At 38.1% G+C, this 72,089-nt stretch overlaps 1 pseudogene; it reads right to left on the reverse strand.

Moving 5' to 3' along the window:
• Positions 1-32,936: 32,936 nt before the first annotated feature.
• LOC149161477 (L-type lectin-domain containing receptor kinase SIT2 pseudogene) lies at positions 32,937-35,126 on the reverse strand (annotated as a pseudogene).
• Between the last annotated feature and the right edge of the window lie 36,963 nt (positions 35,127-72,089).

A 72,089-nucleotide genomic window follows, 5' to 3' on the forward strand; every position in this document is an offset into this window, starting at 1 on the left:
TCAACCTTGGGAAGTTGTTGCCAAGCATCTTCCCAGAAGAGAGTCATGCTACCATTGCGGATTTCCCAAAAGCAGTGATCTTGTATGATGTTCCGATTAGCCCATGCCAGGTTCCAAATGGGGGATCTGGCTAGAGGGTCAGTCATTCTAATGAGATCCCGAGGGTGCCATTTTTTAGCATACCTAGCTTTCCATAGCTTGGCCCAGGGTGTCTGTGGTTCCTTGACCCATCTCCACTAGAGCTTGGCACCACAGGCTTTGTTTACTGTGTCTGGGTCTTGAAGCCCCAAACCACCCAGGATCTTGGGTTTACAAAGTTTTTCCCATGCTACTAGAGCCCATTTCTATTTGTCAACTTTTCCAGACCATAGGAAGGTTCTTTGAATGTTTCTGATTTTTTGGAGAACACCTTTGGGAGCCGGAAGGATGGAGAGCATATACTGAGGAATAGCTTGTAGGACAGCCTTAGTCATGACAAGCCGGCCAACGAAGTTAAGGACCCTATTAGTCCAGTGATTACTCCGTTCTTCGAGGTTGGATAGCAGTTTCTCCCAGTGGAGCTTTTGCCAAGGTTTATCAGTGAGAGGGATCCCAAGATACTTAGAGGGAAGGCTTTGCCTTCTGAACCCAAGGATAGCAGTAAGATTTTTCTGGATCGCTAAGTGAGTATTGAAAAAGAAAATGGAGGACTTATCCAAATTAAGGTCCATACCTGTCGCTTGACTGAAGAGATCAAGGATAGATTTGAAACCTTGGGCTTCCCGAACCATTGGAGTTCCATGAAGCATGGTATCATCCACAAATTATTGATGAGTAGTGGCTGGGCAAGGTGGCAGGGGTTGAAGGCCCTTGATATTGTTCCTTTCCTTTGCAGTTTTAATGATGCGACTCAGGCCTTCCATCAAAATGACAAAAAGAAAAGGGGAAATGGGATCCCCTTGGCGAATGCCTCTAGAGGGGGAAAAGGGGAAGGTGGGAGCTCCATTGACCAAAATAGAAAAGCTGGGGGATTTGACTAAGGCTAGAATCCAGTTGATCCAGCATTGTGCAAACCCGAAAGCTTCCAGAATGGCTTCTAGATACTTCCAACTGACCTTGTCATAAGCTTTCGAGAGATCCAACTGAATGATCATACCTGCTTTTTTCTGGGATTGAAGAGTATGAATCATTTCCTGTGCTAGCAAGACATTATCCATGATCTGTCTGCCTTCCACGTAGCCAGATTGCTCCTCTGAGATTATCAAAGGGAGAATTGGCTTCAGTATGTTGGCCATTACTTTGGAGATAATTTTATAAAGAACATTGCACAGAGCAATTGGCCAAAATTTTGAAGGGGTATAGGCTGCCTCCTCTTTGGGAATAAGGGCGATGAAGGTGGAATTGAGGGATTTGAGGATGGAGGAAGATTTTCGGGAATCTTCCACCACCTCCCACACTTCCAGCCACACAATTTCCCAGCAAGCTTTGAAAAAATCAATGGTGAAGCCATCTGGCCCTGGTGCCTTACCATTAGGCATCTCTTTCACTGCTTCTTCCACCACCTCCATGGTGACAGGGCAGTCCAAGGATTTATTCTAATCTTCAATGATTAACCTTTGGATGGAAGTCATGACTTCCGTGATAGCCTCTTCCCTATCAATGTCTGGTTCCATTGCTATATGGCTAAAGTGATCAGTGAGGATGGAGGAAATATCCTGACGAGAGTGGAGGGTAGTACCTTGCTCATTCTTCAACCAGGTGATTTTGTTGGTGCACCTGTAGTCTATAGCCGAACAATGGAAGAACTTGGTGTTTTTTCCCCTTCTTTGAGCCATTGTATGCGAGACTTTTGTCTCCATAATATTTCCTCCTGCTGGCATCTTTCATTCCATTTCTGTATGAGGACTCTCTCAGTGCTAATGGAATCCTAATTGATGTCCCATTTGAGCCATTCTATATGGATCTATGCCATCTGTTCCTCCAAGGCCTGTTTGTCTTTGAAAATATGCCCGAAGACTTCTTGGTTCCAAGATCGAAGCCAATTTTTGAGGTGCTTTAATATGGCTTGGAGCTGGTACATTTTGGTGCCTCTGGTTTCCAACGTCTCATGCCACCAATATTTGATTTTAGAAGTGAAATCCGGATGGCCCAACCAAAATTTCTCAAACCTGAAAGGTCTGTTTTTTGGAGTGTCGAGGATGGCTGCGTCCAGGGTGATGGGCCAATGATCAAAGCCTCCACAAGGAATAATGTCTGATTCCACAGTGACCCCCTCAAGGAGGATGGCTTCTGCTATAAGAAAACGGTCAAGTCTGGAGGCGATCTACCTATCTCCTCCTCTTTTGTTATTCCAGGTGTATAACCCGTTTTTGGGGAGGATATCAACAAGATTTGCTGCTCTGATGAAGCTATTGAATGCCTTTGCATCTCTGTTCAGAGTTCTTACCCCTCCTTTCTTTTCTGCCAGCGAGGTAATCATGTTAAAATCTCCTCCATAGATGGCTTTAGCAGTGGAGTTTCTATGTTGCATCTTGGAGAGGCAATATAGCATCAATAGTTTATCCTCTAGTCTTTGGTGGTTGTAGATATTAGTGCACAGGTATGTGTTCGATTCCCCTATGATTTGCATTTCCAGGGAAATGTAAGATCTGGAAGCCTCTGCACTTATAAGATGGAGGGAGTGGGGATTCCAGAAAGTGGCCAGGCCTCCCTCCATTCCATTCCCTTCCACTTCCATGTATTCCATTCTTTTACCTAAATTTTTGCTTATTCCTTTCGTTTTTTGGCTGGAGCACTTGGTTTCTTGTAAAAAAATCATGTCAGGATTTTCATTTTTGACTTTCTTCCTCATAAGTCTTTGTTTTCTTTCGTTGTTTATCCCTATAGCATTCCATGAAAGAATCTTCATAATTAACAAGGTTTAAGAGGAGAACGAGAAAGCCTCAAGGGCTTTCATCTTACCTGAGTTGAGGAGCATTTGACCTAGCTCGTGGAGTGCTTCGTTGTTTGTTCGTCGGCCTCTCTTTTTCCTATGTTTGGCATTGTGGTTTGTTTGGTGTAAACCTTGGACCTTGACACCCAGACCCTTTATGGTTCCAAAGCCTCTTTTCTGCCCTTTTAGTTCTGCATCTTGCCTTGTTAGGAAGAGAAAATTAACTCTGTCTACTTCTTCCTCTGGGATATGTTCCATTCCTTTCTTCTTCCATTGCTCCACCATGGTATTGAGATCCATTCCTTCCCACTCTAGTATGTCACTGAGTTCCATATCCTCTGTTCCTATTTCACTGGCTGTCATTTCCGCATCTCCTTCTATGTCTTTTGCCAACTTAGGACCTTGTAGGATATCATTTGTTAGATCTGGATTGGGATCTTGGGCTTCCTACGAACGAACATCTTGGATTTCCTGTGTTAGGTCTGGTACTTGGGGATTTTAGGCTGAAACTGTTCTGGACCCAAGAACTTCAAAGGCATTGACAGTTCCTTTGATGGAGGTGCCTGTGTTGGGTTGGTTTTTCTGATTGGCTCGTTGTCTCCCATTTGGATGGGAAAAACCTTCCTGATCCTTGCCTGTGTTTTCCTTGGCTTTCTCGATTGGCTTATACATTGGGCATTCCCTAAACAAGTTTCCATGTTCATGGCACTTCCGACACTGAAAGGGGATTTGTTCATAATCTATGGCTTGAAAGAAGACTTCATCTCTAAATTCTAGCCATAGACCTTCATGTAATGCACCTGAAACATCCATTTCAACACATATTCTTGCACAAGAGGTGTACCTTTTTTGCAGGGTGGCCTCCGAGGCTTGGATGAAGGTTCCAAATTTGTTGCCTATTTGTTCCAACGGTGCAGGTCTCCAGTAATCTATGGGGAGAGAGAATAGGTGAATCCAAACAGGTACATGCATGAATGTTTCCTGTTCTGGTGCAAAGTTTGGTTTCCAGGGTCTCATATAGAGGCCTGCTGAGGCATAGAAATATGGTCCTCCATAAAAAATGCGATCCCTGTCTTCCAGGTTCGCAAAGACAACAGTGAAGAACCCTTTGGCCCCCAGGTGTAACCTGACATCTCCCTTAGGCTTCCATTGTTGCTTGATCCAGAAACAGAGGGATTTTTCCGTAGGCCAAAAGCCCATGAACTTACAGATCACCGCATGTATTGACATATGGTCTCTGTAAGCTTGCATTTCGGGGTCGGTGATAACAACCCACAGACTCTCTATCGTTTTGGGCTTGCAACACCCCAATTCCTCCTGTTTTCTTGTCGTTGTGGCAGATCCCTCCAGATCTGGGCCCTGCTAGTGTAGGGCCTTGGTTCCCACAGTTTTTTTGTTTTTTCCTTTTGCTCCTTGTGGTTCCTGCTTGGGACTGGGGTTCCCATTGTCTTTTCCTTCCAGAATCTTGATTCCATTTTTCCGTTTTTGACTTTGGGTTTCCTTGGTTTGCCTTTTTCTTCTTACTTCTATCTTTTCCTGCATTTTCAGATCCAGAGATCTGCACCCCTTCCAGTGGGGCCTTTCCTTTATCCATCATTACTTGTTTGTATGAAGGGGCCCCATTGGTCCCTGCGCACCTCATCTGTTGGGCCAGGGCAAGCCCACGCCTCCGAAGCTCTGCGAACAGGGCACTGCCCTCTGCCAGAGTTTGTGACAATATTCGGATTGCAGACCGAAACCCTCACTCTGAAGCTTTTCGAAGGCTTCTCTCTGGTAATTTGATCCTTTTCTCATGTATTGAACAAGCCATTATCCCAAATAAATTTTTCATATTTTAGAGAGAATCTTGGTGTGGTTGATAACCCCTGTCTTAAGGAGAGGGAGATTTGATTATATGATACTATGATAATGAAAATATTCCTTATTAGGAAGGTTTTCATGTACACTCCCTTTAGGGAGTTTACTTTTTATATTGTCTCTCCCTAGTGGAGATGATGGTTTAATGTTCTCTCTCCCTAGTGGAGATGATGGTTTAATGTTCTCTCTCCTTAAGTGGAGATGATGGTTTGATGTTCTCTCTCCTTAAGTGGAGATGATGATTTGATGTTATCTCTCTCTAGTGGAGATGATGGTTTGATTTTCTCTCTCCTTAAGTGGAGATGATGGTTTGATGTTCTCTCTCCTTAGTAGAGATTATGGTATCATGTTCTCTCTCCTTGAAAGGAAATGATGGTATCTTTATTTATGATGATGGAAAATAGAAGAGAGAATAAAAGGTACCTCCCTAACTAAGAGGGAGTGTTGCAATTATAGCTTCGGTCGGTATTTTTATTAAAAAAAACTTCAAGGTCAAAATTATGATTATGAAGGCTCTAAGGAGATCAGGTCAGCTCCATCTCAAAAGGTGGCTTTTTGAAGGGTCGTGACCCTCTCACATGGAGACTATAAATAACCCATCAAAGGATTTCATATAATCATGAATCCAAACAAAAAGAACTCATCCTATAACTATAGAATATTCCATGTGCGTGATGGAGAAGCCAAAGAAAATTTTAATTTGAAGTTTTACTGAGTTGACAAATTGTTGACTAAATTGTTTTTGGATTTGACCGAACTATGGAAGAGAACCAAAAATTGCAGTGACTTCAGACCTCTGTTGATTTCCATCTATGATCCTCAGATCTATATAATTTCATCCTATTGACCTACGTTGACCTCAGAAGACCAAACCATGACAAATATGCAAGTTTGACCCGTGTTGACCAAACAATGACTAGTATTTTGACAATGGAAACTCAGTGATATTTCTCTCTGTTTTGGGATACTTTGACTTAATATTGAAGGTTTGTAGGTTTTAAACCTGTATATAAATTACCTGCATACAAATTCCAAAAACAAAAAAAAAATGGTGAGAGCATAAAACAGAAAACAAATATACACAGAGATTTTCCCCTGGATCCCAAAACCGGGACTACCAGATTGATTTTTCATTATATTCATTTCAATGTTACAATACATATATATACATGCCGAAGAAACCATAAACCCTAGTCCATTAACCCTGTATTAGAACATAACTGTAGTTCCCTTGACCAGATCTACAAAATACCATGGACAGAAAACCATCATGCCCAAAACCATGTGCGAAATCCATGCACAAAATCATAGGTAGGTCCACCCACCTAATATAGGGTCCAAAAAAATTTCCTAGGGCATTGCCCTAGACACCGTGCAGGGGGGCTGCCGCCCCCCTGTAACCCCCCTACTGCGCCTAACGCAACATACAGGAGGGGCTACCGCCCCCCCTGTGACCCCCTTGGGCGTCGAGTAGTCGTGGACAGAATATAACACACACCCGACAAGGTAAATATTTAACCTTTTACTGTATATTATTGGAAAATAATTGGAAATGACTAATCTCTCATGAGGAAAAGATTGGATTGGGTTTTCCCCTTCTTGGGTTTTTCCGTGGTCATTGACCTAATATCCGTTGTCTATTGTCTCTTTCTCTTCTTGTGATCTCTACTGATCATTGTTTATGGTAGAAAATTTTCATGTGTAACTGGTTAATGATTTAAATTCTCTACAAGTTACATTAAATTCTCTAAAGTTGAATGAGAAATCATTTGAAGTGGTTACCAGTTTTGAAAAATTTATTCTAGTTCTACTTTCACTAGAAAATCTACATATAGAAAATTTAGGAATGTTTTTCACAAAATTAAGGTATTCTAAAGACTTTTAACGTAGGAATCAAAATCTCTCAAGGGAATAATATTATTTTTACTTTTTCATTCCAAAATCCTTTTAGATTTTACATAAGTCATAGTTCTATAATCTTTTCCTTAGGCATACACTAGGTGTAGACTTTGAGATTCCTAGATAAAAAGGGAAAAAATATGTGTTAAGATTACAATTGAAGTTTTGGAGGAGTAATATCATTTCAGTTAGAGAAGAGATAAAGAGAAAATATTCTCGTTGTAGAATGAAAGAGTTGACACTTGTTTTAAAGTGCATAGGCTTGGATACCATAGAGATAGGTAATTTAAAATTGTGCACACATAGATAAATGGTTGCAGATAGAGGTAAGAGAATGTCAGAGTTTCAAACAAATGTTACCACAAAGAGGTGATGAAATAGAGAATGATCAACATCAAATGTTATACCTAACAAGGCATATGTGATAGGCTCTATATGACGCTCATGGAAATGGCCACTACCACAAAGTTGTGGATTTGATACCACTATTGGGCTCAGGAGAATACAAGAGATATTTAGGATAAACATGAGATTGCATAATATTAACCATATATACATATAAATACAATTACATGTGACATTTCAATTATCCTTCCAAGGTCCAGTGGGATTGAGTCACAATGACGGTTCACGTTCCTCCACACCAACCCTAACGGATTACGTGTCTAAAAAATATAAATAAACAAACCAAATAAAATATAGTTAACTACATATGTACATAATACAACCTAAATTCAATAATATCATTGAGTTTTTATCTCTATTTTATCTCTTGAAATTTTCTAGTTCTAGGAGCATTCATTTGTCGCACATGATCGATGATCTAGCTTTAGTGATAAGGAGTATGAAGGTGTTAACAATGCTGGCCCCACAAAAATTCAGGGGATATCCCCGATATGAAGTACCAACTAGACCTCAAACTATTTGGAGTAAGATCATAGTAGTGGGTGGTAATGTAATGCCTTGACTGCAAAAACGTGCAGAGAAAAGTATGATAAATTTTGGTGAGAGAAAGTGTGTGACCTTGCAGACTGTCAAGTGTGATGCATGAAGGTTCTAACTCATGGAGGGGAAAATAAAGTGTGCCCCTTGGAAGCCTATAATAATACACAGCTTAAAAGGAACACATGAGCGAAATCACATCACAAGCTATAATGCAGAACAATCCACAAGTTAAAGTAATGAGTTTATCTAACAACACGCATTCAAAAAGATTCATACAAATGCAAACAAAGTAGTTCATAAGCACATATGCGTAAGTTAAATAACATACATTTCCAATAAAACAAGAATAGTCCTACTATGTTAACAACATATGCATGAAAGTGTAATGGCTCTGATTTTGTTATTATAAGTGAAAGTTCCATCCATACATACACCGTTGATGGCCACATGCCCCAATAGAGGAACATGACAATCATGAACACCTGCTCCTCCAAAGAAGTATACTCACTCTACACTATGAAGAAGCCAAGGCTCTTCACAATACTCCCAATCTCTTTCTAAGCCCAAGCCTAGCCAAAAGCTTAGCTCCCAAAAGCCCCTTACATGAGTTATGAGGTTCTATTTATAACAAGAGGGGGGTGACTCTTCAACTCCCCTTTGTGACTTTTGCACTACCCTCATGACTCTTCAACTTCTTCACTAAATAACACATTACATTACATGATGAATTTTCATATTCCAATATTGACACTTCGAATTTCACTTACAAAAAAATAATAAATAATATCACATTCTCCACATGTACCCATATAAGATAAAATAGGTTAGAGACAGCCTAACAAGACACAAAACTATGGTTTTGTTGTTTGGGGAAAGTTGAGCACAACAACCTCCACTTACTGCTTCTCAGTCTAATATCTGAGCCAAGCTTTGTACTGTGTGATGGTGTCCCCAAACTGCTTAATAGTGTATTTTTGGAAGAAAACTCTAGCCTCCATGGCATCTGAGTATATCATCATGGAGCCTGTATCCAACTCATTCTGAAGCATTAGCAACATTATCTTGATCTTGATAGGACCACCAATGTACCTCTGGATGTTGTGTGCATTCAACTCCAAGTCTTCCCTAATGGATTCTTGTCTTAGCTACTCTAAGTATTGATCGATCTCCAACCGAACTTGGTTCTTGGGTTTAGCATCAATGAGGGAACTCATTTATGGTATCTAGTGCTTTCTCACCAAGAAATCCAAAATACTGTACAACCGCACATATGAGGCATGTGTGTTTCTGATTAATGAGGTGAGCTGCTCACTGTTCTGAGTCAACATTCAAACCTTTTCTTTATCCATATCTTCTTGTGGCTTCATCTTCTTCACTAAGTCAAGCGAGGCCCCTTTGTACTGCATTGTCCACTCTTGTACATGGGCGATGGCAACATGTATGTTTTTGAGAGTTCAATCAAACTCTTTTATCTGCTGTTGTAGGCCATGTAAACGGAAAAATCATTTATGGATAATGACAAATCTTTCATAGAGCTTCCACATGGTATCTCCAAGTGTCAATACTTAAGCAAGTATCACTGTTATCATCTCCCCCAATGTAGAAACTGAATTTTGCGTTGATGCTCATATATTTTTTGTTTCTTTCCTAGAAGCCTACAAGTTCTTTATCAATTATTCATTCTTGGTCGTTAGATACTGAACATTTGAGCTTGTCGCTCCTATATAGGCCAAGTTGGCTTCAACAATGATAGTTGGATGCTTCTTGATGTTTGACACTATCACCCTTTCATTGATGAATGAAGGTGATCCGTGATCATCCGGAAAGTGCTTCCTCCACGCATGTACAATCCTCTTCTGGAACTCATCAAATGATAGATTGTACACATCCACGACCGGATCATCATCAAGGAGAACAACATCTCCTTGCTCACTCAGGGTTGGCTTTGCTACTGGAGGTGGTGGATACTGAGGGATGACCTGTGGTTTGTTTGGAACTAGGCTAGTTTCTTAATGCTATGACTCTTGTTCCAACTCCATGTCTATCACTTCAATCAATTTCTCAATCTAATGAGAAAGCTCCCAATCTTGCATCTGTTCACCTTTCTCCTCAGCTGTTGGCAATTCTAGCTCATCAACCTGTATTGGCGTTGTTTTCTCTATCATTGGACCTTGCCTTTGTTCTTCTGCCTACTTCTGCTTCTCTTCTCATTTTCTCCTCCTCAACTCTTGTTCTTCTTAGAGCTTCTTTTCTTTCTATTGCAGCTTCAGTTCTGCTTCCTGCAACCTAAGTTTTTCTCTCTTCCTCTTTTCTATTATTTTCATCCTTTCCTCCCTCTTTGCTTCTACTGCCAAAGTTTCCTTTGTGATAATATGATCTACCATTGTCTTGCAGATTTTCTCTCCCTATTGATTGTCAACAATCTTCCTCTTTCTCTTGTCCTGCACTAGATAGCTGCACTCTGTTGTTGTTGTTGTTTCTTCGAGAGATGTTGTTGTTTGTAGAGAAGCCTTGAAAGTTCCTTATATATGTACCAACTCATTGATTCTAGAGGATTTGTAGCAGTACCTCTAAGGATCCTTTTCTAGCCAATGGAATGTCTCGTTGATCCACGGAAAGTAAACTCTCATATAGTGGTCCTTGCAAATACTATAGGGATCATATGGATTAAATTCATTGGTGCCAAAATAAAATTTCACTATGTCCTTAGCTTCAATATCTGCATCTTCCAAGTTCTTAATCTGGTATAATATGATCCACAAAGGAAGAGCAGGCCATGGCGCTTACCTATTCCTATGTAGTCTTGCTGACAACCCTGTAGCGAGGTGGTATGAAACTTCTTGCATTATCATTTTGTCAGTGGCATACCTTGGTAAGACATGCAGAGCCTTCTCTCCACCAAACACTCTAATGAAGGTACCACCTCATGAGGCATACCAATCTGCAATGCCTACTATCATCCCCATTGCTTCTTGCGACATGAAAGGTGGATCCTACTCGAATATAAGCTTATATAACAGGATGATAAAGTGGTCAGTTGCCCTTTCCATCACTCCTTGATAGATGCAGTCCGAAGGCAACATGAAATAGATGTTCACGATAGTCTTATGGTGTCCATGTCTAGCTCATGCCAGCGAGCTTCTGCTATGCATAGACTGCATCCAATAAGTATGTGGACATGTAAAACCTTGCTTGCTCATTATTAGGAGGATTCTGAGCCTTAGCTACAAGGGAATTCAACTTTTGAGCCAAAAAACCCAACGAGTTGAATGGAATTCCATCACTTACCAACTGGTCCATTAAGATTACCCACCCTTTAGGGAAGGTCTCTATGCTCTCTTAACCATATATTTTGCAGGAAAAGATAATCAAGAACTGATAAGACTTCCTGAGGGACCTTTTCTTGTAAACATGGGTGGGTGTCTGTCTAAAATTAGACGTCCCTTTCACCCAGCACTTGAAAATGTATCTTGTATTCACATAGCTATGGGTGGCATAGAAGATTGAGGCCATTCACTTCACCGACTCAGGCAAGTGATACATCTACTGAAAATATTCTATGCTGAAGGCGACAAAATTTCTCCTTCTAGCACTGCTCAATGTCATAGTATGTTCATCCATATGTGAGACAATCTACCTGATGATGTCCACACACGGGAAGGAAAGATACCTGCATGAAACCTTATATAACCCTGACTGTTGGATGCTAAGATAAATCTGTCGGTCCTCTAAGTCTGCCTTAAAGTCCTCTACAAAATTGTCTTTGATCTGTTGCCATGTTAGTGTTGTTCCCTTCTCAATAAACAACTGAGTATCTACATACACTAGTAAATCAATTGATATCTACTCAACTGCTTCCATAGTACTTCTCTCAATGGTTTCCTTTGATGCAACTCTCTTGGATGCCATGTTAACTGTGATTGCTGGAGAGATGCTCAACAATTGTTGTACCTATGGGATAGAGATGACACTCATGGCAAGCAAATGTGAGTTTAAAACCAAAATGACTTCAAGGCAAGTTCAAGAAGCAAGTCGGGGAATTGATGTGAGGAATTGCGTAGTTTTTATTGACAACGGTGATTGACTGACTGTGGGAATTGCGCACTCCATGGTCCCAGAAGTCAGTGTGGAAGCTTGGGATTTAAAGTAAGTTTGACTTATTTTTGGATGGTTCTCACTAATTCTCCTTCATTGTAACTCCAACATTCACCAAGAATTCTGTACCAGAGGTTCCTTGCCTTCCGTCTTTGTAGACCTGCTAACCCAGCTATGATGGAACAATCCTTCCACTTCGGATGTAGATCTGTGTCAGCGATCATCATTATAGGTGAATCGCGATGATTGGATGTAGTGGCGGTATGGGCGGCAGTGATGCAATGGCTAGAATGATCTGATCACAGGTAGGTTAATGATGGTAGGATAGTGCGAAATAATTGCAAAGAGGGTGAGTGCAGGTTATCAGACAGAGTACCCTTCCGCAGTCATCATCATAATTCAATCAGACTTATTTTCAGCATTTATTAAAAAAGATTATATTTTAGCCTTACACACCTTGCACTTTAAAGATTTATCCCTAGATTAGTAATTAATGAAACAAAGCATCAATTTAAAACATGGAGTGAGTTATCATATCAACATATGTACAAAAATACAGGCCCATAGATCTTTGATAAACCATTTCAGGACTGTGTAAATTGCTCCCATAGTCAATTGTATCTCTGCACCAGACCTGCTTGCACTCGTGCTTGCACTGCGCTGTTCTTGCACCAGAGAATTTTACCAAATAGAAAATCTGATAGGACATACTTCTGTAGCTATGCTTTTTAAAAATTTTGCCTCATTATACAAGAATAATTTATTCGACATCCTTTTGTGCTTCTCAACATGCCTTCTGAATGACTGCATCAAATTCTTCAATCAACTTATGAGGGAATAAAGAAGTGGGAAAGGGGTAAAAAATTTAGAATGGGAAGGAATATTACAGCAGGGATTTCAGAACGATATCATCAATACAGATAATGAAATGGGATGTGGGAAAAAATTTAAAGGGAGAAGAGGGATTCTACGAATCGGGTAAGGGTGGTTTCTTGGAAGAAAGAGGAAAGTAATTCATTGGGGAATTTAGAAAAGAAACTAGTGGGACATTTCGAAATGGGAAATAGAAGAAGATTTTACCTTGAAGTCTACCTGCACTGGTGCAGGAAAAATAACTGCAGCGCGAAGTAAGCATTTACTTGGAAAAAATGTCCATGCTAGTTACCCCAAACTTGGGTAAGGGCTCGGTTTCGTGAACCTGCTTCTTCTTGGTGGAAACCAACATATCTTAAATTCAAGTAACATTCCCTTTTTATGAAAAAAATTGATCTTCCTGCCAGCATGCTGGTTTTTAGGTTGATCCTTTTGCAATCATGTCAATTAGCTGATTTTCACAATTACAGGAATTTTTTTTCTTTTTATACTTTTTATTTTTATCATTTTTTTATTTTTATTTTTCTTTGATTAATTTTTTTTTTAAATAAGGAAAAGAAGGAATCAATTCTTCAATAGGTCAGTGTTATCACCTACCAACTCCTTTTCAAATGGCTATTGGACTTGCTACATAAAATCTCCTTTAGTAAGGGGCTGAAAATATACCTTCAATCTATGCCCATTTAGCAGGAACACTGAATTCTATCCATCAATATTTTTTATTTCTACCACTCTATTTTCTAACACTTTGACCACCTCATAGGGTCCCATCCAGCGTGTATGGAATTTTCCTTTAAAATGTTTGAACCTTGAATAGTAAAGGAGCACCCAATCACCTGGTTGGAATTGCTTTTTCTGAATGGACTTGTCATGCCACTTCTTGCGCTGTTGTTGAACCAAGATGTTCTATTGAACAACATCCCTTCGGATTTCATCTAACTCGTTCAATTGTAGAAAGCATTGTTGTGCCTCATAGAGATCTAGCCCCAATTGGACTGTAGTCCTGAAAGTCTTGATCTAGAATTCTATCAGCAAAAGGACTTGTTTCCCATACACCAGCTCATATGGTGTGTGTCTCGTGCTATTTCTCCAAGTGGTCCGAAAGGCCCACAATGTTTCTGCTAATTTTTCATCCCAATTCTTTCTGTTCATATTTACCGTCTTTGTGATGATAGACTCAATCACCTTATTTGTGGATTCTACCTGGCCATTTTCTTGTAGGTGATATGGTGTGGATTTCTTGTGCTAGATTTTGTACTACTCCATTACACCTTGTACCAGATTATAAATAAACTGCGATCCATTGTCAGAAACAATTTCTCTAGGTACACCAAATCTAGTAAATATTTCAGTAAAAATAAAATCAACAACAACTATTTCAGTAGCAAAAGAAACAGCTTTAGCTTCTACCATTTTGTAACAAAATCTGTACAAAACAAGATATGCTTTTTATTTGATGATGAAGGATTTATTGGTCCTACGAAATCAATAGCACATTTTTCAAAAGTCTCAATCTTGAGGACATAAAGGCATCTCATTGGTTTGGTTAGGCTGGCCAATTTGCTGACAGCTATCACACCGCTTGACGTATTGTTTGGCATCCTTAAACAAGGAAGGCCAAAAATAGCTAGCTCGTAACACTTTGTATGCAGTTCGCTTATCAGTGAAGTGACCACCACATGGTTCATCATGGGCAGACTTTAAGATGTCAAACACCTCTTCCTCTCTTACACATCTACGGATAATGAGATCTGCTCTAGTGTAAAAGAGGTCTCCTTGGATCTAGGAATATGCAACACTTTTCTGAATGATATTCTGTCTTTCACAAGCGGATAAGTGGGATGGTAATTTTCCAATAACTAAATAGTTAGCTATATCAGAAAACCATGGAGACTTTGTTGACACAGAAAAAAGATGTTCGTCAAGAAAATCATCATCAACAGGAATCACTTCACTAGGATTATTTAACCTTGAAAGATAATCTGCTACTACATTCAATTTCCCTAGTCTATCAACAATAGTAATATTAAATTCCTGTAATAATAGCAACCACCTAGTCACTCTACCGCTAGTTAATGGTTTATTCATCAAATATATTATAGCGGAATGATCAGTATGTACAAAAACTTCATATCCTATAATATAATGTCTGAATTTATTAATAGAAAAAATTACAGCTAAAAACTCTTTCTCAATAACAGTATAATTGAGTTCAACGAGTGACAAGTTTTTACTAATGAAATAAATAGCATAAGATTTTTTGTCTTATTCCTATCCTAAAGCTGCGCCAATAGCAGTATCTGAGGCATCGGAGGAAATATGGAATGGTAGGGACCAATTTGGTCCTCTCAAAACTGGTGCCTGAACTAATTTTTCCTTCAATGTCTCAAAAGACTGTTGGCAAGTTGTAGACTAAGAAAACTCAATATCTTTAGCCAAAATTCGGAAAAGGGGCGTAGCTATCCTTGAGAAATTCTCAATGAATCTCCTATAGTAGCCCGCATGTCCTAGAAAACCTCTCACTTCCCTTTGAGTTTTGGGTATAGGAAGACTCAAAATGACTTCTATCTTTGCAGGGTCAACCTGGATACCTTTTTCGGAAATAAGATGGCCAAGAACTACTCCTGCCTTGCACATTAATCTGCATTTCTTATCACTGAAGGCAAGATGAGCTTCTTGGCAGTGAAGAAGCACTTTTTCTAGATTTCTGAGGGCTCCTTGAAATGAATCACCAAACACAGATAAATCATCAATATAGATTTCCACACACTCGAGGTCAGCAAAAATAGCCAAGACTGCCCTTTGAAAGGTAGCTGGGGCATTACATAGCCCAAAGGGAAGCACTTGGTAAGCAAATGTACCCCATGGACATGTAAAAGTGGTTTTGTCTTGATCTTCGGGTGCTATCTGTATCTGGTTATATGCACTAAAGCCATCTAGAAAAGAAAAGTACTTTTTACCAGCAAGGGTATCGAGTACTTGATCAATGAAAGGAAGGGGGAAGTAATCTTTGAGACTGGCTTTATTTAATTCTCTGTAGTCAATGCAAATGCGCCATCTCCCATCTTTCTTCGGGACTAACACTAATAGAGAGACCCACTAGCTATCTGAAATGGGATAGATAAAATTAGCATCTAAGAGTTTTTGCAATTCTTCCTTTACAACATCTCTTAGAGCTGGGTTCATTTGCCTCTAGGGTTGTCGGACAGGTCGGGCTCCATCCTGAATATAGATATGGTGTGTACAAGTTTTAGGAGGGATGCCTTTCATATCCTCATAACCCCATGCAAAGGCATCAAGATGGTTTCACAACAAATTCACAAGATGCTCTCGTTGAGAAGGGTCCAAGTCTGAACTGATATACAAGGATTTACCTGGACTAATCTCAACAAGAGTACTGTCAAGCTTCAGAGTACACAAAGGTGTCTCTAGAGGTGGTGATGATGGAGGTAGAGAGTCATATCCTTCCTGAAAATCTAGACTAAAAATCTGACTTAATGACTCAAAATTAGGCATGGTGTCTATATTGTTTAGGAAGTCTTGAATCTCACCCTCCTGTGAGGACTCAACATTCTGATGTACCAATGGAACAGGCTGGGTCTCCTCATCACTACTATAGTCTAACCATAAAGTGTCTTGGAGCTCTTGAATAGATCTAGCAGGTGGATATAGGGTGACTTTCTTTCTAGAATCTCCATGGGAAATATACATATCACCAGAATGACATCCAATATAAGCATTAGCCATAGCAAGCCATGGTCGTCCCAAGATCAAGGGATTCCCTCCTACAGGATTCTTTGGCTGAAGCATAATGAAATATGCAGGATATTCCCAAGAATCTAAGGAAACGATCACATCATCCAATACTCCTTCTGGCTTGATTTTAGATCTATCTGCCAGTTCAAGCACAGTGGGAGTAGGACGAATATGGACCAATCCAAGTTGATCCATGGTTTTCTTGGTCATAACATTAATGGCTACCCCTAGGTCTATAAGTACATTGGAGACAAGGACATCACCTATCTGAACAGAGACAACAGGGTTTCTAGGGTCGGTATATTTTTCCATGTTCATACATCCCGTCATTAACTCTACTGCTCTACCAACAAATTGAATGGTTTGGGGTTCCAATCTTCTCCTCCCTAGCTTCTTGAGGTAGAGTTCCCTAATGATTTTTGTACAGATGGGGATCTCTTTGATAGCTTGGAGCAAAGGTACCTTTATAAAAAGGTTCCTAAGCTCAGAAGCCAGGCTAGACTCGGGAATGGGGCCTTTCTTCTCCACAACTAACCTCTCTGGATAGGGAGGTCGGTTGGAAGAAGATGACAAGGGCTCAGAATGTACAGGGATAGGTTTAATGGTATCATCTTTCCCAGAATGGTCAGGAGTTTCCTCCTCTCCTTTCTCATTGATAATCACCATGGGCTGCTTTTGATTTATTAGTCCCTTTAATATCTAGAGGACATTCTCTTAGAGGATGCTTTCTTCTACATCTTGAACAGAAAATAGAAATGTTTCTTACTCTTCTACAAGTTTTTGCTAAAACTTCAAAGAGTCTATTTGTTTACTAACAGTATTCATTATTTCACTTTTCATATTGTCCATTTTGTTTTCTAATCCAATAATCATAGCCTCAGTAGATTCAGTTTTCCTGTTTTTATTCCGAATTCCTTTATCAAATCTATATTATTTCCTCAAGAATTTCCTGCACAAGTCACGAATCTGATCAAAAGGTTTTTGAGCAATATACCCCTGTCCTAACAGATTTAGATTATTCCTAGAATCATCAGTAAGTCCACGTAAGAACAAGTTTCTAATAGTACCTATATCAAATTCGTGCTTTGACCTTTGGAGAATATACATGAATCTCTCTAAATAGTCCTCTAGCATTTCGTGATCATTTTGCACAATAGTAAAGATTCCAAGAAGAGTCAAACTCAAATAAGAAAGAGTCTGGATCTTTGTGTACCTTACCATAGAAATGAGGAAGAGCTGATGATGAAATATTTTTCATTTGTGCTTGTATATTAGGATTCACAATAGGGAATCTGAAAGTAGACTGTTCCTCATTTACCTGATTTTCACCACTTCCTTCTATGTGGTATTCCATATCTGCCATTGTTGTTCTTCCACACGAACCGCTCTTAACAGGCTGAGAAGGATGACTATGGATTCCAACAGTCCCCTTCTTCCCCTTTATGGGTTGTGTCACACCTGAACTACTGCTACTAAAGCCTAGGTGGATTGTTCCTGTGTGATGAGTTTGAGTTTTTTTGGACTTTCTGCCTGCAAAAGAAGGCCCAATATGAGTTTTGGTTTCAGATTTGTCAGTGTTTCGTTGGCCCCTAGTGGGCTTTGAACCCCTACCTCTTTTAAGAATTCATTTCAGAAAAAAAATGACAAACGAAATTCAAAAAGTAAAAGTTGCAAGTTTTCGAGATAAATAGCACCTATGAACTCCTTCAAACAATAGAAGAAAACTGCAGAAGAAATGATAGCAGACTTACCCCTATTGCAAAAAATGGAAAATTCTTACCAATTCAAGTCGCCTCCCCGGCAACGGCACCAAAATGTTGGGTGCAGGAATTGCACTTGAGCAAACTCCTCAACACTTAATTATCAACCCGAGGGTTTCGTAAACTTAGAGATGAAGTTGTAATGCGAGAAATGGTATGAACTTTTCCTATTACTAATCCTACTTCTTGAAGGGAATGTTTTGCAAAATCAGAAAGAAAACAATTGGAAAGGCAATTTACACCAAGGAAAATCTAGTGCTAGAATGTAAAAGACAATTTGCAAGTAAATCAAGTAAAGAAATTCCACACAACAAAAACAATCTTAAATGCTGAATGAAACGTTATGTTAATCTCCAGATGAATGATAAGTAGTCTAACAAGTGGGCCCTTGCAGAGTTCTACCTTTCTTCTGATCTTTCTCCCACACAAACAACCTATCCTTGCACAGTTGCAATCTTGCTTACACTAGTGCAGGTACAATATTTCTGTGTAAGAGTATATTCAATCTTCCTTAATGAAGACTTATGTCTGAGTGAAGGTGCTCTAAGCCTCATGGTTTGGAGCACTATGTTTCGGTGTCAAGAGACTTGCTCTTGCTCCGAAGCAGGGTTCCCTTTACTTAGTTTCCGGTTTACTTTTGAAAGCTGAAAAGGTGTGCTAAAAAGGAATTGCAACTGTAATGAAATTTTGAATTAACTAGCTGCGAGAAAGAAAATGCTTCAACTCATTAAACTTCATAAGGGAAATAAACTTCATGAGATAAAACACTTACAAAAGAATCAATCAATAGCCTAAGTACTTTGCATGTGTCAACTAGTTTTGGTACTTCACCCACAATAATGATATTATTTGCAAGTATAATTTGGTAGTTAATATAACTGCTTCTAGATCCTTTTAGAGATGAACTTTTAATACCAAAAACAGTTACTTGATTTATTGATTCATTCACTTGCGAAATAATGGGAAATAAAATGCAAGTGAGTGATTTAATGTTTGCTGCAACGAATGACTGAGTGCGGTGCAAGCAACAACACGCACTGGTGAAGGAAAGAGTCCCTCGCACGACCGGCTTCGAAAATGAATTAAAACAGAAAGCAAGAATAGAGTAAATGCGTAAAAGATATCTTATAAACACAAATGAACACAAATACTCTGCAAACTACGCATGCGTTCCACACATAGGCTACAGAAGATAATTTAATTCAAAACTCAAAGTTTAACGATTAAACTATTTCATCACACAACTGCTACAAAATAAACACACCGTCTTCCCAAATCACGAAAGTGAGAGGGATCAATCAGCTGGTTTGGCCGGGCCCTGGCCAACCGCTCGTTCCTCTTCTAAGGAACGAACGCGATCCACACTTCAAATAACACATCAAAGACAAAATTACACGCTGTGTGTGCAAACCATAATGATCCTCTTGTATTTACTTGATTTGGCAAATTACATTACGAAGCAGTCCAGCCCCAGAACGAGGCGATAACCAGATTACATAAACCAAAATAATAACTGATGGTTAGCTCCCCTTCCTATCTATGATTTACATCATGTATATCCTTCGGCTCTAAGATGTTTACACTAAATATAGATAATTGTCGTTTAGGCCTCTCGGTCGAACAAACTTAGAAACCGAATTACAAACTTGGCCAATGGTTATAAAAACACGAGCTTGATTGGGCCATGATCTATCTTTGGAGAAAAATCCCTAGATGCGCACCACCTACTTCATTTTATCAACAGTTAAACTCGGAGTCAAAGATCAAGATCCGTCCTCGTGGAAGATAGCTCTCAGAATCTCGGACAGTGACGGTGCAAGAATCTTCCTGCACTAGTCAACTCATACATTATTAACACTACGTTCCATGATTACTTCTAGGAAATAAATATGAGTTGCAAGAATATGTAAATAACATGAAATCTACATAAAAGGATTAATAAAGTGTTGTAGCAAATCTTAATTTAAACTATGAGCATGTGCAGGAAAAGGGTAACCATCTTGTACTAGTGTAGGGAAGAAGGGTCTTGTATTAAGGTAAAACAGAGGTTGATATTGATGGAAATGAGGTAGAAAATAGGGCAATTTAGGATACCAACATAACTTCTACATACAAGCTTGGATTTGACTTTCGTTCACACCGTTGGATTCAGAATGACGAACTTTTCGATCTAAAGTTAATTTTAACAAAATTCTAATACTTTTATTTTTTGAGCATAATTTTGAGCACCTGATCAATGAACCAGCTCTAGTGACTACTTTTCTATGTATGCAACTCCTTTCACAAAACTCTTATGGTGTTGTTTTCCTAAGATGCAATACTCACAAGTACTAGGAGGTTCTTTGATGGGAGCTAACCCTCTAACCATCTGTTTCTGCTGCAACAATCTTAAACCAAAGAAATATATATGTCCAAACTGAAAGTCCCACAACCAATAATCATTAGAACATGCAACCATAAAAGAATTGACCCGATCTCTGTAATTCATTATGCGAGGAAAGAGTTTGTTCCTCATCATCTGCAACTTTTCTATCAGTTGCTTGCTTAGTGGCTTCTCATATATAACACACTCTTGTCCTTGAAAAATAACTTTGTATCCCTCCTACATCAATTGACCAACAGTTATCAAATTATTTTTGAGACTAGGGAAATAATATACCTAAGAGATTGTCTTTGGCTCCCCCTGCTTGGTCAGAATGTTAACCACTCCTTTCCCATCTATATCCACAATCTTGTCAATGCCCAAATTTAACTCTGTCTTGACAAATTGATCCAAATTTACAACCAAATTCTTACTTCCTATCATGTGGTTAATACAACCACTTTCTAATACCAAACATTATTCGAAGGTTCATGCATGGTATGGAAATCTAGGAACATGGAGTCAATATTCTTTGTAGTTATATTAGCTCTCTGTTTTCCTTGATCATATATCCTCTTCCCACAATCATGGGCATAGCGACTAAATTTATTACAATAATAACATCTCACCTTGGATTTATCAACTCTTTGATTGTTGTTGAATCTTCTTCTATTGCTTCTACTTTCGTGTTCCTACTCTTCTCTGCCATCTCTCTGACCACCTATTCTTCTACCTAGTCCTCTGCCTCTCAGTCTACCTCTACCTTGTCCTATATCTCTTGAGATAGAAACCTGACTTTTAAAAGTTGATTCTAACGTGGAATCCTTATTTTTGTCTATCCTTGTCTGATGGGATAGAAATGATCCCATTAATTCATCAAATGTCAATGTTGTCAAATCCTTGGCTTCTTCAATGGCTGCTACTACAAAATCAAACTTGGTAGACAAAGATTTTAGGACCTTCTCAACCACTGTTTAATATTCTATTTCATCAACATAAATCCTTAACTGGTTTACAATAGTCAAAACCTAATTCATGAATGAATCAATATCTTTTTCTTCTTTCATCTGCAGACTTTCAAAACTTCTCCTAGTATTTTGCGACTTAACAATATTGTCTTTGGCAATACCTTTATAGCTCATCTCCAAAGTCTCCCATGTTGTCTTTGTTGAAGACGTAGTCATAATCTTCTGGAATACTGCTTGGTCTGCTCCTTGTTGGATAAGCTACAATGTTTGCTTGGTCTGCTCCTTGTTAGATAAGCTACAATATTTGTGCATTCTTCTTTTTATGTATCCTTAATTTCTCCCTCTTTGCATGTGTGAAGGCTTCTTCTTCCTTTTCATCTTTAGGTTTTGAAAATCAAACCTTTATGTACTCCCAAATATCATAAACCTTTAATATAGTCTTCATCTTAATAACCCACATATCCTAGTTCTTCCCTGTAAATAATAGAAACTACGACTAAAAACTAGATAAAACCATTTTCAGAACCTCTTCTTTTTGAAGAGAAAAATAAGAGGGTTTTCTCTTCAAATAATAAAACCCTCCTCTTTTTCTAAAAATCCTAACTAAACCTTTTAAAGAACTTTAATAAACACTTTTTAATAAAACTTTATAAACCACTTTAAAAAGACCCTTTTAATAAAGCTTAAACACTTTCATTTCATATTATAAGTCACTTATAAAGGAGATGTCACGTATCGTTCAAAAAAGAACATTAATATGACCCACGCGAGTTTTAAACTTTTAGACAATATGAGCCCACGGAACGTTTTAAGCTTTTGAATTTGCCCACGGCTTTCGCATTTTACAATTGTGATTGTCGCTCCTTGCTGTCATACTTTAACTCTTTAATCATACGACTTTTTTTCAAACTAATTTAAAAAAAATTGCCGAATTTTTTCGTTTGGCTCTTATCTATGCTGGTTCTCTGGATTTTGCATGAATTTTTTTTGGCTCTAACACTAATGTGTTGAAAACGCAGAGGAGGAAAACCACAAAATTGACACACAAAAAAGCATATGAGTTGTTGCTTTTCTATTGATTACACAAACTGCATGATTACAATGAACTTGGTGAGGGGTATTTATACTTTTTCAACTAACGACTCACTCAAAATAACTTCAACATGCACACTCAGTGTAAATTCGACTTCACCCAAAATAAGCCTCAACTCAAACTCACTCACCTTTGACTCAGTTAACTGACTCTCTAAATTTAGAACACATCATGTCAAAATGTGATTAATTTCGTATCCTAAGTTTCATTATTGAAATAAACTCACTCAAAATGAAAATATGGTTGTTCCCTTTAAGTTAGTAGTCCACATTACAAAAATGGACTTAGACAACGTGTTTCTTGGATAACAAAATTGGACTTAGACAAAGTGTTTCTTGGATGTAGGTTTTTCTCCCACTATATTATGCAACTTGATTGCTTCAAATATTTTCATATTGCAAATAACTAAACATTGAAATCATTTTTGTGGAGTCTAACTTTCACTTTTGGTCTCCTTAATATGGTGCTAGAGTTGAGATACCTCATCCGTAAAGATCCTCATCAAGAGGATCAAGAGGCCTATAATTCTCCGCATTTATTAACAAGCTCTAACAAATTAAAGAGGAACCAACAAAACCAGTGGACCATAAGAAGAGAGTGAGATATTCATTTTTTTAAGGAGCTTTGACTCGACCAAGGCTACCAGTGAGGGGAAGGAAAGATTCTCATAAATGCATCTCTGCAATAGTGGCTAGTTCACTCTTCGAGCCAAAACTTGACCACGGTGAGGGTGTTTTGATGTTCATTTTCCACTTCATAGCTTATAACTCAAGAATTCACTAACACTTGGAAAGGTTGCATAACAATTATCACATTATTTGGCTCTGTCTAAAATTGAAGTGTGTCCACGGCGGCTTCACTCAATGAACCTATGACCTATCACATGCGTTCATGGCATATTAAACAATACCCTTAATTTGACTACATTTTGGAAAATACCTCTAAAAATCACATTATTTAACCCCCTATTAATACGAATATTATACACCTTAATTTGACTACATTTTGGAAAATACCTCTAAAAATCACATTATTTAACCCCCTATTAATACGAATTTTATATAATATTCTTTTATTATATTCCCCCATCTAATAGAATCTTATGGAATTATTTTATGTCTTAATATTATAAAATTTGTTAATTAATTCATTACATAATAATTATATAAATTATTCGTAATTTTTTTTTTTTTTAAATCACATCCACCCTAACTATTAATACTACATAATTAAATCATTCATAGATAACAAGTGGTTAGTGGATATCACATAAGAATTATATAAATTATTCGTAATTTTTTATTTTTTTTAATCACATCCACCCTAACTATTAATACTACATAATTAAATCATTCATAGATAACAAGTGGATTTTATAATACGAACCCAATACACCTTCCCAATTTAAAATACCTTACTTTCACTAGATATTGCAGGTATCCATTTTTTCATTAAATTTTTTTATACATTTTTATATTTTTTTTATCAACTTTTAGCTCATTTTTTGTACCTTTCAATATAAAAACACTTAACCCCTATATATCCCCCAATATATTATGTCATTTTTCCCTCAATATATATCCCCCAATATAAACCCACATGGTATGGTATTGCTCCATAGTAAATCCACATGAGTGTGTCTTTGGTAGCTAAACTTAGGTATATGTTTTCACCAAATAACTTTAGCATTTATTAAATTATTACATATTAATTATATAATTAATTAAAAATTAATAGATTCAGTGAATCGTTGAAGTATTTTATTCTATTTTTATTTCATTTTGTAAGTGATGAAGATGATAACTCTTTATATATACATTTTTTATTGCAGTTTTATTTATTGTTTCTCATATTATAAGGAAGCCTCCCTTAGTTAATATATTTATTTAATATCTTCCCAATCAATGCAATAGGTCTACAACTTTTATATGCTTGTAAATCAATGAATTCTTTCGTTCACAACTTTTATGATGGGTCTGGGTAAACTACTTTTTTTACCTATGTTCAATGGAGATCGAATTTAAATCCGTTAATCAAACTATTAAAATATCTTACGATAATAAGTTGCCGCTTATAATATTAAATCTCAAGTTTAAAGAAAAGTTAATCCGCAGGTATTCCGTTGCATCGCAGCCTTGTTCTATAAACAAATTGTTCGCAACTAAGGTCCGATAGTATCTTTGTGCATTTAGAATTATATTGCTTTGTACAAAATATGTGGTTGTATTTTGCATCCATTAAAGTATTCTTTGGGTTGTTAACTTTATAATAGCGATGCCTTTTTTCCAATAATCTTTTCATCCAAAGACGAAAAAGCTTTGCAAACATGTATTGACCATAGTTCTCCAATGCGTTCAACAAAAATCCCTGTGTAACAATAATTGTGTTTCATAACGCTTTATAGAAGTACAACACTTCATATGGTCATTGTAATATGTACTATGAAAAACTAGGTGTGCTTTTATAAATATTGTTGGGCTTTCATTTATCTTAGAGTTTTGCATGTAACCATTAAAGAAAGATTTGATAGGAATTTCAAAGAATTTACATATATTGACTTGGAATGTTTCCTATAAGTGAGAGGAAGCATGCTACGATTGATGATGGAGAAAAATGTAAAATGTAATTTATAGAACAAAAAGGAAAGAAAGCCCTAATCTATTTTGTTAGAGCACAAGAAATGTACTTAGTAATAAATCTATTTAGTCAGAATTGATATTTGTATTATATTTTTGTTACATCAAATTGTGTTTCATATTTTGTTAAAAAAAAAATTGTAATAGCAAAAATTTATGAAGAAAAAATGATTTTATTAAAGAAATTATTATTGTGTTAAGAGATATATTTTAGAACCTAGTACAAGGGTCATATGTGATTTCGTCCACAGTCAAAGTGGAATTGAGATGTGTCCTTCTTAAAATAAAATTAAAATATTCTCTAACTAAAAAAACATTGTGCACTATAAAAAAAATATATATATATGAATGTTTAATTACTTTTAATTAAAAACATTATAAGATATCAATAATCCTAATTGTTGTTGATGTTATAACTTATATGGTAAAAATATTTCATTCACTTTGAGTCATAAATAAAATATTTTGATGTTCATATAACTAAATATAATTTCATATCAAGTTTAAAAATAGACAAATAATTAGAAAGTAGAAAAATGTGTGAGTGAGGTGTTTAAATCATACTTTTCAAAAATATTTCAATACATGATTTAAATAAACTATTTGAAAACTATATATCTATATGTATAGGTACAAATAAAATGTTAAAAGAAAATATTTTAATGTTGTATACAATAAAATATTTAATATCCAAAGAAAAAAAAATAATGGAAAGTTAAAATATATATATATATATATATATATATATATATATATATATATATATATATATATATATATATATATATATATATATATATATATAGTAGAAAAATGCGTGAGTGAGGTGTTTAAATCTTATACTTTTCAAAAATATTTCAATACATGATTTAAATAAACTATTTGAAAACTATATATCTATATGTATAGGTACAAATAAAATGTTAAAAGAAAATATTTTAATGTTGTATACAATAAAATATTTAATATCCAAAGAAAAAAAAATAATGGAAAGTTAAAAAAAATAAAAAAAAAAATATATATATATATATATATATATACACACACACAACTACTTCCTAATACCTCCTTTTCCATTACCTCCTCGTGAAGAGCCTTGTCCTTTGGGAGGTTTGGAACTTTCTCCTTGCAACCTGCTATTTCTCTCTTCATAGAGGACCTTCAACATCTTTGTCATACCAAAGAAAGCCTTTCTGAAGATCTTCTCATCTTCTGTCATGTTTATAGGTTCTCCTTCATGAGACACGATCTATGGAGTCTCAATTGCAACTTGAGGATGTACTAGTGTATAATACTTTGGCAACGTTTCTCTTCTTCCACTTGAGCCAACTATAGGGCTTTCAACCAGCTTTCCTTCACCTCTTTTGAGTTTTAACCCTATTAGCATGACACAAAACTAGAAAACAATACTCCTTCTTTACACAAAGCAAATCTAGTAAGCAAAAACTAGTGCTCTGATACTAACTTGATCTGAAATGGAGCAGATTAGTAATGTTGTGCTTATTCCCCATTTAGAATAAAACCCAATATGCTCATCATTTTCTTATCAAGTGCTTAAGGATTAACCATTTTTTCTTAATTAACTGATTCCCATGAGAGTTTCTTATGTAAATGTTATAAACAATTTAACATAAAATGTATGTTGAACAACAGAAAAATAACAACAAAGAACATCAAAATGCAACACACAACATAGAGAGTTGATGAGGAGTTCACCCCTCCTGGGCTACGTCTCCTTGGTTCATCTTCCAATGCTTGGGCCTCTCTATTATGCTCAAAATTACAACTAAGTATGTTTACAATGCTCCAATGCCTCTAAAACCTGTCTCAATGAGTTCATAATAGCCAAAACTACTAGAATTGACTCTTTTTGCACCTAATTTGGATAATAACTGAAGAAGTTATGACCTCTCCGAGTTCTCCAACAATTTTCTCAACAAATTCCCCTTTTTCGGTTGCTAATCATCAAATTCGGCCTAAAATCCGCCAAATTTGCCACATTTCGGCCATCGGAGCCATACTTCCCGGAGGGGTTCAGAAATCGCAATCGGTAGGGACCAGCAAGATTAAGATTTATGAACGCAGTGACAATTGTGCAACTACGATGTGGTGGACCCGACAGGATTATAAACTGGAATCCATAAACAAATCACATCTGGGATATCGCAATCGACCGAGTTTCGCTGGTCTTAAGGTCTGCAAGACTCTGCAGGACTCTGCCCTGTTGCTATTTGCGATTGCGATATCGCATCGAAACCCAGTACCTTCTGGGGGCCGATTTTCCGTAAAGCCTTCCCTTCATCGATCTGCGATTGGGATTTATCGTATCGCAACCTGATACCTATCGGGGTTAATTTCTGCAATACCTTCCATGTTGCGAAGTGCGATTACAATTTATCTCATCGCAACCTTGGCCTTACTTGGGGTTGATTATTTAACATGACCCGCCCGCGACATGCGATTTGTGATATGTGGGAGCCAATGTCAGCGTTCCACTTGGTGCTTCCTCATTCACTAACGGGCCTTGCCACGTCATCCAATCTTGACATGTGAACAAGTCAAATTTGAACTTTGACTTACTCTAACTTCTGCATACAAGCTTGGATTTGAATTCCGTTCATACCGTTGGATTCAGAATGACAAGCTCTTTGATCTGAAGCTAATTTTAACAAAATTTTGACACTTTGATTTTTTGAGCATAATTTTGAGCACCTCATCAATGAACCAGCTCTAGTGACTACTTTTCTATGTATGCAACTCCTTTCAGAAACTTTCATGGTGTTGGTTTCCTAAGATGCAATACTCACAAGTACTAGAAGGTTCTTTGATGGGAGCTAGTCCTCTAACCATCTGTTTCTGCTACAACAATCTTAAACCAAATAAATGTAGATGTCCAAACCGAAAGTCCCACAGCCAATAATCATTAGAACATGGAACCATGAAAGAATTGACCCGATCTCTGTAATTCATGATGCGAGGAAAGAGTTTGTTCCTGATCATCTGTAACTTTGCTATCAGTTGCTTTCTTAGGGTCTTCTCATATATAACACACTCGTGTCCTTGAAAAATAACTTTGTATCCCTCCTGCATCAATTGACCAACACTTATCAAATTATGTTTGAGACTAAGGAAATAATATACCTAAGAGATTGTCTTTGGCTCCCCCTGCTTGGTCAGAATGTTAACCACTCCTTTCCCATCTATATCCACAATCTTGTTAGTGCCCAAATTTACCTCTGTCTTGACAAATTGATCCAGATTTGCAACCAAATTCTTATTTCCTATCATGTGGTTACTACAACCACTTTCTAATAGCCAAACATTATTCGAAGGTTCATGCATGGTATGGAAATCTAGGAACATGGAGTCAATATTCTTTGTAGTTATATTAACTCTCTGTTTTCCTTGATCATATATCCTCTTCCCGCAATCACGGGCATAGTGACCAAATTTATTATAATAATAACATCTCACCTTGGATTTATCAACTCTTTGATTGTTGTTGAAGCTTCTCCTATTGCTTCTACTTTCTTGTTCCTACTCTTCTCTGCCATCTCTCTTACCACCTATTCTTCTACCTCGTCCTCTGCCTCTCAGTCTACCTCTACCTCGTCCTATATATCTTGAGATAGAAACCTGACTTTTAAAAGTTGATTCTAAGGTGGAATCCTTATTTTTGTCTATCCTTGTATGATGGGATAGAAGTGATCCCATTAATTCATCAAATGTCAACGTTGTCAAATCCTTGGCTTCTTCAATGGCTGCTACTACAAAATCAAACTTGGTAGACAAAGATTTTAGGACCTTCTCAACCACTGTTTAATATTCTATTTCATCACCATAAATCCTTAACTCATTTACAATAGTCAAAACTTGATTCATGAATCAGTCAATATCCTTTGCTTCTTTCATCTGCAGACTTTCAAAATTTCTCCTAGTATTCTACGACTTAACAATATTGTCTTTGGCAATACCTTTATAGCTCATCTCCAAAGTCTCTCATGTTGTCTTTGTTGAAGTCGTAGTCATAATCTTCTGGAATACTGCTTGGTCCGCTCCTTGTTGAATAAGCTACAATGTTTGTGCATTCTTCTTTTTATGTATCCTTAATTGCTCCCTCTTTGCATGTGTGAGGGCTTCTTCTTCCTTTTCATCCTTACATATCCTAGTTCTTCCCTGTAAATAATGGAAACTACGACTAAAAACTAGATAAAACCATTTTCAGACAAAAAAAAAAAACTTCTCTTCAAATAATAAAAGCCTCTTCTTTCGGCCTGGAGCATGCCGTAAAACTGTTTCTGCTTGGTTAAGAGCTCGTCTTCCTCGGACGTAAGGAAACAGGTTAACGGCCCAAGACCCAGAGGCATCTAGCAGGAGCGAAAGCCTGCTCCCTTACGGACCACCAGCGGGTTATTACAGGTGGCGTGGTTTTCCTTGATAACGGTGATGAGTCAAATCGACATTCACGGATAGCAGCCAGAGATGGTTGTCCTCACTGTTTGTTTGACACCTGAGTTTGATAGGTTTTGCCACCTTCGAAAAAAAATAAAAATAAAAAATAAAACCCTTTTAAAAAGTCCTACTAATAAACACTTTTTAATAAAACTTTATAAACAACTTTAAAAAGACTCTTTTAATAAAGCGTAAACACTTTAATTTCATATTAGAAGTCACTTATAAAGGAGATGTCACGTATCGTTCAAAAAAGAACTTTAATATGACCCACGTGAGTTTTAAACTTTTAGACAATATGAGCCCACGGAACGTTTTAAGCTTTTGAATTTGCCCACGGCTTTCGTAACTTTTGCATTTTACAATTGTGATTGTCGCTCCTTGCTGTCATACTTTAACTCTTTAATCATACGACTTTTTTTTCAAAGTAATTTTAAAAAATCGCTTACTTTTTTGTTGGGCCCTTAGCTACGCTGTTATGTGGATTTTGTATTATTTTCTCGGCTCCGACACTAATTTGTTGAAGAGGTAAAGGAGGAAAATCACAAAATTGACACACAAAAAATATGAGTTGTTGTTTTTCTATTGATTACACAAACTTCATGATTACAATGAACTTGGTGAGGGGTATTTATGCTTTTTTAACTAACGACTCACTCAAAATAACTTCAACATGCACACTCAGTGTAAATTCGACTTTACCCAAAATAAGCCTCAACTCAAATTCACTCACCTTTGACTTACTCTAAATTTAGACAACTCTGCATGCATAAGTAATTAGCTATCTTTAACACATTCATGTCAAGATGTGATTAATTTCGTATCATAAGTTTCATTATTGAAATGAACTCACTCAAAATGAAAATATGGTTGTTCCCTTTAAGGTTGTATTCCGGATAACAAAAATGGACTTAGACAACGTGTTTCTTGGATAACAAAATTGGACTTAGACAAAGTGTTTCTTGGATGTAGGTTTTTATCCCATTATATTATGCAACTTGATTGCTTCAAATATTTACATATTGCAAATAACTAAACATTGAGATCATTTTTGTGGAGTCAACTTTCACTTTTGGTCTCCTTAATATGGTGCTAGAGCTGAGATATCTCATCCATAAAGATCCTCATCAAGAGAATCAAGAGACCTATAATTCTCCGCATTGATTAACAAGCGCCAACAAATTAAAGAGGAACCAATAAAGCTAGTGGAATATAAGAAGAGAGCGAGATATTCATTTTTTTTAAGCAACTTTGACTTGACCAAGGCTACAAGTGAGGGGAAGGAAAGGTTCTCATAAATGCATCTCTACAATAATTTCTAGTTCACTTTTTGAGCCAAAACTTGATGAGGATGAGGGTGTTTTGATGATCACTTTCCACTTTATAGCTTATAACTCAAGAATTGGCTTACACTTGGAAAGGTTGCGTAACAATTATCACATTATTTGGCTATGTCTAAAATTGAAGTGTGTCCACAGGGGCTTCACTCAATGAACCTATGACCTATCACATACGTTCGTGGCATATTAAACAATACCCTTAGTTTGACTATATATTGGAAAATACTTCTAAAAATCACATTATTTAGCCCCCTATTAATACGAACCCAATACACCTTCCCAATTTAAAATACCCTACTTTCACTAGATATGGTAGGTATCCATTTTTTCATTAATTTTTTTATACATTTTTATATTTTTTCATCAACTTTTAGCTCATTTTTTGTACCTGCGAATATAAAAACCCTTTACCCCTGTATATCCCCCAATATGTTATGTCATTTTTCCCTCAATATATATCCACCAATATGAACCCACATGGTATGGCATTGCTCCCCCAGTAAATCCACGTGACTGTGTCTTTGATACATATTTTCACCAAATAACTTTTACATTTATTAAATTATTACATATTAATTTATATAATTAATTAAAAATGAGTGTATTCAGTGAATCGTTGAAGTTTTTTATTCTATTTTTATTTCATTTTGTAAGCGATGAAGATGATAACTCTTTATATATACATTTTTTTATTGCAGTTTTATTTATTGATTCTCATATTATAAGAAGGCCAACGACATTAGTTAATATATTTATTTAATATCTTCCAAATTAATGCATTAGGTCTACAAATTTTATATGCTTGTAAATTAATGAATTCTTTCGTTCAAAACTTTCATGATGGGTATGGGTAAACTACTTTTTCTTATCTATGTTCAATGGAGATCGAATTTAAATCCATTTATCAAACTATTCAAATATCTTACGATAATAAGTTACCGCTTATAATATTAAATCTCAAGTTTAAAGAAAAGCTAATCCGCAGGTATTCCGTTGCATCGCAGCCTTGTTCTATAAACAAATTGTTCGCAACTAAGGTCCGATAGTATCTTTGTGCATTTAGAATTATATTGCTTTGTACAAAATATGTGGTTGTATTTTGCATCCATTAAAGTATTCTGTGGGTTGTTAACTTTATAATAGCGATGCCTTTTCTGCAATAATCTTTTTATCCAAAAACGAAAAAACTTTGCAAACATATATTGTGTTCAAGAAAAATCCCTGTGTAACAATAATTGTGTTGCGTAGTTCAAACGCTTTATAGAAGGACAACACTTCATATGGTCATTGTAATATGTACTATGAAAAACTAGGTGTGCTTTTATAAATATTGTTGGGCTTTCATCTATCATTTGATATGAATTGCAAAGAATTTACATATATTGACTTAGAATGTTTCCTATAAGTGATCAGTGATCTAAGTGAGAGGAAGCATGTTACAATTGATGATGGAGAAAAATGTAAAATGTAATTTATAGAACAAAAAGGAAAGAAAGCCCTAATATATTTTGTTAGAGCACAAGAAATGTATTTAGTAATAAATCTATTTAGTTAAATTTGATATTTGTATTATATTTTTGTTACATCAAATTGCGTTTCATATTTTGTTAAAAAAAAATTGTAATAGCAAAAAATTATGAAAAAAAATGGTTTTATTGAAGAAATTTTTATTGTGCTTAGAGAAATAGTAGACCAATTCCTCTGGAGTGAATTGGGGAATTCAAAGATCGAGAAATGGGTGAATAAGTTTAATGGTTCTAAAGGATTTTTTGGTTAATTTTTCATGTATTTCAGTGATATAGTAGTAATACAATACAATTCTCGCTATTTTTTTTATTTGAAATGCATAAATAAATTCAGTCAACTCGATATTAATAACTCAAATTTAGTGTTAAACCTTTTAATAAAACAACCACAACATACAACATTTAAACTACAGTTTTTTAGTTTTTTATTATATATGGAATTTAAAGATGTGGAGTTGAACTACAGTTTTTTATTATATATGGAACTTAAAGATGTGGAGAAACGTAGTATACAAAAACGTATAGCATTTAGAATACACAAATTTATTATTCTGAATACTGAACGATGTTGAACGAAGATGAAGAGCTTAACTAGGTTGAATTGAGCCAGTTTGACCGGCTTCCACTCGGAGTTTCATCCAGAAGCCTGTCCTCTGCTTAAGTTGAATCGGCATCCCCATTAACACCTCCAATTGACAGACCGATGACATTCACGTTAATTGAAGCAGTGTGGACGTCAGGGAAAGGAGCTTCACCTGCCAGTATTTGACACACCTGCCGTATCCCCAGCCTTCTTTCCGCGTTGGGATCGGAGCAAAACAGACCCAGTTTCAATACCTTTTCCATCTCGCCCGCGTCGTATTCATTTCTCAGTTTCGAATCTGCCGCATGGAGCAGCCTTCCGTCTGAGTGCAGCTCGGACACCCAACCCACCAGAGACACTCGTCTATCGTCCATGGATAGGTCCACGGGCTTCCTCCCGCACGCCACCTCCAACAGCAGAGCCCCGAAGCTGAACATGTCCGACCTGGTCGTGGCCTTACCGGTCCGTGTGAGCTCCGGCGCCATATACCCCAGCGTTCCCATAACGCGACTCGTCCCCGGATTCTTGCTATGATCATACAGCCGAGCGAGGCCAAAGTCTCCCAGCCGCCCGTTGACCTCAGAATCCAGCAGCACATTACTAGACTTGATGTCTCTGTGGATGACCCTCTTCTCCCACTGTTCGTGGAGATACAGCAAGCCCGCGGCTACGCCCTTCAGGATCGCGTATCGCCGAGGCCACGGCAGGACCACCGGTGGGTTTCCGAATATGAGTTTATCAAGGCTGCCGTTGGGCATGTAGTCGTAAACTATGAATAGCTGCTTCTTCCTCCTGCACCAACCCAGGAGCTGTACCAAGTTCCGATGCTGCATGCGCCCCATGGTCGATATCTCTGCCACGAAACTCTTCATTCCCTCCGTGAACTCATTTGTTATGCGTTTCACTGCGACTTCGTGGCCGCTGCCCGGGAGAACACCCCGGTAAACCTTGCCGAATCCCCCCTCGCCCAAAATGTTTTCGTCCCTAAATCCTTTCGTGGCGATGTTTAGGTCTTTGTAAGTAAATCTATGGGGCCAGAACTGCTCCCATTCTTCGATATTTTCTTTGTTTTTTCTTCTTTGCAAAAACACAACCGCAACCACCAGCAAAATGATAATTAGAGCAGCCACTGTCACGCCGGCTATAAATCCCCATTTCGGACGCTTGTAGTTCATGTTAGCATGAAACGAAGGAAGATGTGAAATATTGAGGTGGGGTGCCGTGCCTTCCGTGCTGAAACTCCACGCAAGAACGTAATGGTCTTCGACGTAATTGTTCCCTGCAGCCGCTGAAAAGCCAACGAACATTTTCTTTTCTAGAACGCTGTACAGATCGATTTTCTCAGAGATGAGGGGCTTCTGTGGTCTAGGCAAGCCGGCCAACACTATGCTAACGTTGAGCCGGCTTTGAAGATGATCGTAATCGATCCAGGCCTGTATGTTGCGTCCGCTCTTGAGGCTCAATGGTTGGAAATCCTCACCTTTCCAATAGCCGGCAGGTGTTGTGTTCACTGAAATGAGATTGTTGATGTCCACGCCCACATGGTTGTCGTCGGGATCATAGAATTCCGCACTCTTGACCGTGTCGAACTCCACAGCGAATAAGTGATTGGATGGCTGGCCGTTGCTGGTATCGTTAAGCAAGCCCAGATACTCAGCTGGGGCAGCGCCCATGGGAGATGTGTAGGGCGTGAGGATGAAAGCCATTCCGTTCCCACCTGCATTAGATTGGGGCGGGACCATGCTGAAAACGAAGGTAGTGCTGAAGGAGGAAAGTGTGCCGTTGCTTTTCATTAGAACAGGGATCGAATACAGCGCCCGGCCAAGCATAAAACGTGTGTGATTTGTGAGAGCAAGCACGGATTGGGAGTGCATGAGTGTAGCATCCGCCTCCAATATCAAGTTGGTTCTATTGAATCGGTCGAAAACAAAAGTGGTAGGAAAAACTGGTATGACAAGGGAGAGGAAGGCGATCAAAGTGAGACTGCTGACACGGGGTGCTAGAAATCCAGGAGAGACACCATTTCTTCTCCAAGAATCCATCTATTAATTTTCTATGTTTCATTACATATATTATAATCACACAAACGGTTTTATGTATTTATCTCAAGTTCACTGGTGCAGCCTGAATATATTACGCACCCACCATTGGCAACATGGCAAGAAACTCGACCATACAATTGTGTGGGAAGAAACACTAAAGCAAAGGACAAGGAGGTATAAAAGCAAAGGACAAGCATATTCCTAGATAAGACATCAACGAGCGACGACAAATAGCACCACACACTTTGAGAAAAATATATCCCAACAAAATAACATTCAACAGCTATATTCACAGTTGAATAGTCTCAAGACTTCGGAGAAAGTCCCAACGCAAGTCACGCCGAAATATATGAATTATTAGCACTTTACCATTTTTACTTAATAACGTTATCATAATCACATTAGGATATCTTCAACCCATCACGTGCACGTGCTTTGAAAAAACATATCCCAACAAAATAACATTCAAAGAACCCAGACACAATGCTTTCTATTCAAACAACCATACACACGTGAATAGACACAACGCTGTGCAAAAGTTAAAAAAATTAAAAAATTCGTTCTAAGACGCCCTATCATGAGATACGGTCAATAAGAAATTTAAAGAAAAAAAAAATCATTGAATAGGTTGAATCAATTAATTTAAACAAAAAAAAGATAAATATAATAATATTATATCACAAAATATAAAATAGGGATAAAATTCAAGAAAACAAAAAAAATATGAAGTTAGTTTAGCCAAAGAGAATAGGTATCAAAATCTTAAATTAAAATATGTTTTATTTTTAAAAAAAATTAAACTATATAATTTGTAATTTATAATTCTGAAATAAAAGATTATTGAGTAGGTTGATTCAATTAAATTAAAAAAAAAATAGATAAATATAATAATATTAGATCATAAAAGATATAAAATATGCATAAAATTCTAGAAAACAAAAAAAATAATTTAGTTTAACCAAAAAAATAGGTATCAAAATCTTAAATTAAAATATGTTTTATCTTCAAAAAAATTCAAACTATATAATTTGTAATTTATAATACTAAAATATTGTTTTTTTTAAATGTTTTGTGAGCTTTTATAATGGGACAACAAACTCACTCAACTATAAAACTTTCCCACACCTCATTTCTCATTCCACTTAGGTTTGAGAGCATTATAAAACAAATATTAGATTACATTTTATCTATGATGTGAAAAATATATAAGATTATTTGCTGAAATTGAATAAACATAGGTCAACTTTTATTAAATGTAAAATGTTGCATGAAATTGGAATACTTACAAAACTAAAATGTTGTGCAAAAATTACGTAAATGGACATCATAGTTATAAGATCAAGTAAAATGATATGATAGTTAAAATGCTTTTGTGTGAAGTAAAATTTATCTAAATAAAAATTAATAAGTATTTCACATATATAAATTATGTAAATTGATATTACAACTAAAATGTTTTCATGTGAAGTAAATTTTATCCAAGTGAAAATTAATACGTATTTCACATATATAAATGATGAAAATTGGTATCACACCTAAAAAAATATGCGGGGTTAATTTTATCCAAAGAAAAAACACTAAGTGTATAAACTAGCCTAGATCGCATGTTAAGAGATTGGTAAATCCTGAGTTAAGATGGATCTAAGCTGGTTTGTTAGCTCAACAGAAAATTTATTTCATGGTAATCATTTTAATTATTTAACTTTATTAATTATTCCTTAATAATATTAAATATTTTCTTGGCAGATATATACATGTTTAAGTTAATATTAATTTGAATTTGTTTAATTGAACTTAGCTCATGTTGTGGGGTAGAATAGTTGTTATCCTTTCTCTAAAAAGACATGTTGATCTCTTTAGAATAGTAATTTATATGGCACTCTTAAATGATTATATAATGTAGCACTAACATGGTATTGAAAATCTCACTCTTGCCTTCAAGTTGAGACTGACTTTTGACTAACTTCTTTCCTTGGATAGTTCTCACTCTTTGCTTGGGATTTAAAGGAAGTTTCACTTATTTTTGGATGGTTCTCACTAATTCTCCTTCATTGTAAATATTTCATACATTTTGATTCAAATCCAACTTATTTCCTTGGATGGTTCCCACTCTTTTCTTCAGGAAGTTTGACTTGGTTTTGGATGGTTCTCACTAATTCTCCTTCATTGTAAATATTTCATACATTTTGATTAAAATTAAATAAGTCTCAGAGTTGAGACAAAGATTCTAGAATTAGAGGGAGGAGGTTGCTTGGGATTTAAAGGAAGTTTGACTTGTTTCATAACAACAATTGAAGGCTGGAAGGTGTTCTTTAAATGGACTGGTCTTTCAAATTAATTGAGTAGGAAGGAACAATAGCATAACCATCCTACCTTGGATAAATCCATAAGGAAAAAAAGACAAAATTAAATAGAGAATGGGCTACATTGACAGTTGAGGAACAGATATGTCAACCAACAGGAAGTGTCCTGATACACAACATACCCACCACCACTTAGGATAGAACCACCATGGATGAGAAGGAAGGGGTGATAGTGATATGTCCCCACACAACTAAAAAGCAGTTGCAATGACGTAATGAGAGAACGAGAGATGTAAACTTGGTGCTACTATAAAAAAGGAACAAGTAGATCCATCCTTCGGTTGAGCATTAGGAGGTGGAGGAACAACTCTCAAGTGAGGATTGCAGTCTCTCAATTCCCTATAATATTCAAGGGCGGAGATGGTTTTTCCAAATTCCCTTGATAGCCTAGGTGGAGGCCTATTCTTAGGATTCCTCGTAGGAGAGTTTTCTAGCCCCTTTCTGCTTGTTTTCTTGGTTTTTACAGTAAGCTCTAGATTCCCTTTTTTCTTTGAGGGTGGGAGCATAACTTATAGATTCCCTTGCTTCTTTGAAGGCAGGGGCATAGCCTTTGGATTCCTTTGCTTCTTTGAGGGTGGAGGTATAGCCTCTGGATTCCCGTGCTTCTTTGAGGGTGGAGGTGTAGCCTTTGGATTTCCTTGCTACTTTCTCAGTGGAGGTATGCCCTCTATGTCCCCTGCTACTTTCATGGTGGAGGTATAGCTTCTTGATTCCCTTGCTACTTTGAGGGTGGAGGTATAGCCTTGGATTCCCTTGTTTCTTTGAGGGTGGAGGTATAGCCTCTGGATTCCCTTACTGCTTTGAGGGTGGAGGTATAACCTCTGGATTCCCTTGTTGCTTTGAGGGTGGAGGTATAGCCTATGGAGTCTCTTGTTGATTTTTGGGTGGAGTTGTAGCATTGAGATTCCCTTACTCATTTGAGAGTTGGGGTATAGCCTCTCGATTCCTTTGCTGATTTGAGGGTGGTGGTGGTGGGCTTCTTAATTCCCTGGGAGATATTGACTATAGGATGTAGCTAGTGGGTGGAGGGGGGTGGTCCTCTAGAGCCTATGTTTCACCTGGAAGATTTGGTTTAATCCCTTAACAACTCATCATCAAGCTCTAGAATCTCACCTGGAGGTTACTATTACAATAAATGCTTAGTTGCAGTGTGTCTAAGCTTGGGTGGATAGTTGAAGCCCCAATCACAATTGGTTGGATAAACCTATCAAAGAGAAGTGTCCACTTATGAATCTTATGTTATGACCAATTTTATGCTTTCTTATGTATTGATTAGCATACCTTGTACTATTGAGTATTGAGACATTCTTGTATGAATGAACATTGTTGTTTTAAGGGCATGGATATGTAATGTTTTAGATTATTGTGTTAATGTGAGCATAATTCTAGTCTAAATGGCTTGTATGCAAGGAATGCTTGAACCTTTTCAATTCTTGAACCAAAACTATTTTCTGTGTGCTAGAACATCAAAGATATGGGAGAATCTATGTAATAATTATACTTTGTTAAACTAATGGCTGGTAGGTTTTGTTGCTAAGTAGTAAGCCACATAGGTTAGAGGCTTTGCATAATGCATTTTTCTATTTTAATGTCTATGTTATTGATGAGGAATGCTAAATTCATATGTGAATAAACAATTCTAAATGTTGTTCAAATGATTAGGGATGGTTAATCCTTGAAGATTGACATATTAATGTTTGTTCATGCTCCTCGTGTTATTTTTACCTACTAGAAATGAGGTTGATAATTGCTTAAGTTAATATTTAAGAGTGGGTTATCTCTGTCTTCATCCTACGACTTTAAATTAGTCTAAATGGTTGTGTATATAGGAGATAGATAAGATTCTCTGTTAATTGAATGAATGTCTACACTATAACAACTTGGCTATTAGGTTGATATTTACCTACAAGCTCAGGAGGAATAATATGATATCTATATAATTGAATGGATTGATCCCTATTGAAAATCATGAGAGATATATGCAATGATAAATCTCAAGATGGATATCATTTTAATTACTTATGTGAGGGTCCAAACATCTACATATTGACATGTTAGACCAAGGCCTTGGTAAGTTAAGGAGGGATAGCTCAAAAGGTATTAAATACACCTGTGTATGTCCATAGACTATGTGTTGGAGGCATGGGATAAGTTCCCTTTACACATGCATTGATAGTGACCAAGTGTCATGGGACTGGTAGTCCAAAACCCATAGGAGTAAAAGGGACTCAGGCTTAAGCGTCATGTGACTAGGTTCCATGTACAAGAGCATAGATGGGAGAGATCTTAGCTATTGGATGTCACAATGTGTGAGAGTTGTTGAGCTGTACTAGAGGTTTGGTACCATGGAGATTTCGATGGGAGTGTAGATGGGTCATGCTGAGGATGAATTTCCAGGATGATGTGGCAGGTGGAGCCGATTGGTGCATTGAGGCGAAGGACCCCCAAATCATAACGTAAGATTTGATTTCAATGTGAAGAGGAATACATATGTGGGATCTAGGCCACGTGGAGGACATGAAGGTGGATGATTTCACCATTCCATTTTTTTCTAGTGACATCACCTCAGATGCCCAAACCCCAGACCTTTCGAATGAAGGACATGGTAGAATTCTAGGATCTAAGTCTCAAGGTGACATGGCGCACAAGGCCTATCAAGTGGAGACAAATGTTGTGTGGTGTGAACATGTATATTTACATAGTAGGGGATATTAAACCTTATTACAAGGCATACATTGCCACGTAACCTCGGTACTTCAAGGGAGGCACCCTAAAACTTTACGAGGGAGCCTTGGGAGAAATTCCAGGGATTCAATCAGTTGGGTGAGGTGGAAATGATGGAGCACCAAACTTGGTATGGTTACCGATGGCATCGAGAAGAATGAAGGATGGATCACCAGGGATCCATGTAGTTTGGAAGGTAGTCCCTGACAATTTCAATGGGGTCTGTATTGGAAACCTGCTAGGATTTTATTCCTAGGGTGGCATGGCCATAACAAGGCCACACTCACATCCAATATATATAATTTGGGTCATGTGAGCTATAGACAAGGGTTAATTCATGACGAACTATGAAAGGGTCAGAAACTTCCACATGGTATGGAATGGCACATGACTAGAATAGTCATGTGGATGCCATGTAGCAGGTCAGGTGATGTGGCACTATTTGATTGGCCAAATTTTAACTAGCCATATCTTTTGATCTGAGAGGTTCTCTACAACCCAGTGTATGAGGGAGATGTTGTCAGGTAATGTTATATTAAAATAAAAAAATTTAATAAAGTGTGGGAAAAATGAAAGAAAATAAATAAGAGTATGAATTTAGTTTAGAGAAGGATAATTAATGTTGAAATCTTCAATTAGGGTATGTTTGTTCTTAAAAAATTATTAAACTATATATTTTGTAACCTATAGTAATGAAATAACATTATTTGTTTATAATTTTTGTTAGGTTTCACAATGGGACAAGAAAATCACCCAGCTAGAAAACTTACCAACACCTCATTGCTCATTCTACTTAGCTTTGAGGGCATTACATAACAAATATTAGATTAGATATTATCTGTGATGTAAAAAATCATATAGGATTATTTTCTAAAACTTGAAACTAAATAAACAATGGTAAACTCTTATTACGTGTGAAAGGATGCATGAAATTGGAATACTTATGTTGACACATAATCATTGGGATTGGGTGTGTTAGCACTCTATAAATCCATTAAGGCTGAGGATAAGGATCCCAGAAGTAACCACAAACCACTTGTAGGTTAAGGTCTGTTATAGACAATTTTGTGCCTTACAGCAACAAGCATGAATTGTCAATAATCCAAGGGATCCAAAGTTCCCTAAACATGATGTTCCTACCCCTAGAGGAACAAGGTCAGCAAACCAACAGCTCTCAGATCAGTTCTCCACCTGAAAACACTCAAAACAAGCAATCCTGAAATCAAAGCAGGTGCTCCACTAGGTTTCTGCGCTGAAACTCAGTTGCTCCATGGTGTACCTGCGTTGCAAAGCAAGTGGAACAAAGGCCACCTGCGCTGAGCGAGATGGGACAAGTGGCACAATGAGTCATTGCTTTGGAATCTTCCAAAAATGACACTTGGATCAGGGATTTCGCCTTGTGATGAGTCAGAGGCTCTGTTTCTTCAAGTGGAAGCAAAGTTCACCAAGTGGACTCAAGAACTGAAGATCAACTAAAGATTAACTGAAGAGAGAGAGGACACAAGGCAGCTACACATCAGTTGCAAGCTTACTCATCCTTTCTCAATTCATCTATATATTGAGCTCTCTCCTATGAGCTCAGGAGGCTGGAATTTTGTGCAAAGTAATGATATGCTGTTGGTTTCACTATTGAGTTATTGGGTGATTGTCTAAGAGAGGTGAAGAAGAGCAATTCTTTCTGCTGGGAGGTGTTGCTGGGTTGGAGCCTTCAATGGTTGTAATACTCTCAGAACCTTTATTTCTTCATTAATAAAAGCTATTGAGGTTCTTCTATGTGCTCTTGTTTCAATAATATATTGTGATGATTGCATTTTTGGTTTACACTAATCCATGAACCAGTTATGATTGCATGCCTCTTGTAGTTTCCTTCTTTGTTATTTTGCAGGATCTCATTGTAGCTGGACGAGCAGAAGAACAAAGAGCTAGGAGCAAGCGGCCAAAGAGAAGAGTTTGGATTCGACATTAAGCGCAAGGCAACGGTTAGTGCTTTCTCCATTCTCTTTTTCTTTCATAAAGAAGTAAACCTTAAGTAGTTTGTTTTACAGTTGTTGCTAAGGAACTGTCACCCTTAGAGTGGGATAGGGTCATCCGAGTCGGATACTTTTCCCTACAACAAACTGGCGACTCCGCTGGGGATCGTATCCGTTTGATTGTGTTTGTAGTATTTTGCTATTCATTTCCTGAACAAAAGAGTACCAAATCGAAAAGCTTTTGACTATATCAAAAGCGAAGTAGAGGGCAGCTACTCTGGCTCATTTCTGAGCAAGTTCATGATTTGAAGAGCTGATCTACAAAGATCCTTGTAAGCTCTTAGTGATAGCTTTTTACCTTCCTAATCATCCCTTTGAGTGTGCTTGACTGATTGTTTCTGATTTGAGCAAAAACCGTGCATTTTTTAGAAAATTAGGACCCGGAAACTGTGAAAACGCAATTCTCGTTTTCCAAAGCAGGTAGTACACAGGCTACCTGCTTTGCAACGTAGGTCCCGAAGGGGCTACCTGTGCTGAGAGCCAGTTTGGCTGTGCAGAGCCTGCGTTGGCCCAAATTTGCCTAGTGCATTTGGGGTTTCCTCCTTTCTCTTGCCTGTTTTCACTTAGTTTTGCTGCTAGGTGTCAGTCTTGTACCTGTTTTGAAACCAATATTACTTGCCATCATTCTGCCTTTTTTATATAACGAAATTGTACTTGTTCTTTGTATTTCTTACTCATTTACAATTTCCCATAACGAAAAGTAAACTAGTCATGCTTTTGGCCTCTTAGATCTGAACCTGTGTTAGGCATTTTGCTGGTCTAAAGAGTTAGCTTGTTTGCTGTCCATAGCTGATTAGTCATTTTACTTTCGTCAGTATGGTTTGATTTCATGTATTTCCAGTGATTAAACAAGTAAATCTTAAGGTGTCTTTTGATTTTGGACAAACTTGTTTGTTTTCGCTCTAAATCGAAATCAAAGTTATATAACCACTTTCTTTTTGTAATCCATCCACATTAAGAAAGGGAAAAGAAAATACATGCATTGTGCATTTTGCATTTGAAAAAGTTTGCATGATGATTTAGGAGAAAGTGCATTAGTTTGTGTTGTATGAACTGTGTGAAAAGAATTTGCCTTTCTTCTCTCTCAGTAGTTAAGATTTTCATCAGTCAAAAAGATTTGAAAAAGCTTGCTTCTCATCTTAGGCTGCATTTAGGAATTTGTCATATACATCTCGTGGTGAACCTTGAAAGGCAAACTTTAAAAAGATCAACTTAAAATATACTGAATGAACCTAACAACGCATTTGAAACATAACGCAAACATCTAGAGGTCTAGGTAGAGACGTGTTCCGGCGTCGTTAAACATAGTGACTGTCGATCTCTACGAAGGTGGGTGATTCCTCCTGAGAGTCGGTGGCACTAATACGGACTTGTGCTCCCACGTACCGTCGAGTATATATTGGGAGACCCCTATAGGCAATTATCCTTTATCCATAGGAAGCCGTGTCGGCCGCCCTACTGATCGCGATGCAGTGAACACAGCATTCACGAAGATCGACCACCCGTACCGTAAAACGTATTCTGTGGTTTCGCGAAAAGTTTGGCACACCCTCTGCCTAGAACTCCAGAGAAGTTTCTTTTGTCCCTTTTCAAACTCTATAACTGAAAAGGTCCAACCGAGCATTTGTCACTTCGGGCTCGTTAATACATCGAAGGAGACTAGAGTCATATTTAGCTTTTTCTCGACTCTTAAAACATGAAAAAGCAAAGTTATGTTTAAAAGCGTCTAATAAAATTCATTCAAATCGGAAACAAAAATTTTCCCCTTTATATTTTAGTTGATCAAGTAATCCGCAATCGTGGAAGAAAGTCAATTGAATATCCGTCGTTCTCGGAGGCTTGCGAGTCAACCGTCTTTATTTCCGGAATCGAAAACAATCCGGACAAAGCGAGCTCGTCGAACCAGTTCAAAATCTCCTTTAAAAGTTAGAACAAGTGTTCCAACAACATCTGAGATTCTGGTCACTCCAAACATTTCCGGAAACCCTGCCTCTATAGAAGAAGTTCAATCGCCACAGAGGGACAGTAATACTGATCCTAGTCTGGGGGCAAATACTTGTATGACTGAACCAGTTCCATCTGTAACCGGTCCAGAGAGTTTTGTTCCTCAAACATCTGTCACGGTCGATACAACCCCTTCTTCGGCACCGGAAATCTTTTACGGACCTGACGGTCTTCCTCTTCCACCTGGTCTGATTGCGATAGAGGAAATTATAGAGGAACCGCAAGTATCCACTCCAATTCAATTAGGAGTAGGGGTCACTCTATTTCCTGCTACAACAGAAGTTTGCCCATCACCAGTGGAAGTTCCTATAGAATCACTAGGTGATCAATTGGATAGACTAAAAATGACTGAACAACCGTCGACATCTAGGACTGTGTCAAATGACACGGCGACGGCAGAATTACCTGCTACAAATCCAACAATGTTCGCCGGCATACCATCTGTCCCAACTAGCTCTCAGTCGCTAGAAGGAGTCCACCAAGAGACTATCTCGACAGTATGGTCTGTTCCTGTTTGTTCCGGAGTAATGTCTGGTAACTCTCATGGTGAGACTCATCAAATTGACCCTTTTGGGAATCTAATTAGGCCATCCAGTCCTCCAGGACAATCAATTGCCTTGAGTTATGGATTGCTACCGTATGGGGGGCAGTATTCCCTTTCATTACCCCCTCCGGGAGGGTACCCATATGGGAGTTCTCAACCTTATTCAAGTTATGGCGGAATTGCAACGAGTAGTTGGGTACCTGTGCTATCCCAGCCACCGAGAGTTGTATATTCTATGCAACAGTGTGTACCTGTGACAAACATCCCAACTACACCGGCTATTGTGACCGTGTCGCAAGTTCAAACAATGCCTGTTGTATGTCAACCTCAGATTTCTCAGGTTCTCATGCAACAGCCCCTTGACCCTGCGACCCAACCGCAATCGCCTACTGGTGGGGCAACACAAGTACAGTTGGGTACAACCACCCCACATCTTGGTCCAATGGTTAGTGTAGCGCAACAACCCATGGTGTCGCAACCGTGGATAATGCAATACCAACAGCCGCAATTCCAACAAGTGTACCAAGGTTCTGAACAGCAAATATTTGCGAATACTGGGCAACCATATATTCAAAATGGTCAAAATCAACCATTTTATAGTGGTCAAGTCCATCAACCGTATTCATCATACCAACATCAACTCCATTATGCTGGTATGCAAAGACCGACTGTTCAGGCGATTCCATCATATCCTGGTTACGCTCCACCTAACTTGAACCAGCAGTTACCATTCGTGGCGACTTTAGAGTTGCCTAATTTACATCGGTTAACCAATGATCCAATTGCTTACGCCCCTTGGTGGCCAGTGATTCCACACAAACTTCCATCCGACATTCCTAAATTCAATGGAAATCCAGGAGAAGACCCGTCGAATCATGTGATGACGTTTCACCTATGGTGTTCGTCGAACACTTTAAATGACGATTCGATAAGGCTTCACCTCTTTCAGAGGACATTGACAGGTCCAGCGGCAAAATGGTATATAGAATTGCCTAGAGCTTTGTTCGACAATTTTGGCTCCCTTGCCACGACATTCTTGACCCACTTTCAATTACCAATAAAGTATGAAACGGGAACAAAGATATTGACCAACTTCAAACAGACAACCGCAACTCATATATCAGATCATATACATGAGTGGCGATGTCGACGAAGAATGGTTAAAACATACGTTCCTGATTAGCTTTTAGCTGAGTGGTTTATAAAGTCGTTACTTCCGGCCATAACGGAAGATGTGGCAAAGGGAGGAGTCGTAACAGAAGATCAGGTTATCGCTCGTGCACAATACTTGGACTTAGTATATACTCAGTCCGCCACGCTCTATGACAAAATACCAGACGCCCCTAGACCAGAGTTTTCAATCCCTCCTCCTCCTAAATCAAACAGTGACTCTCATGCCGGTGATGGCGTGATTGGCACGACAAACACGAATCCGAAAAAGACCCAACAAAAGAAGGTCCGTAAGGATTCGAATCAAAATGCGCATGAAGAAGTTCTTGCTTCGGAAGTAAATGCCGTATCGACAGATAAGGGCAAAGAAACCAATCAACCAGGAAGCAAGAAAAATCAAAACAAAGGGAAGAAGAAGAAACAAGGAGAGTCATCTCCTCGAAAAACTTCTTCAAGCCCTCCTCGAGATAGGAAACCACCTTATGGGTGTCACATATGTGATGAGGATCACTGGACGAGAGAGTGTCCATACAAAGCTGATCTAAAAAGATTCTTAAAGAGTTCGCAAACTCTAGCTGTGTTAACTGATCCGTTTCCCGATCGAGGAAAAAATCTGGTTGGTAGTGGAAATGCTTCACCGTCGCAAGTGCTTATGTTATCGATATCGAAGCAACAGAATGATGCTTTGATTTCGACAAGGAACAAAGATTACGGGAATCCACAGGTGTCGAACGATAAAGGTAAAGATCAACCTAGCAGTTCGACAACAACTTCGACAGAAGTTGTACCCCCCATCACACATGAATTAACAATAAAACCGCCAAAGGGAGTAGTACACAAGTCGACATTTAATCCTCGTGCCAGAGCGGCACAGCATTATAATATAGTGGAAGATTTGGCTCAATCGCCCTCGGCTATGTCGACTCTTGAAGTACTACAAAATTGCCCATCCCAAAGGCAGGCATTGTTATCAGAAATTGGTGGGGTGGATCCTAAAGATTCCAATCTTGTATCCTTTGATCACAAAGGATATGATCCTCAGTTACCAGCTCAACTAGCTTTCCTCGTCCAAGTGAAAGCCCTCAACAAAACTGTTCATCGAACAATTATTGGTGAGGGGGCATCGACATGTATTATGTCGATGAGTTGCTGGAAAACTTTAGGATCTCCAACCTTGTCGCGATCATCGAAAACATTAAAAGCATTCGACGGAAGGATATATACCCCTTACGGTATCCTTAGTAACCTGAAAATTGAACTAGGGGGCAAAACAGTAGAAATAGATGTTGAAGTCATTGATGGCAATCTTGACTATAACATCCTACTGGGAAGGCCATGGATTTATGCCATGCAAGCCATTGTGTCGACTTATTTTAGGAAGATCGCATTCCCCTTTGAAGGAGGGATTACGGTCGTCGATCAACAAAACTTCCTCCCTAATGGTTCACAAGTTACAGGAAGCGTTCCCATGATCCATGGTAGCGACCGGTCGATTCAAGATATTGGAGTAGGTCTGTTGAAAGATCCCACTACGATGGGAACTTTCGCACTACCACCTCCTATTTGCATAGGAAATGTACCATTTGTAGCAACATGCAATATGGTATCCACCTTGAAAGTCACAGAAGGCAGAGTCGCTATGGATCATTCGATGGTTTTGCCACCAAGCCCCATTGAAATATTGTAGCAATCAATGTTTCAGGCCTGGGAGGCGAACCCCAATCAGCGCTCATCGAGCGTTTGGGTAGATAGGTCTAGAGAATATGGCACCCCTTCATGTCCTTGGTCGCGAGTGCATGGAACCGACAAAGGAATAGTCCAATCAATGGTAATTGACGGGGCACCATGGAATGATTCCCACCATTGTTCCCTTCTCTCGGGTTGTGGAGAAGATACTCAAGATGACCTTTATCATCCTTCAGTTTTCGATTTTCTATCGAATACTGTAAATACAGTGGGCTATGAGGATAGTTCTTTTACTATGTCAACCTCATTAAAAAATGAAACAATCCCCTTTCCAGATCTCAATGGTAAACCTTCATTCCAACCAACAAAGTTGAATGCAATGAAGCTTGGGGGGCATGCACCTCGATTTGCGTTATTATGCTGGGGGCATGCAAGCGTATCATCGAGCAGTTTTAGCACACAGTTCATGCTCGTTAAAAAATAAACGCAAGATTCGAGCAGTTTTAGCACACAGTTCATGCTCGTTAAAAAATAAACGCAAGATTCGAGCAGTTTTAGCAATGTTCATGCTCGTTAAAAAATAAACGCAAGAATCGAGCAGTTTTGTACGGAGTTCATGCTCGTTAAAAAATAAACACAAGTTGTGAGCAATCTTTCCCTACAGTTCAAGCTCATCCAGAAAAAATGAACCGGTAAATAACCTGGAGAAATGTAACCTTTGAAAGCCAATTTAAAAACCTTTGGTCGTGTTCTTGCAGTCTCACCTCCATCCGTTCATTTGGCCAATCGTTCACCTCCATATGTTTGTTTACACATTTTGAGGAACAGCTGCGAAGAGTGATTTCACTTAGCCATCCTTGTGACACTGCCGTGATTGGAGAATTCCAACCTGTACCTGGAATCTGCTGCTATCCCTGTTCATCACTCGTTCCTCAAAAGACGAGTCTTCTTTGAGCTCTTTTCACTGACTCGTAAAATATGAAAAGTTTGCCGAGTTTTGGCCTTCCAGCTCGTTAAAAGGACAAGAAGAGCTATCCCTCCTCTAGATTTTAATCTTTTTGGACCTGAGGGATTATTGCACAAAAAGATCGAGCGCTTGTTTTGTTCGGCTCGTTAGAGAAATCGAAAATTCATCCCTTCTGTATTGTTTTATACTTTTTCGGACTTAAGGGATTAGAAGACGAAAAAGGAATTTTGGAGTTAACTTTTCGTACCTTTTCAGACTCTCTAAAAATGAAAAGAACTGAGTTTTCCTTGTCGTTAGACTCGTTAAAATGATTAAATAGCGACAAACTTGTCTTTAGACGAGAACGAGTTTCCCTATCGCTAGGCTCGTTAAAACATAGCGATGGGCTTGCCCGAAGGGCAGGTTATAGAACAAGCATATGTTATCCTCCTCAAGCTTGACAAAAATAAAGAGGTACTGGTCAGCAATGACTGGGGAAAAATTGGGAGAACCTCACAGCATTAATGGTAGCAAGTCGCTCTTGAACATGACACTTTGTCCTCCGTATCACATCGGGTTGGGTTGTTTCATTCACCGGTCTCATAACCATGGTCCTCGCCACACCATCCGCAATTGGGGTAATGCTACCAATCCATCACATCAGTGTCGTTATATGTTCAAGAGATGTGGTTCTGCAAAGAGTCAACCGTGTTCCACCCACTGCCATACATTATCCTTCATCCACTTCATGACCGCCACCCTGAATCATACATCACAGTTTGTTTTCACCTCATCACAATCACTAGCTCCGTTCCGTGTCACTGATGTGGGATTCATTAAGGCCCTCCTTTGACGGATCGCTCCTTGTCGACATCAGCTCATTATCCAAGGAGTTGATCTAGGAACACCCCCCTCAGTACTTTGAAGCTTGCATGCCTCAATGGCAAGTTTCTCACTTCCGGCGACAGGTATACATCAATGACCTTCGACCAGAAGATTTTGCATGGTGGTCGACGTCAAGTCCTTTATTCCCACCATGTGGATTGTACTGCCGTACCTTGAGGGTCATCATCCTTATCGGTGATTCCTCTCGCGCTTGTTAACGGTTTACATCATTGACCGGTAATCAAGCGATGTCTTTCCATGTTCGACTTCAAGAAATTCTCACATGGATCGACTTGTACATCGAGTAAAGATCGGAAGAGATTGAAGACCCCGGATCTAGTTTCATCCATCCGGGCTGCGATATATATTCAGGACATAAAGACATTTGATATGTACATCATTACAGCAGATGATCATCCTTCTCAAAGGATGATAATTTCAGCAGAGAATTATCAGTCTACAATCAGACGATCGTCTGTTCTATGTACCGAAATGTATTTATAAAGCTGAGCATGGGAATGCCCGCCTCAGCTAGATCATGAAAATGTATGAAAAATAATGTATTGTATTGTATCTTATTACAGGACACTTCTTAGCAGATTGAATGAACTTCGGATCCTCTCAATAAAGCATTTCACCCGATAAACGACCTCATACTTTAGGGGGCATCTGTTATAGACAATTTTGTGCCTTACAGCAACAAGCATGAATTGTCAATAATCCAAGGGATCCAAAGTTCCCTAAACATGATGTTCCTACCCCTAGAGGAACAAGGTCAACAAACCAACAACTCTCAGATCAGTTCTCCACCTGAAAACACTCAAAACAAGCAATCCTGAAATCAAAGCAGGTGCTCCACTAGGTTTCTGCGCTGAAACTCAGTTGCTCCATGGTGTACCTGCGTTGCAAAGCAAGTGGAACAAAGGCCACCTGCGCTGAGCGAGATGGGACAAGTGGCACAATGAGTCATTGCTTTGGAATCTTCCAAAAATGACACTTGGATCAGGGATTTCGCCTTGTGATGAGTCAGAGGCTCTGTTTCTTCAAGTGGAAGCAAAGTTCACCAAGTGGACTCAAGAACTGAAGATCAACTAAAGATTAACTGAAGAGAGAGAGGACACAAGGTAGCTACACATCAGTTGCAAGCTGACTCATCCTTTCTCAATTCATCTATATATTGAGCTCTCTCCTATGAGCTCAGGAGGCTGGAATTTTGTGCAAAGTAATGATATGTTGTTGGTTTCACTATTGAGTTATTGGGTGATTGTTTGAGAGAGGTGAAGAAGAGCAATTCTTTCTGCTGGGAGGTGTTGCTGGGTTGGAGCCTTTAATGGTTGTAATACTCTCAGAACCTTTATTTCTTCATTAATAAAAGCTATTGAGGTTCTTCTATGTGCTCTTGTTTCAATAATATATTGTGATGATTGCATGTTTGGTTTACACTAATCCATGAACCAGTTATGATTGCATGCCTCTTGTAGTTTCCTTCTTTGTTATTTTGCAGGATCTCATTGTAGCTGGGCGAGCAGAAGAACAAAGAGCTAGGAGCAAGCGGCCAAAGAGAAGAGTTTGGATTCGACATTAAGCGCAAGGCAACGGTTAGTGCTTTCTCCATTCTCTTTTGCTTTCATAAAGAAGTAAACCTTAAGTAGTTTGTTTTACAGTTGTTGCTAAGGAACTGTCACCCTTAGAGTGGGATAGGGTCATCCGAGTCGGATACTTTTCCCTACAACAAGGTCCAATCCCCCTAACCTTGGAGAGGGCTCTCTCGCTGGATCAACTATCAATCAAATACTTATAAGATATGGGTTTTAGACTGGTTATTAAGTTCATGGAGTAGATGATATAATTTTGAATGAAAATTTTTCGGAGAGAGGGCCACTGAAGTATAAGATCACAGAACTTCAAGGCATGCATTTTCTAGCTAGATAACAAAGGCAAGGTAGGTGCACATATTTCAAGTTAATTGTTAGTTGTAGTATAGTGAAGAATGAAGGAAACACAAAAATATCCAGTCACATGTAACAAAGCATATGGTTATGCATTCTATTACATAACTAATGGCCACATATTTAGAAGAACCATGATAGAGAAATAAATAATTCCATCATGTATAAGATCCATAGTTACCTTGAGCATATAGGAACAAATTAAAGATAATAGCTTCAGAAATTAATATTAGATTAACACAAAGGAAACACAAACTTGAAAACACAGACCACATGAATCTCTGAAACTGATAACAAAGTGCTCTAAGGTTTTTTTATTAAAATTTTTTACGTACATGGCCTCTTCCTATTCTCAACAATTCCCCCATCTTTCCTACTACATTGTATATTTATGCTTTAAATATCATTTCGGCCTAAGACCATGTACATTGTATTCATCCAACTATGTGGATCAAAAGGTGCATTTTATCAGAATAACAAGATTCAGGTCAAATATAGGAACACCATTAACTCAGAAAATCATCTCCATCCCCATTTTCCTGTAGTCCTCTGGAAAATCCTGAACTGCCTTTCATTGTGCCAAAAAACTGCTAAAAATCTTGCTAATGCCTTGGTTCATTCCCTTTCTTCCTTATCAGGTCACTTTTGGGCTTATCAGATTCCTTTCGAATAGTCAAAACCATAAATATATGGTGGAGTATAACATCATGACTATGGAAAGCATTTTAAACCATGCCTGTAAAATAATGACCATCAGGTGCATTTTAAGCCATAAAACAAGTGGGAGGTAACCATCATCTTATCTAGCAAGCACTTATCTAGCAAGCTTCCCTTATACTTCCTTCTCAGATTTTCGGGATTTGGTGAAAAGGGGGCCAATTCTTCGAAATATTATTACAAATGTTCCCCATGTGTAACACATGGGACCACGACATATGCGTGCTCAAGCCCTTTTGAATATTGGAACTTGACGATTGAAGGTTTCATAACATGCCATTTAGTTGCACCCCCAAGACTTGTGATCTTCGATGTGTGATGTGGCCCGATCCACATGGGGAGGGAATGAGGGAGGGTCCGTGCCAAGGTTTTAACATATAAAAACCCTTTGTTCAATATTTCGAACCAATTTTATAAAAACCCTTTCCGCCCAACTTTATGATTTTAACACATAAAACATATATTTATGTTGTCGCATGCCATTGCAATCACTGATAACCCTCGGTCCTTTGAGCCCTTTGTAATCGTGGTCTAGCGCCCATATAAGAGCTCCCTTATCAAAGAATTTTGATTGGTGGTTTTAACTTTATGCAGCGATGTGACTCAACCTGTGATTGTCGATGTGCGACCTGACGTCATCCTTTGCCACGTGTCACCTTGTGATTGGTGACGTGTGTCATGTTGAATTTCCCCCTTAGGACCCCTGAAAATGTCAAATCTTCATGCTACGTGTCGATTGTACCACCACACCATTGCTAACATAATATGCAACTTAGCATATCGAAACTAATCACACATTTCCACGCATCTCTCTGGAGGAGAGAAAAAAGGCCCAAAATTGCTCTATTTTTTCAATAAAATCCTTTCTAAAATGTTTCGGCCATCCCTGACACTTTAACACAAAGGACATATATATCTCAAAATTTGCATATCACAATTTTTAAGGGTTGTCACCCCTGCCACCCACGAACGCCGATTTCCGATTGTGATGTGCTTTTGACCCCGCCGACTGTTAATTGCTGATTGTGATGTGCTTTGGACCTCACTGACTACCGATTGTCGATATGTTTCACATCTGACGTGCCTGATCGATGATCAAAGATTGCCGATATGATTCACTATGCTGTGTATTGGAACTCTGGTCACTCATATGCGATATTGGTGATCATTATTTTTCTCTGACCTTCGTGCCTTTCCTCTCCAGATCTGCGATATGCTGGATCCAGGACTCATACTTAATCATTTTCCCTTTACTTTCTGGTTTTGAAGAGGAATCTTCATTCATTCATAATTTTAAATGTTGGGATCTAGTTAAAGAGATATTTAGCTCGTTGAAAGGCCAATTTATAACTGTTCATGTTTTTTTTTTTTCTGAATAAGGCTAATTCTATTATAGTACAAAAAGGTCAAAAATTACAACAGAGTTACAACAAGGCCATGGCCTTGTAAATCCTGCCCAGAAATTGACAGTTTGCCCAGATTTACACCTTCCAAAATTGAACACAGTCAAAATTTGGATTACTATCTTCTGTTTTGTCTTCTCCTAAGACTCGAAACAGTGACTCTAAACAGTACGTAATAGGGACATGTTGAGATAGACAAACATGGCGATGATGAGCACCGCTTAAACATGGACTGACTGACATATAGACCCATACTGCCGACACATAGACATACAGACCCATACTGCCGAACTGATACATAAACACAGGATTCAAAGACAGAGTGATGCTCCTACGGCCTAGGCTGCCGAGAGCGAACTGCTTGACTTGATCATTCATCGTCCGTGGTGTAGGGCACTTCCTCAACTCGGCACCCAAATTGCAGAGAGTCGTCAGAATCGGAGAGATGGACCACCGCGCTGGAAGGGAGACCCTGAACAGGCTCGCTTGGACCCGCAAGAGTTGCTGGAGTAGCTAAGGGGGAGCTTTCCCTAACAGGGCGTTGCAGGTCAATTATAGGCACTGTCCCTTGAACTTGAGGTGGGTTTTCCAGAGTTGCATCTGCCTGATCTCTGAAAATATCACAATGCTCAACAGTTACAGAGACAATAAAAGTAGAATTGGCGAGTGTGCAGGGTATCCGATACCTGACCGTAGGATGCGCCTCATGTCCACAATCAATTATGCGTTCGCTCCCTAGCCCTCTGCCTCGTCCGACTCTGTTACCATGGAGGTGCTGCTGCTCAGACGTAACTTCGACGGAGGAGGAAGGAGAAATGGGAGCAGGCCTCTGAGTGGTAGCCCGTCCGCGAGAGCCTCCGCGTCTACTGCACATTCTCAGTCTCTCACCCCACATTGCTGAATAAAGAAGAACCCGCTTGCAGAAAACCGGAGAGGAGGGATTAATTAGGACGGGGGCCGCCGAATTTGGCTCACAATGCCTGGGAATTGCTCTCAAGCTTGTGACTGTCCCTGAATTGGCCACAGAGCATGAATGCCCTTGCTCATTCCCCCGCTCCACCGAGTAATGCGCCAGTGTTGCAGCGGAACGCCAGACGATTGCAGAAGAATGCGCAAGTGTAGCGAGAGCTCTTGGTTTATTAATTGCCATCGCACAGTTAGCCAGGAGACGAATTATGGAAGACAAGACCAGCATTAATGCCCTCGTTGATATTCCAGCATGCGAACCTCTCTTACATCCCGCGAGGTACTGCGTGTCACACATGGGCTGACCCCTGCCCATGTGACTCCCCATCTGTCCGCCGCTCACCTTAAGCACCCGCATCCGGGAGGGAGAGATCTTTCTGCACCAAATAAATGCAGTCCTTTTTGAGTTGGTCATCATCTACCATATCAAGTGAACCTGAGAAGTATGGAATTAGCTGAGATACACCCTGGTTAGCCAGTCTGTCTGCTACTTGGTTAGCTGTCCTTCTTACATGCTGGAAGGCTATGCTTAGGGGATTTTGTAGCTTTTCCTCCAGTGATTCCAGCCTGCTCAGCAATCTCCAGCTTGATGCGACCTTGACAGCTGAAGAACCTGCCTGTATTCTTTTTGCAGCAGCTATAAGAATAAGAGAGTCTCCTTCAACCTCCAGAGGGAAGAAATGTTTTTGTTCTGCTATGCAGATGCCTTCCCAGAGTCCTTCCAGTTCTGTTGCGTTGTTAGTATCTTTGCCAATTGATCCATAGAATATATGCAGTATTGCTCCCGTGTGGCTTCTGAAGATTCCTCCAAAGCCCGTAGGCCCGGGATTTCCTTTGGCAGCCCCATCAAAATTCAGCTTGTAGGAGTTGTTTGCCGGAGGGGACCAGCTTGCTGGAGAGGTGGTACTAATTGTGGGACGGGTGCTGACCTTTGCTAAAAAGGAGAGGTCCAAATTCCATTCTTTCAGAATGTTGCATTCCTTTGGAGAGTCTGGCAGATCTGTAGCAGACCAGGTTCTGATAGCAAGAGTTTCTTGTAGATTTTTTTTGAAGATGAGCCACAGAGCATCTATTGACCTGAAGGTGTTATTGAAGATTCTATAGTTTCTTTCCTTCCAGAGAATCCAGTATAGAAAGCCTGGTATTAGACTCCACAGGGAATTGAGAAGCGGGCTTTTAAAAGGGTTCTTAGTCCATTTCCTTATATTTTCTGTTACATCCTCCATCCTTGCTTCCGATCTCATGTTGCATTTTTCAACTTTCTTCCAGAGTTGCGTAGCTAGCTGACATGTTTCCATTAAATGACTGATGGTCTCAGAGTGGAGATTACAATTTGGGCATCTTGATGGCCCAATGAATCCGCGCTTTAACAGGTTGTCCCAAGTGAGTATGCGCCTTTTACTAAGAAGCCATAAGAAAGTTGAAATTTTGGGCCATAGTCCTGGTTGCCAGACTTTTTCCCATATTCGGTCCTTGTCTATCTGGATTTCTGAATAGCGCAATTGGTGAGCTTCTTTAGTGGTGAATGTTCCTTTGGGCGTGTGACCCCATCTTAATCGGTCCTGCTGGTTGGAGTAATGGATTCTTCTGTAGATAAGTTCTTGATCTATGTCAGAGTACGTTTCTCCCTGCCAGTCCATCTGCCAGAGGCTGGCCTGCTTCCAGATTCGGAAGTCATGATTTGAGGATTGTTGCCAGAATTGATGAACGCAAGTAAGGTTCGCCTGCTGCATCTGCATTTGCCAAAGAGGCTTTTGAAATAAAGTTGCCAGCTTTGGGAGTTGCTGCCATGAATCCTCCTAGAACCTTGTCGTCGTACCTGAGTGAATTTCCCAGAAACTGTGCTCTTGAATGAACTTGCTATGGAGCTTTGCAGTGTTCCATATTGGTGATCATTGGGTTGTGGAACTGATTCTGATAAGATATTTCCATTGACTACCCGGGGCATATTTTGCTTGCCATAGTCTGGCCCATGGTGAGTGTGGCTTGGAGATCCAATTCCACCACATTCATGCTCCCATTGTATTATTGCTTTGAATATGATCTCGCAAGCCTAGACCGCCTTCTGATTTGATTTTGCAGACTTCTTTCCAATTAATAAGAGCCCATTTTCTGTTCAAGCCAGAGGAACCCCATAGGAAGTTGCGTTGAAGGTTGCGAATGGTTTTAAGGACCCATTTTGGAGCTGCCATAATGGAAAAGAGATACAAAGGCATTGCCTATAAAACTGATTTAATTAAGACCAGTCTGTCGGCCATGTTTAGAGCACGAAAAGTCCATGACGAAAGCTTTGATTCTAATTTATCTAGAAGAGTCTTCCAGGAGGCATGTTTGATGGCAGAGTCCGCAAGGGGTGCCCCTAGGTATTTTGATGGAAGCTTGGATATGGTATACCCCAGAATTCTGGCAATGTTTCTTTGCGTAGAGGGGGGGGGTGTTGAAGAAGAAGAGCTGAGACTTCGAGGCATTGATGGAAGTGCCTGATGCTTCGGAGAAGAGGGAAAGCAGGGATTTGAAGACAGAGGCCTCTTGTGATGAAGGATGACCAAATAACATAGTGTCGTCAACAAACTGTTGATGGGACTGAGGAGGAAGACCATGTATAGAGATTCCTTTTAGAGCTTGGGAGGAAACAACGGATTTGAGAAGCCTACTGAGCCCTTCTGCCATTAGAACAAAGAGGAAAGGTGAGAGAGGATCCCCCTGTCTGATGCCCCGAGAGGGGCGAAAGGGAGAGGAGGGAGAGCCATTCAGCAGGACGGAGATGCTGGGAGAGGAAATAAGGTTCATGATCCATCTGGTCCAAGTAGAACTGGTTTTTTAGAAGCTTTAATGAGTGAATCACCTCATTTGATAGAATTATTCCATCCATGATCTGTCGTCCTTCTACATATCCCGTCTGTTCTGGAGAAATGAGTAGTGGAAGGAGAGGTTTGAGCCTATTCGCTATGACCTTTGAGATGAGCTTGTAGATTACATTGCATAGCGCTATTGGTCTATAATTTTCAGGCTTGCTCGGTTCTTCACCTTTTGGAACCAATGCTATGAAGGTTGTATTGAGGGCAGGGAGAATCCAATGCATAATTCTTGATTCCTCCACTAGTTCCCATACTTCAGCTTTGATGAGCTCCCAAAATTCATGGAAGAAATTGGTTGTGAAGCCGTCCGGCCCGGGAGCCTTGCCATCTTTAAGTTGGTCCATAGCTTCTTCAACTTCCTTTAGTGACGTAGGTTGAAGCAGTTTGTTGTTGTGGTCCTCCGTTATGATTCGAGGAATGTGTTGCGTGATAGTTCTGATTGCCTCATCTCTGTTACCTGTGGGCTCCCTGAGGATATCCTGAAAGTAGCCTGTGAACTCCTTCTCCATATCTTCGTGTGCTTCTACTCTTTCCCCTTGTTGATTGTTTATGAAAGTGATGTTATTGTGCATACGCCTTTGGATGGCTGTTTTATGGAAGAATTTGGTATTCTTCTCCCCTTCTTTTAGCCAGCTGATTCTGGATTTTTGACGCCAGAGAATTTCCTCTTGTTGCCTGCGTTCTTCTATTTGATTCCAAAGGATCTGCTCCTGTTGTGTTTGTTCCTCTGTTCTGCCTTCTCGGATGAAAGTTTGTTGAAGTGCTTCCATTTTCTTTTCCAGCCTCTAGCGATTCTCCTGTATGTTGCCAAAATGTGTGCGATTCCAGCCCTTGAGGACTTGTTTTAAGTTTTTCAACTTTTGTTGGAATTGATACATTTTGGCCCCCTCTGGCGGGATAAAAGATTTCCATGCTTCTTCTACCACTGTCTTGAAGTTTGGATTTGTAAGCCAGAAGGCTTCGAATCGGAAGGGTCGATTGCAGCGAGTACCGGGCCTAGACCATTGTAACATAATTGGCCAGTGGTCAGATCCTCCTTGGGGTACGATTGACGCGTTGAAGTCCCCGCCCAAATGAATTGCATTGTCCGACAGGAGGAACCTATCGAGCCTGGAGGCGATATGATGAATGCCCCTGCGCTTATTAGTCCAAGTAAAAATTCCATTGGAGGTTGGAATGTCCATAAGTTGATTATTCTGAATGAATTCTCTAAGGCCATTGCTGTCACTCTCTAGCCTGGTTCTGCCTCCTGTTTTCTCTTCCATCGATTTTATGATATTGTAGTCTCCTCCGCCGATCCAGAGGGGGAACTGCCTGTTCTCATTTAGAATAGAGATTGTTTCCAGCAGATCTAGTTTTTGCTGAATATTTTGCGGAAAATACACATTTGAGAGATGCCCGTGGATGTTGGTGCCGATGAGGTGGAAGGACGCTTGAATGAGGTGATGGGTGGCATGGAAGTCATATAGTGAAAGAGTCTGCAGATTCCATAGTATGGCTAGTCCGCCTGAGGCCCCTGAGGCGTCAACTGAAATTGAGCTGCTACCTGCCCAAATCTTATTTCGAATTCTATCAATAGCTGTGTTGCTACTTTTTGTCTCTTGAAGAAAAACTATGGATGGTTTTTCTTGTTGAATCAGGTTTTTGATCATCCGGTGTTTTGAGGGGCTGTTGAGTCCTCTCACATTCCAGGAGATGAGCTTCATGGAAACTGAGGTTTGGGTTTATAAAACTTTGTCAACTTAGGGAATCGCCCCGATTCCACAAGTATTTCTCCCACTATTATGGTCCTCTGAAGGTCTGTCTTACGTCCCCTTTTCTTGGTTTCTTTGAGATTTTTTTTTCCATCCCAAGGGCTTCCTCCTTGTATACCAAGACTTTTATTGTGCTGCACTTTGGTCAAGACTCCTTCAAGCCTGTCTATTTGCCAAGGGGGAATGGAGTTAAATTCTTTTTGTTTGCAGGCCGTTTCAAGTTTGAAGATATCAAGACCCTCTAGGATAATATTCTCCGGATCTTCCTCCATGATGATAGGGGAGCTCTGATCGTCCTCATCTGCAGCTTCCTGTAGACTTAGAGCAAGAGCTGCATCTAGATCCATGGCTGAAGCCTGCTGCTTGAAATCTAGAACATATTTCCCCTATAACTGTTCATGTTGATTTCACCTGCAAAGTCATTTTACAAATACTTGACAAGAAAAATGCCTTCCCAACCTTTAGGCTATGACACCTAGTGATTCATAAGCTAAACTAACCAAAATGAATAGTAAGAGGCCAACACTACTGATTCGTATTATGGAACCCTAACATTGGCTCCAATGGGGATGGCATCCTCCTCATGAGGTGCCAAGAACAAAAAACAGACTAGTATTCTAACCATTGGGAAATGGAGTCAAACATGAAAAATTAAGAATTAACTGACTAATTGACTTACATAATTGAAAACTTGAAAGGAAATAAGAAACTTTGATAGCACATAACCAAGGTCTTAGCGTCTTCTCCTCAAGCTTCAAACTTGAATGATAGCTATCCACACCTGTTGAAAGTATATACACTAGGTGATCTCTTCTCTCTAATATAGCCAATCAAGAAAATGTCTACTTGACTGAGTTCTCCTCATACTTTCCTTGAGAAGGAAGAAGAGAAAAGAGAAAGGCAACCCAAAATTTAACTGATCTTGGAAACCAACATTGATAAAGAGTGCAAGCTTCCATAAATCCTGCAACAAATTGGCCATAGGATGACAAACCTCTTCTTTCAATGGTCCCAAAAGGCCAACAAAAGAAACTTCAATTTAACATAATTGGTTACCTTCACCTTATCATAAATAAGAGGGCTCTTTTCTAGAGAAAAGGGAGCACTAAATTCATCAATATTACCGTCTTCAATTGAGGTAACCACCTTATCGACCGCAAAAATGTGCACATCTATATGATCTAGGACAACATGCTTTTCTTCAACAAACTCTTCATTTTTTGAACTTGGAGGGAGATCTTCATATGCATGAGGCTGTAAAAAAACCCCTTATTTTTCACTGATCTCCTCGTCTTAATCATTGACATTCTACTGAATACATTCATCAGGCTCAAGAAGACAAACTTGTTGCATTTTTTTCATCATTCTCTGTCTAACTAGTTTCATCTGCAACAACAAAAATCGTTATCCACTAGGAATCTTCATAAATATCTAGGCAAATGACCTCTTCTATTTTCTACTTTTGACATTGGGATGAAAATTCACAAAGTGCTTCTTTAATTTCATCATTCATACATTTTTCATCACCGTTAACATTTTCCATATATTGAAAGAACTCTTCAAAACATTCACAACAATTTTCAATGACAGGCAAAGGAGGACAAAATTCCTTAAAATTTTCATAAAAGACTGAGTGACAATCTGTAAGAGAACACAAATTGGCAGGTGGAAAACCTCCATCCCAGGATGTAGCTTTGTCTTCTAAGATTTCCATGAACATTCTCATCAAACGGTCTTGAGGAAACTTAATCCCAAGCTTATATACATGCAAATGAAACTTGAATTGATGTAAAGCAACATCGTCTCCTCTTTTATCTTTAAATTGTTAGAATAATATAGAAACAAAAGATTATGGAAATGTGATAGGTTTGTTGAGTTACCGTTTATGTGAATTACGAGGTATTGTTATAGAATTAATTGTTTTCCAATGTGACTGAGTTGTAACTGAATCATAGTTTGTATCTTCCATGTTGTTATATCCATCGAGTCTAGTTATCCCAGAGTTATATAATGGGACACGTTGTGATGTATTTGGAGTGAGCCAGTGTGAGCAGGATTTGGCCTGTATTAATAAACTATTTCACTGTGTTAAACTCTGCGTTTACTAACATGGTATCAAAGCCAAAGAGGAAGATCTAGTGAGGTTTCAGATCTGAGAGCAAGAGGGCCCAAATTAGTGAGGGCTGTGAATAGAGGTCTGTGAGATTCTGTTGTTACATTGTTGCTCCGAGATTCTTTATGTTATTTGGTTGAGGAATTTTGATGAACAATGTTGTATTCAGTTGTTGTGTCTCTACGTAACTATAGTCTCCATAATTGAGAATCCTATGGAAGTACTTAGCCTTCGCAACCATCATGACTGTGGGGAGCCTATTAGCCAGAGTCAAAGTGTGTAATTCATCTTGCTGGAAGGTGTGGATTACAATTAATTGGAAAGTGAATATTTTTCACCATCATTCATGCCACCGTGATGCCTAAGTTGAAAGGTATGATTCGATTTTTTAAATCAAGTCAAGCCATAAGTTTGAGGTTAATTTCTCATGCAGGAGTAAATTGTATTAATAAGGGGCCCAATCAAAGACCTGAATTCTTATCAAGTATTCACTTATTTCAGTTCGTTTTATTTTTTGTTTTGAGAGAAAATTGCAGATGAGGTATGGAGGCATAAGAAGTTTAAAATTTGGTGAAAATATTGTTTTTATCTATTGGTGAGAACTATTTTTATAGTTGATTTTGGTGAAGAGAGTTAAAAAAGTGTTAGGTGTTTCTTTTTTTTGGGTGAAAAGATTTATTTGAAAGTTCTTTTGGGAGCATAAATTGTGTTGGGTGAAAAGGAGAAATAAGGAGTATTTTTTGGCTTTGTCTTTTATTTGAAGCAATAGAGAGTCTTGTTGTTTTTAGATCCTATGCATTTGGTTTTGGATCTAGTGAATTTGGATGTAGATTTGGTGGATTTGGGTGCATTTAGTTGATTGTGATCATTGCAACAAAGAAATTGTAAAAGAAAAAAAGGAGCATGCATATCAGTTATGGGTTGACATAGCAGAATTAAATAGTTATAGAAAGAACTAAAGCAATTGAGACAAAAGAATATAAAGGAAGAATTTGCAGAAGAATATGGAATGTTTCTAGCTATGGAACCAATGACTAATGAAGACATGAATCAACCTAAAAAATATCAAGAAACCAATGTAATATTAAAGTGATTAATGCCAGTTTTGGCATCTTTCTTAGGTAAAAATTTTAAACTTTGGGAAATAAAAATGGGGGGACTACTTGGTTCAGTAGATTTATGGGAATTTTTTCAAGAAACTTCTATAAATTCTCAAGATATAATGAGAGGTGCAGTAGCATTGTTTCTTATTATAGCAACACTCGATGATAACATATTATCTAGTATTTTGCATGAATATGGTGAAGTAAAAAATGCAAAAATACTTTGGGACATTCTTCAAACAAAGTATAGTGAGAAAACTAATGAAGATGAAGGTGAAAATTTAGTACCAAATCTATAGCTAGGTGCAAAGATTGCAGATGTAAAAGTTATGGATGACTCATCAGCAACTGATGAATTGAAGAAAAGAGGAATTTGCAACAAAATTTGATCATGGATATTTGTGTTATGAAAATGAATATGAGGTCATCTCTGAAAAGATATTAGTTGATAAATTGTTTTTTCTTTTGATGATCAATTGGAAGAACATAAACAAGAAATTTTAGTCACAATTTGAGGAACAAATAAGTTTGAAGATGTCAAGGTTGATTATGATGTAGATATAAATCTTATTGAAGAATGGATTCAAAATTCCTTTGAACATACTAATGAAGGTCTAATCGATGTAGCTGACATTACATGCTTAAAAGTGAAGGCTCTTGAAAATGAGGAAAATGGTAGATCAATGAATGATTCAGATGATATGGAAATGGAAAAAGTGATGGATACATCTGAAGATGTCAATGAAATTTTGATACATTGGAGCCCATAGGAAATAAGATATTATTATGAACTGATGATGAAACACTCAAGTAAACAGGAAACTATTGATGATGAAAATGAACATGTTAAAAAAAAAAGTTTGAATGTATTGGCATCATCCTAGTTGCAATAAGAAGCCATATCCAGAGTTCATGATCTGGAGTACGAAGAATACTCAACAAGTTGAAAGTGTCAGAGTTTGGAGCAGGAAGTCCAAGAAGAAATCTCATCAACATGTTGAAGCAAAGAAAGTCAAGATGAAATATTTGAGTTATCTTTGTAAGCCTAGCTGAGACTTAGACTAGCAAGCATTATTATTCATTTTTGAAAATCCATTTCTCAATTAAGGGGGGATGTTAGAATAATGTAGAAATGGAAGAGTCTGGAAATGTGATAGGTTCGTTGAGTTGTCTTTTTTGTGAATTATGAGGTGTTGTTCTAGAAGTAACCTTTTTCCAATGTGACTGAGTTGTAACTGAGCCAGAGCGTGTATGTTCCATGTTGTTATGTCCATTGAGTCTAGTGATCCCATAGTTATATAAAGGGGCACATTGTGACGTATTTGGAGTGAGCCAATGTGAGTAGGATTTGGTCTGAATTAATAGAATATTTCGCTGTGTTAAACTCTATGTTTTCTAACATGAATTATGGAAGATAGGTTAACTAATCAACATGAGGCATGTGATTTGGAAAAACAGGAATACTATATTTGTTAATAGGTGCATACCTGGGATTTGTTCTTGAACCCATATTGAAAACAATCAACCAAAATTAATGACCTTTCATGAGTGGAGTTACTGTGAACGTTTGATCTTTCGTATCCTTTGAAATTGGAGTCACCAGGTGAATGATTCAACCTTTAGATGTCTGACTGCTATCCACCATTAACAACCAGATCTATGTCGTTGTCATTCTTTCTCAGGGAAGATAAATCTTTCAGTCCCCGAAAACGATGCCACTATGTTAGCACTTTGTAAATCCCTTAAGGCTAAAGAAAGGGATCCTAGAGGTAACTACAAACCACTTGTAGTTTAAGGTACAAACCCCTTAAACTTGGAGAGGGCTCTCTCATTGGATTAAATATGAATCAATGACTAATAAGATATGGATTTTAGACTTGTTATTAAGTTCAGAGAGTAGATGATATAAATTTGAATGAAAATTGTTGGGAGAGAGGGCCACCGAAATATAAGATCATAGAACATCATGGCATACATGTGCCATATAGATAATTGGGGCAAGGTAGGTGCACATATTTCAAGTTAATTGTCAGTTGTAGTATAGTGAAGAATGAAGGAAACACAAAAATATTCAGTGAAATGTAACAAAACGTATGTTTATGAATTCTATTACATAACTAATGGGTAAATATTTAGAAGAACTATGATAGAGCAATAAATAATTCCATCATGAATCATTGACCGGAGAATCCACAGTTTTAACATTTTTGTACCAACGTTTCAAATCCCAACTGGGATCCGTCATCAGGATATAAGAATGATGATAACAGAAGAGCAACAAAGAAGTAATAAATAGTGATGAGGATAAATTTTGGAACAATATACTGTCGGCTGAAATAATCATTAATTAATTTAATTAATTTAATATAATTTAATATTAATATGTTTTAATAAATTATTATTTTATTATTTAAATTTTTGGAAAAGTAAATTAATACCAAACCCTAAAGATTAATTAAGGACTAAACTAAGACTAAAAAGCCTAATAAACTAAGAAGAAATAATTTCAATATAAAATTAAATTAATGTATTAACCTAATTATATTAACAATTATATATAAAAAATTGGTAATTTATAATTTATTAATATAATAATTAATATATTAATTAATTGTTATATAGAAATTATTTTAAGGAAAAGAACTATAAACTAAGACTAAAGAAAGCCTAAAAAATTTAAAAAGAAGAAATAATTTCAATATAGAATTAAAATAATGTATTAACCTAAAATATATTATAACTAATAAATAATTATAATTTATTAATATATTAATTAATTGCTATACACAAATTATTTTAAGGAAATAAAGCTAACTAATAAATTTTAAGGGCTATAACTAAAACAAAAATAGGTTGATTAAACTAAAAACACTACATACTAGGGAAATATTAATTCTTATATAATTTAATTAAAATATTAATCAAATTATATTAATCATTATAAATAATTACTATTTATAATTAATTAATATAGTGATTAATATATTACTTAATAGTGATATAGGAATTAATATATCCTAGCATTTAATGGAAATTTTAACGTGGATCGAAAAGAAAACATAGACAAATGACATGAGAAGGAAGAGGGGTAACTTACCTGTTGAGGCCTTTACTAGGGAATGTGCTTGCGCTTTTTATTTCCTGATCAAGGGAAGCCAGCTCCCGCTAATCTCCACACCACTATCCCTGTTTAGATTATGAGGATGTTTGATGATTTCAAGCGCTTCTCTGATCTTTCGTCTCTGATGTTGCTCTTCCCTTACGATAATTGATGCGCTTTCCAAACAAATATGGTGGTTAGTCTTTAAGGAGTGCTCTGCTAGGGCTGAAGTACGAGATCTTCCGTTCTTAATATCAGCGCCATGTTCCTTGAGTCTTGTCTGGAGGGAGCGACCTGTTTCACCAATGTAGCTCTTCCCACAAGAACATTCTATTTTATATACTCCTTTAAGCTGATGATTGTCGATATCATCTTTAACAGACTTTAAACCTTGTCTGATAGTACTTGGAGCTGAGAAATGAGTGATAATGTTTTTCTTTTTTAGGATTTTAGCGATTTTGTCTGTAATTCCATTGATATACGGTAGAAAAACAATACCACAATTAGGCTGGTCTTGAGCCTTAGGCTCATGAGACAACATCTTTCTTTCAGCTTTCTCAATGGCCTTTTTAATTTCTTGCTCCTTGTAGCCTATACTTTTAAAACCATCATGTATAAGACCCATAGTTATCTTGAGCATATAAGAATGAATTCAAGATAATAGCTTGAGAAATGAATATTAGATTAACACAAAGTAAACAAAAATTTGAAAACACACACCACAGAAATCTCTGAAACTGATAAAAAAGTGTTATGATATTTTTTATTAAAAATGTTTACACACAGGGTCTCTTCCGACTCTCAACAATTTCCCCGTACTTCCCATTACATTGTATATTTAGCCTTTAAATACCATTTCGGCCTAATACCAGTACATTGAATTTATCCAAATAAGTGGATCAAAAGGTGTGTTTTATCATAATAGAAAGATTTGGGTCAAATATAGGAACGTCATTAACTCATAAAATCATCTTCATCCTCATCTACCCTTAGTCCTATGGAAAATCCCAAATTGTCTGTCATTGTGCCAAAAAACCTTCTAAAAATCTTGCTAATGCCCTCGTTCATTCCCTTTCTGCGTTATCGGGTCACTTTTGGGATCATTGGGTTCCTTCTGAACACTCAAAAACATAAAATTATAGCAAAGTACAAAATCATAACTATGGAAAGGATTTTAAAGCATGACTATAAAATCATGAATATCAGGGGCATTTTAAGCCATAAAAATAGTGGGCGATAACCATCGGCTTATCTTGCAAGCGCTTATTCCCCAAGCTTCCCTTATAATTATTATGGGGTTTAGTAAAAAGGGGGCCGATTCTTTGTAATATTGCATTACAAACAGTCCCCATGTGTAACACATGGGACCATGACATATGTGAACTTGAGCCCTTTTGAATATTGGAACTTGGAAATCAATGATTTCATATCATGGGATTTAGTTGCAACCCCCAAGACTTGCGATCTATGATCTGTGACATGTCCCGAGCCACATGGTGAGGGAATGAGAGAGGGCCCACGCTAACATATAAAAGCATTTTGTTTAATATTTCTGCCCAATTTTATAAAAATCATTTTGCCCAACTTTATGGTTTTAACACATAAAACATATATTTATGTTGTTTCCTACCTTTGTGATCACTGATAGCCCTCGGTATTTTGATCCCTTTGTAACCGTGGGCTAGCCCCGACATCGGAGCTCCTTTATCAGAGAATTTCAATCAACGGCTTTAACTTTATGCAGCAATGTGCCTCAACCCGTGCTTGCCGATATGCGACCTGACGGTATCCTATACCACGTGCTACCCTGTGAGTGGTGACACCTGTCACGTTGAATTTCCCCATTAGGACCCTAGAAAATGTTGAATCTGAAAGCCACATGTCCATTATACCTCCACGTCATATGCCACATAGCATATCAGAACTAATCACGCACTACCACGTGTCTCTCTAGAGGAGAGAAAAAAGGCCTGAAACTGATCTGGTTTTTCAATAAAATCATTTGTAAAATGTTTCGGTCCTCCTCGATTTTTTAACACTGAAGGTGTATATATGTCGCAATTCATATATCCCAATTTTTAAATGTTGTCACCCATGCGACTTGCGAATGCTGGTTTCCTATTGCGATGTGCTTTGGACCCCTTCGATTGTCAATTTCTGATTGCGATGTACTTTGGACCCCTCCGATTGTCAATTTCTGATTGCGATGTTCTTTGTAGCCCGCCGACTGCAGATTGCTGATATGTCTCACTGATGTGCCTGATTGGTGATTAGAGATCATTGATATGATTCATTGTTGCATTGTGTATTGGACTTCTTATTGCCAATATGTGACATCGGAGATCGTTGATCACTTTTTCGTTCCAACCTCCATTGCTTGCCTTTCCAAATCTGCGATATGCGAGATCCGAGACTCATACTTAAGGATTTTTGTTTTGTTTTTTGGTTTTGAAGAGGAGTCTTCATTCAGTGATAGTTTTTAATGCTAGGATCTAATTGAAGAGATCTTTAGATCTTTGTGAGAGGTTTATGCAATTTGTAAGCTTTTGATTACTCACTATAACCAGTAAATATGAAATTTTCACTTTTATAATCCAATTTTCCTCTTCGCTCTTTATGCACACGTGCATAAGCTACAAATCCAAACACTAAGATGAGATACGTTGTAATACATACTTGACCATGATTTTTCTAGTACTCTATTCATCACACTCTTTATAGGAGATTTGTTGATCGCATAAATAGCACATGCAACAGCTTCTGCCCAACACTCATTAGACAAGTTTCTTCCTTTCAACATGCTTCTTTTCATATTCATAATGGTTATGTTCTTTCTCTCTTCCACACCATTTTATTGCGGTGTGTCCCTAGTTGTAAATTGTTTTCTGACTCCATGTTGTTTGCAGTAATCATGGAATGCCTTTGAATCATATTCTCCACCACGATCTGACCTCACTACCTTGATCTTTCGATCACTTAGGTTCTCTGCTAAGGATTTGAATTATTTAAACCTTGCAAAAGTTTTAGACTTCTTCTTCAAGAAGTAAACCCATGTCTTTCTGCTATATTCATCAATGAAAGTAAGGAAGTAACTACTTCAACCAATCCAATGTGTTCTTAAAGGTCCACACAAGTTTGTATGCACTAGCTCAAGAGGTTGCTTTGCTCTATATGCAACTCCCTTTGGAAAAATTTCATGGTGTTTATTCCCCAAGGTGAAACACTCACAAGTACTAGCAGGTTCTTTGATTGGAGGTAATCCTCTGACCATCTGTTTCTACTGCAACAATCTTAAACCAAAAAAGTGCAAGTGTCCAAATTGAAAATGCGATAACCAATAATCATCAGAACATGCAATTGTAAAAGAACTAACCTAGTCACTGTAATTCATAATTAGAGGAAAGAGTTTGTTCCTCATCATCTGCACCTTTCCTATCAGCTGCTTTCTTGGGGACTTTTCATATACAACACATTCTTGACCTTGAAAGATAACTCTGTATCCTTTATGTGTCAATTGACCAACACATATCAAATTACATTTGAGACTAAGGATATAATATACCTCTGAGATTGTCTTTGGCTCCCCTTGCTTGGTCAGAATGTTAACCACTCCTTTGCCATCTACATCCACAGTCTTGTTAGTCCCCAAATTTACCTCTGTTTTCACAGATTGATCCAAATTTGCAACCAAGTTCTTGTTGCCTATCATGTGGTTACTACAACCACTATCTAATAGCCACACACTATGAGAAAGTTCATGCATGGTATGGTAAGCTAGGAACATGAAGTTAGTACTCTCTATAGTGACATTAGCTCTTTGGTTCCCTTGATCAGCGATCTTCTTCTTGCAATCACGAGCATAGTGACCAAATTTATTGCAATAATAACATCTCACCTTTGATTTGTAAATTCTTTGATTATTTTTTAAGATTTGTAGTTTCTTCCACTTTCATGTTCATTCTATTCTCGCCCATCTCTCTGACCACCATATCTTCTGCCTCATCCTCTCCCTTTCAATCTATTTATTCCTCGACCTCTATCTCTTGCAATAGAAACCTAGTTTTGGAAAGTGGTTTCTAAAGTGGAATCGTTATTTATTTCTATCATTTCTTCATGTGATAGAAATGATCCCATCAAATAATCAACTGTCAATGATGCCAAATCCTTGGCTTCTTCTATGGTTGCTACCACAACATCAAATCTGGTAGACAAAGATTTGAGGACCTTCTCAACCACTATTTGATCTTTAATTTCCTCACCATAAATTTTTCACTGATTTACAACAGTCATGACCCAATTCATGAAAGAATCGATGTCCTTTGTCTCCTTCCTCTGTAGACTTTCAAAATCTCTCCTAGTATTCTGCAACTTAACAATACTGACTTTCGTCATACCTTTATAGCTTATCAAACAAATTATCCCATGCTTCTTTTTTTGGAGACGTGATCATAATCTTCTGGAACACTACTCAGTCCACTCTCTGCTGGATAAGCTGCAACGCTTGTGCATTCTTCTTTTTGTCCTTCTTCCATTGTTCCCTCTCTACATTAGTGAGAGCTCATATCTCTGCTTTAGTTTTAGGTTCTGAAAACTTCTGTGTTTCCATCAAATTGGTATTAGTGCAAGGTTACCAGAGTCATAGAGAACATATTAGCGGTGGTATGTGAGAAAGAAGAGAAATATATTTTTTTTCTCTTTTTTGAGCTATAACACACCTTGTAGTGGTATTCACGGCACTATAACACTTGTGGTCTTAGCATAGAGCCGCGTTAGAGGTGAAAAACTTACCACGTTTTGCAAGCACAAGCACATTGATTTCCTTCCAATTTGGTAGCGTTGGAGGACTAACGCGGGACTTCTATTTTGTGGATAGCATTAGCACGTAGGGAATCATACGAAGAGGCGTGTTGGTAGAGAAAAAAACATATATTTTTTTAAAAGATCGAAAGTGTTTATGCAGCTGCCAAGCAATAAGTCAATAACAATCTGCACGCCAGTTTGCAGAGCTGCTTGGAGCCATGGAATCGCTGCCCTAAGGTTTCAAGTTTGACGGCTTTGAAAAAAATTATTCCAAAGTATTTTAAAAAGGGATTTTAAAAAGGTTAGCGAAAAAGAAAAAATAGTCATCCTCGTGCGCAAGTTTTAAAGAAAGGTTTGCGGTAGGTTTAAAGTTCAAGTTTCTTGATTTTTTTCACGCATTAATGGCAAGTCAAAGTCACACGGATATTTTTTTGCTCCATATTAAAATACCTTTCTCAATATATAAGTGAAATATTTGTTATATGGTATAGTATTAAAGTGGTTGAAAAGGTTTTGTTAAAAGAGCTTTACAAAGTGGTTAATAAAGTTTAAAAAAAAAATAAAAAAAAATTAAAGGTTTTTTGAAAGCTTTACGAAGGAATATTATAAGGAGTTTTAAAGGGTTTTGAAGCAAAAAAGAATTGAAAAGGTGTTTTATCAAATATTATAAAAAAGGTTTTATTGGCAAGAGAATTTAGGGTGTTGTAAAGTTTGTTAGTCTATAAAATTATTTGGTTTTTTGTCAAGCATGACATTGTTTTGGGTGAAGATTTTTCCTTACGGGGGGCGCATATTGAAAATCATATTTTTTTCTGGGGCGATAAGGAAGTCAAACTTATGCAATCAGCAAAGTAGCTATAAGAAAATGAATGACAACCGTCATAGGTCGCAAAGCGTGACTAAAGAAGATTAAGAAGAGGAATCGAAGTGAAGAGGCAAAGATCATTGCCATGGTTAGAGAGGTTCAGGCCATAACCGAGGAACTAAGAAGTCTATTAGAAGACAAAGAAGAAATCAAGGGTGATTGGTGTAGCTTTAATATTCTACCACCTCCTATGTTTATAGGTGAATATTGTGATCATTGGATTATCAAAACGTTGAATTTTCTTAGAGCTAAAGAGTTAATTGAGTACGGGTGTAATAACCCATATGATGAAGTATGTGATACTTTAGCATTGAATTTTATAAAACAAACATTGGATGAGAAGTGTTTGTGTAAGGTAGAAAAAGCTACAACTTCCAAAGAAACATGGAAGTTCTTAGAAGTAGAGTTTGGTGCAAGGGGGAGTGACATGCAACGTTAGGTTATGTCACAAGAAAAGAAGTCAGTCGCAGATATGAGAGTATATGAGCAAGACATTGAGAGGAAAACAGAGCTTGGAGAACCCCACACGAAAGTGGATGATGGTTGTCAAGACCATAAAATTGAACCCATTATGCAAGCATGCATATCGATGAAGAGGATGCAACAAAGATTACAGAGAGAGAAGCAATTGCCTTTGTATGTGAAGCAGAGCAAGAGAATATAAATTCTCAAGGAATCCATTGTAATGTAGATGATGCAGATGATTATGAATCCCACTATGATGAGACACATGTGGATGATGACTGCAAAGCGAGATGTGAATTGGTGAATCCATCCGCAATTGATGGATTTGGTGAAGTTGAAATTGTCAATGAGCATAGGAATGCTCGAATATCCCAATATAGTGTGGATGAACATTATGTTGATAATATGTGTGGTTTACCTTTTTAAACATGGATTGATTGTGGCAATATGGTAAGCGCAATGTTTGATGAAACATTGAAGGTTGAAGCTACCACTGTAGCACCAATACATGAAATAGTTAGAACTGCTCATAAAGTAGTGTGTCAT

The sequence above is a fragment of the Pinus tabuliformis genome, chromosome 5_2 (genome assembly GCF_031772625.1).
Source record: "Pinus tabuliformis cultivar Carrire ecotype Pingquan chromosome 5_2, CPIR1, whole genome shotgun sequence".
In the NCBI taxonomy this organism is placed as follows: domain Eukaryota; kingdom Viridiplantae; phylum Streptophyta; class Pinopsida; order Pinales; family Pinaceae; genus Pinus; species Pinus tabuliformis.